Genomic DNA, 70955 nt, shown 5'->3' on the forward strand with positions numbered 1-70955 from the left:
GGTTGTTAATCCAAGGAAGATTAAGCTCAAAAACTCCTTCAGGCGGAGAAGCCTCTTACAGCGTTTAGGCACAGAAAACAGAAGCTTAACTACAACTAAAGCATACAAGTGTTTGGAAATAGAATGATCGTGATTGTTGAAAAGCTTCTGGACCAAGGCTATATTTATAGCCATGGTCGGGGCGCCTGGAAGGGTTCCGGGCGCCCTGGGGGGATAAAATTTATCCCCCAACGGTTGGATCGAGTCAAAGCTCGATCCTGTGAAAAAGTCACTTCCGAGCGCCCGGAAGGGTTCCGGGCGCCTCGGACAGCTCCGGGCGCCCCGGACAGTTCCGGGTGCCCCGGAGCCAAAAGTCAACCTAGTTGACTTTTGGTTCGTGCTCTCTTCTCCAGCTCAGCTCGCCTCTGGTCCGGGTCTTTCTGCTCCGGCTCCGCTTGCTTGGGTGATCTCTGACATCCGGAATAGGGCTCACCCGAACCCAACTTCCGGTCTTCTCGAGAGTGCTTCCCTCCGGCTTCTCGTCCCTCGGAATTGCCGCGTGTCCCTTCTCGTCCACCAGCGTACTCATCCGCATACTTCGTCCCTCGGTCGCACCCCGTGCCGACCTTCGCGCTAGCTGCGTCTCTTGCTCCCCGAGCAATCTTCCGCTCTGGCTTTCGTACCTCGGAACCACCGCGCGCACTTCCTTCTCGTCCGCCGGTGTACTCTTCCGCAGCGCCTCGTCCCTCGGACGCACAGCGTGTCGTCCTTCTCGCTAGCTGCATCTTCCGCTCGAGTACCTGTGCTCCTAAGCTCCTGCACACTTAGACACAAGGTTAAATACAACGCAGGACCTAACTTAACTTGTTGATCACACCAAAACAAGCTTGGGGTTCCAACAATCTCCCGCTTTTTGGTGTGATCAACCCAAGTTAAGCTAGGGTAAAAAATAGATATGAAATTAAACAATTTATTGCAATAATGTGCAACAAGATAGAAAAAATTAAATTTCGAAAATTTTTAATTTTCAATTTGTACCTCCCCCTAGACTTATACTTTCCTTCTCCCCCTTTGATCACAATAAAATGGGGTTTAAAATTCTAAGGGTTTAAAGACTTAGAAAATTTTGAAAAGTTATCTGTTAAAATATTTCTAAGTCAACAATAGCTTTTTGAAAAGTTTCTAAGTTAAAAAAAAAACTTTCTAAGCCCAAAAGACTTTTATGCAAGAAAATTTAAACAAAAAAAATTTCTATGCATTTATTAGTTCTTAATTCTATTTATCAGAAAGTTTTAAATTTCCATTTTAACTTATCATAATTTCTTAAATCAATCTTTTTCAGATTTAAAACCGCAAGTATTAAACATGTAAAAATTTGTATCATGTTAATTTCTATTTTTTGAATTTCTACTTCACAAAAATATTTGAATAGCATAAATTTTAACTTGATAAAAAATTTTGACAATATAAGAAGTTCTTTTGGAAATGTGCAAAATTCGTTCGAAAGATTATTTTGTAATTTGCAAGAATTTTTTAACAATAAAAGTTTGCAGGAATCTATTAATAATAGATTTCTTAATCTGAAAATTTTGTTTGATGAATCAATTTCTAATTCACAAGACTTTTTCAGTAAAGTAATTTGTAATTCGAAATTTTTAGATCCGGAAAAGGTTTTTGAAAAAATACTTTGTGATTCGCAAGAATCTTTCGTCAAAATATTTTGTAATTCGAAAAAAATTTTAGATCCGGAAAAAGTTTTCGATAATATTTCTAAGTTGCATAATTCTTTCGTAAAAATATTTTGTAATTTGCAACAATTATTCGACCGAAGATTTTCTAATCCGAAAAGTTCTTTCGATAATTCAAATTTTAGTTCGCAAAAATCTTCAGGTAATTTGATTAATTGAACCAGTTGTTCAGAGGGTAGAGGCCATACCTTACTTACCTCGTCGGCCGTTGGTTCTCCCCCTGTTGAATTAATTTCTTCCGAAGATTCTCCCCCTTCATCGATCTCGGGATGTACTTCGACTGTTGGGGTTGTCTTGGTAATTTCTTCCGTCTCGGATTCTTCTGATGACGGCTCGATGTCTATTGAGGAGACGACTTCAACCGGTTCTTCATAGAGCATTAAGAACTTTTTCCAAAGTTCTTTCGCGCTTTTGTACTCTCCGACTCTGTCGAAATCTTTAGTTGGTATTGCGCTTAGTATGTGAAACTCTGCCCGAGCATTCGCCATGGACTCTTCACGTTGCTTCTCGTTCCAGAGGCGTATGCCGATTTTCTCTCCGTTCGTGTCTTTCGGTGCTTCATAACCTGTTTTCATTATTAGAGAAATACCAATATCAGAGTTAAGAAATACCTTCATTTGTTGCTTCCATGAAGAAAGCTCCCCCTCGAATGCTGGTGGGTAGTCGCTAGCTCCGGCCATTGTTGCTTCAGACGGCGGTTAGTCCTTCTGAGGCGTCTCGGCTCTGATACCACTTGTAGGACCGTTGGGCCGGCTAGAAGGGTTGATAAATAACCTGTCAATTAAAAACAGACAACCCTTCCTCGAACGATTAAGCTAATACTTGTAAAATGAATCTAAGCAGATAAACAAAAGCATAAAAGAAAAGACGAGGCACCAGATGTTTACTTGGTTACAACCGATGTGGTTGTTAATCCAAGGAAGATTAAGCTCAAAAACTCCTTCAGGCGGAGAAGCCTCTTACAGCGTTTAGGCACAGAAAACAGAAGCTTAACTACAACTAAAGCATACAAGTGTTTGGAAATAGAATGATCGTGATTGTTGAAAAGCTTCTGGACCAAGGCTATATTTATAGCCTTGGTCGGGGCGCCTGGAAGGGTTCCGGGCGCCCTGGGGGGATAAAATTTATCCCCCAACGGTTGGATCGAGTCAAAGCTCGATCCTGTGAAAAAGTCACTTCCGGGCGCCCGGAAGGGTTCCGGGCGCCCCGGACAGCTCCGGGCGCCCCGGAGCCAAAAGTCAACCTAGTTAACTTTTGGTCCGTGCTCTCTTCTCCAGTTCAGCTCGCCTCTAGTCCGGGTCTTTCTACTCCGGCTCCGCTTGCTTGGGTGATCTCTGACATCCGGAATAGGGCTCACCCGAACCCAACTTCCGGTCTTCTCGAGCGTGCTTCCCTCCGGCTTCTCATCCCTCGGAATTGCCGCGTGTCCCTTCTCGTCCACCAGCGTACTCATCCGCAGACTTCGTCCCTCGGTCGCACCCCGTGCCGACCTTCGCGCTAGCTGCGTCTCTTACTCCCCGAGCAATCTTCCGCTGTGGCTTTCATACCTCGGAGCCACTGCGCGCACTTCCTTCTCGTCCGCCGGTGTACTCTTCCGCAGCGCCTCGTCCCTCGGACGCACAGCGTGTCGTCCTTCTCGCTAGCTGCGTCTTCCGCTCGAGTACCTGTGCTCCTAAGCTCCTGCACACTTAGACACAAGGTTAAATACAACGCATGACCAAACTTAACTTGTTGATCACACCAAAACAACCTTGGGGTTCCAACAGTAAGAAATGAAAATTTTGCCCAAAACTGTTCAGCATTCTTAAGCTTAAAACAATGTATCCATCACTTTGATTCACAGCTTCAACATTTCCAAATAACTTTAAGTAAGAAAACTCATGAACCTCAAGCATATACAATTCTCCCCCACACTTAAAACTTCTCATCCATCTAAAACAATATAACTCATCAAATATTCATCCAAAACTCTCAATGAAAGAGTGACAAGCAAAGATGATCAAGATTTAGAATGCATAGATGAGAATGTTTCAAAATAATTGTGGAGAAAGAAATGGAAAATAATGATGGAACAAAAATTATAAATATCCTTTATTTCCACGCATACATATGTTATTGTCACTTTGAAAAGAAGCAAAGCAAGTTCTAGAGCTCAATTGTTATAAGTGCATGCCACACAAAAAAGAAAATAGATTGTAGGCTTAAAGTGGTCCTCTCTAGGTAATATTCATGCAATCACGCCTAATTGATCAAATTGGAATCACCACCAAATTAACCAATATCATGCAAGAAAAGCATCCAATCATGTCACATGATCTAAAATTGATGATCAAATTTAAGAGGCTTTTACCATCTTAAAAATATTACTAGAAAATTCTCATGGAGGATTTATTCACTAACATAGATGTAAACAAAACTAAATGCAAAAGTGTGGACGCAAAATGCAAAATGCAAAGTATATAACTAAAGAAATGCATAAAAAGGATTTATTAACAAAGCATGAATTAAAATGTAAAAGAAAATGAAATTAGAACAAACTCCCCTTTCATTCCGGTGGTCGAAGAAGATTTAGCAACAAAATCCACACCGGAAATGGAGTACTTTTGGTTGCAATCAATTTCTTTTTATTGACCATTTTTCCCTTCAAAGCTTTTTCTGGAGGTCTGAGACGGTTCAGTTCAAGCATCCACTCCGGAAGCTTGTATTCTCCTACAACATCAATAAAAGAAAACCCCTCCCATGTACATGTGGGGTAAAAAGAAAATAGGAAAATATTAGTGTGGGTAGAAAATTTAGCAAGGAATGAATCACAACTAATGAAATCAACAAATGGTACCTCTATTGAATTTTCTAATGAATCAAAAAAAATACTCACCTTATCGTTTTGAACGGTACCTGGAGTGGTGATTGTTACCTCTTCTTTATCAAAATATGGCTCAAGCTCTAGTTCTGGGGAATGCACATCTTCATGTGGTGATCCTTGGGTGCTTGGCTCCATAGCACAAGTCCCTACACTTTCATCCTCATCTCTTGGTGCTTCTTGAGGTAATGCTTCCAGTAAGCACTCCCCTACACTTAAATCATCTTCTAAATCAATTCCTGCATCATTTCCAACATCTAGAGCAACATCATTAGTAGAATCAAAATTATATTCAACTACATCATCACAACAATAAAAAGTACTTAAAGAATCAAATGAAGAAGTAGATGCAGTGTCAGGCCTGACAAGATCTCCACAATCCATCTCTTCATTGGCGTTTTGTGTTTGTAACTGATGAATAGATGATGCAATCTGATCTAACTGATTCTGTATATTCTGTATCCTTGAGAATTGTTACTCTTGGTGCTCATTCATTTGTTGCATAATCTCCTTGAGTTTCCATGTTGATTCATCCATCTGGAGATTGTTTTGTTGAAAAGATTGTGGCATAAATGATGTTGAAACTTCTTGAAACCCATATGAACTCTGGTAAGCTGAATATGGCTGAATAAATGGTCCTTGTGCATTTCCATACCTGAAACATGAATTATCCACCCAATTAACATTAAAACCATTATGAAATGATTCATACCTATTTTGTTGATCCATGCTTGGGTAAAATTGATACTCAGGCTGAAAATGATAATTCTCCATTCCACCTCCAAAATCCTGAAAATATGGATCCATGCTAAAGAAATCTCCTGTTCTTCACTTCAACACTAGAAATCAATGTTAGAAGACTCAAAAGCATTAAGTTTCAATCACATGAAAATATGAACAGTAAAAACACTTAAAAATTCAAGAATAAACCAACATGAAAATACAAAAAGAAAACAAGCAATCAAATCAATCAATATGCTAACAAATAAAATCAATCAATGCTCAATCTAAAATAAACACATATTGCTAGTTATTTCCCCGGCAACGGCGCCAAAATTTGGTGTTAGCCATTTTCATGTCACGTGGTACATCAAATTAATTAAAATTGAAACTCATTAAAATTAATACAAGCGTTGTAGCAACGAGTCTCAAGTCGTATTTTTCTTTCCAAGGGTAACTAATAAATGTGTGAGTACTCTAGAATTGATTCACATAGCAAATTGAATTCTTCTTCAATTGAAACTAAAATCAAATAAGGTTTACTCTTCTCTACATATCACTCTCTTCTTTACTTGATCACCTTTCTTCCAACCAAATGAACATCACTTAAGTGAGGATTTTTATGCATCATTGAATCAAATGGTTCAATTCCTATCTTCACAATCCACAATCTCATAACAAGGTACACAATCAAATCTCAAGTTAAGTTTTTCTACAATTAAGCTCATTCACAGAAATAGATGAACTCATAAACTCCTTAAACAGAGGTAACAATCAAAACTAAAGTTGATCCATCTTCATTTAAGCAAGATCACAAGTTCAAGAACCAAAATCAGAGCTAAGAATTACTAACTACATTACAAGGGCCTACAACTATCAGCATTAGTAGCAGAATAAACCTAACAGCACTAAGGTCAATATCAATATCAGTATCAGGTCAATAATCTGGGTTTGAAAGCAAGAATTCGGAATCAAAAACATAAAATCTCAACAGAAATTGAAATTGTAAAGGTAAGTATCAGATCTGAAGATCTGAGCAAAGTTTGAACACAATTCAAAGACAAGATAAAGAAAAACAAAACCTAAACATTCCACAAACCAAATCGGAACAAATCTTCTCCACTTTGCCGAAACAAAGGTGCTCTCGGAAACCTCCCCTCAAACACCCAACAAGCAATCTCCAAGCGCTCTACTATCACCAGTTAACGTTCACAGCTATTGGAAACATCCCCACAAGCTCGCATCTGACTGGTATCACCATCAATCGAAGAAAACAGAGCTTGACTCTGTGAATGCGCAAATCAGATTGATCGGCCAAATCTATCCAATGTAGCTACGGAATGGAATGTGGAAAAGGTACAGAAACTCCAAGAAACCTCCCTCGAAGCTCTGGTGGATGCGGAAATCACTGATCGGAAACCTCCCCGATCGGCAATGTGGCGGTGGACAGAATCAAGGCGTGGCTAAGAAACCCCCCTTGGCTGCTCTCTGATCGCTGGAAGATGAACGCTGAAGCTTGATGATCGTTGTCGGAGAAGAAGGCAAGCTCTCGGATCTGAATTTGGGAATGGGAACTTCGGCGTCACGGCGGAGAAGAAGAACACTGTAGCTAAAATCGCGAGCCGAGTCCGTCTTCTGCACTGTAGCTTCTCGCTATTTAAACAACTCCCTCTCTGATCGGACGGCTGAGAAACTTCTGAGCTAAATCAACGGTGAAAGTTTGCCCAAAATATGATCTGAAGGTACTGATGTCAATCTAGGGTTTGGATCTACTCTCCTGTAGGTTGGATCGATCAGATCATCACTGGATGGTCCAGATCCGCCCAATCTTCAATGAACGGTCCAGATTAATCCGGCTGGGTCAATGGCTGGATGAACTCAGATCTGGATCAAAACTTCTGGATCTTCATAAATGGCTCAGATCTACTCCCCATTAAGTTGGATCGGCCAGATCTTCAATGGATGGTCCAGATCTGCTTGATCTTCAATGGACGGTCCAAAACACTTCAAGGCTTGATCGCTTCGTTTAGCCTTAGATTTGAGCCCAAGTGTAGTCTGATTTGATCGGGTCCATGACCCTTTTGATGCCTACAAAATAATAAACAAATATTAGCATCAAATACCATAATTATAAGTCAATTTACAATTAAGTCCAAAATCAAATGCAATATTGAGATATGATACTAATGTAAGGTTAAACTATGAATAAACCAATAAAAACATGCATTATGATTCAAAATAATATAGCCAAAATCATGGTTATCAGGCTCCACCTACAACTGTAGTCCCTATCAATTTATAGATGTTTCCTGTCACCTTTTGTCCTTTCATTACCTTCAGAGCTCCCTTGCTGACTTCATCACCCCGCTCACTGATTTGTAATTACAACCAATATCATCCAGTGTGTCTAGTGAGATCAAGTTCTTCCTTAGCTCTGGTATATATCTGACATCACATAGGATTCTGTTCACACTATCAAACATTTTGATTCTGACGTTCCCTATGCCGATAACATTACATGACACATCGTTTCTCATCAACACTGAACTAAAATTCACTGTCCTATAGGTGTCAAACCAATCCTTATTTGGAGTCATGTGATATGAACATACAGAGTCTAAAATCCATGCATCCATCAACTACTCCGAACTCGACATAACTAATAGCATATTTCCATCATCGCTCTCTGAATTTTCCTCTTCAACTATGTTTGCAGACTTTGTCGAACTACCTTTGTTCTCTCCTGTTGGTTGCTACTCGGAATACCGTCCTAGTTTCCCTATACAAAAATTTGTACAAGTATAGAACTATCCTAGCAACCCATGTGTTCTACTAAAGTTAAATTTGGATTACAAACGATGCTTAACATTATTAACCCAAATTTTCCCTTTAAAAGTTAAACTTGAATTGAGAACGAAACTTAACATTCTTACTTCAAGTTCAACTGATCTGATCTTCCTAAGTTAAATCATATTACAGAAGTTGATCAAATATCAATTTCAAGGATCAACTTCCAGGTCAAACGTGGCGAGGCACTAGGCCTTCTTGGGTATGAGATCATCCACCACTGGCTAGACAAAGCCTTTCAAAGAAATCGGATATTTAAGCTTCTCACAGTAAACAAGGTTTAACAATAGAGACCTCAATAGAAACACATTATCGAAACATGAAATCGAAATGAAAATCAATAACAAAAACGATAATTAAAATCGATAACCTCTTGTGTTTGGTTTTACAAGATTTATACAAAAAGGATGCACTAGTTATGATGCGGAAACTTATAACTAGTTATACCTTTCATAGCTTATAGACCTCTTGATCTTCTATTGTATTCCTCTTCTTATCTCGGACGTCGTGTGGGCGACGATCTACCAAGACGAGAATCTACCCAAGCCTTCTTCTTCCTTCCAAGTTTTAGCCACTAACTTTCTCCAAGAGATGATGGAGTTCGGCTACCAACTTTCCTCCAAGGGATGCTAGACAAGAGAACCTCCTTCTCTTCTTCTTCTTCTTCTCCTTTAAGCAACCAACCATCAATGTATCTCCACACCAATATGTCGCCGCCCACCAAGAGGGAAAACAAAGGTGAAGAGAGAAAGAGTAAGGGTCGACCACCACCAAGGAAGAGAGGAGAGGAATAGAAGATGTAATGTTATGAGGTGAGGCACCTCTACCCTCTCTTTTATATTCCTTGGTATTGGCAAATAAGGAAAGTTTTAAACATAATTAAAACTTCCTTGTATTCCTTGCCAATGACTAAAAATGAAAGTTAAAAAAAAAAAAATTAAAACTTCATTTTCTTCTTGTCATGGCCGACCACATGCTTGTTCTCCAAGCAAGGAAAGATTTTAAACAAAAATTAAAATATTTCTTTTAAAAATCCCTTTTGTGGATAGTTCTAAAAGGAATGTTATAGATAACTACAAACAAGGAAAGATTTCAAATCTATCTTTTACTCCTTTGTAGAAAGCTATAAAAGGAAAGATTTTAAAAATTTTAAAATTCTCTTTTAAATCCAATATAAAAGGAAAGTTTTCAAATAAAAACTTCCTTTTATGACTGATCTAAAAAAGAAAAGTTTTATATTAAAATCATCCTTTTAATAGATCTCTATAAAAGGAAAGATTTTACAAAATAAAACTTCCTTTTGAATTCAATGTGGTCGGTCACCATTGCTTGAGCTCCAAGCTAGGGCCGGCCACAACTTGAACCCATCTAACCTTGGTTTGGTCGGCCCTAGCTTGGGCTCCAAGCTTGGCTTGGCCGACCACCTTAAGGTGGGTAAAAAGTTGGGTTTGGGTGGATATAAGACTTTATAAATAAGAGACTACAATAGGGACCGAGATGAGGAATTGGTTTTGATCTCCCGATGAGCTTGAGCTTCTCGTGTTCGCCCCGAACACCCAACTCAAGTTCATCAATAATATCTCATTCCACTAAAGAGTTATTATTGCACTACGGCACCAATCCCATATTATTATATGGGATCCTTCTTATCATGTGCGTGTTAGTCTCCGTGTTTAAGATATTGAATGTCCACTAATTAAATAAGTTACTGATAACTCACTTAATTAATATCTAGCTCAATGAGTAGTACCACTCAACCTTATCGTCATGTCGGACTAAGTCCACCTGCAGGGTTTATATGACAATCCTTATGAGCTCCTCAAGGGGACATCATCAACCTAGATTATTAGGACACAGTTTTATTCTATAATCAATAACACACAATATAAATAATATCATTTCCCAACTTATCGGGCCTATTGATTTAACGAGTTAAATCGCACCCTTTGATAAATCAAAGAAATAAATACTAAGTATATGTGCTTATTATTATATCATGATTAAGAGTACACACTTCCATAATAACAGAGGTATTGTTCTTTTATATAGTCAGTATAAAAAAATACTACCTCAATTGGTCCTGCTCAATACACTCACAGTGTACCAGTGAAATTTATTAGTCAAGATAAACTAATACCTAATTGCACTACAACCACTCCAATGGTTTATCTCATTCCATCTTGGTTATGAGCAACTATTTATAATTTATAAGGATCTGATAACATGATCTTCTGTGTGTCTCCTCACACCATGTTATCTACAATATAAATTAAATGGACAACTACACTTAGCATAAATGTAGGCATTTGACCAATGTGATTTTTATATGTTTATACAAAAAACTAGTCTTTTAGTATACACTCTAACATCTGCAACATATTTTTTTTATCTCTGGACAATCTCTCTTGATATGAACTTTGCCTCAACATTTGTAGTATGTGATCACCTTCTTCCTTCTTGATTTAGGACGAGCTTGGTTATTGTTGTCAGATCCATTTCGAGATTTGCTCCTACTACACTCTTGGTTGTTATTTACCACAAGTCCTCCCTGAGAAACTTCATCATTTGTTTTCTTCCTTTGGTGAAAATATAGCAACACACCTGTGATCTCCTCCAATTTAAGAGTTTTCTTACCCCACATCAAAGTAGTAACCAAATTCTCGTATGTAGGAGATGAAGGTAGAGAATTCTACAACATCAGTACCTTGTCTTCGTCTTCGATCTTCACATCAACCCACTTCAGATCGCTCACAATCTAATTGAATATGTTGATGTGCTGGCTCATATCAGTTTCCTCTGTCATCTTCAGCCTGAATAATTTCTACTTAAGATACAATTTGCTTGTCAATGACTTTGACATGTACCGACTTTCTAGCTTTTGTCAAACTGCTACTGGTGACTCCTCGTCCATGACATGATACATCACATCATCCGTAAGACAAAGCCTGATTGTTGTCACTACCTTCGCCTAAAGTTCTTCCCAATATGATCTCTTCATGCTTTTCGGTTTCCTTTCTCCTAGCGCCTTCACCATGCCTTGTTGCACCAACAAGTTCTTGATCCTTCTCTGTTATAATCCAAAGTTTCCGGTTTCACCAAACTTCACCATATCAAATTTAGCAGAAGTCGTCCTCGACATATTAAAGAAATCCACCAAAACATATAGCTCTGATACCAATTATTGCGCAAAGAAGAGGGGGCAACACCTCTCAACCTCATGGTTCAGAAGAAGATAAAGAGAGAAAGAGATCGCGCGGAGCAACAAGACAAAGACGCACAAAAGGAGAACAAACACGAGGAAGGAGAAGAAGAAGAAGAAGAGGAAGAAGAAGAAAAGTTACTGTGGTTTGGCGACGTGCCTACTCCACAAAATGACCGAAGGTTTATTAGAATTCTCTATACACAAGAGAATCATATTACATGATTCTTGCGATTGTTGTTGTACAGTAGATTTACAATGATCCCTATAAATAATGCATAAACTCCAGACCCAATAAAATCATAATAGAATTTTGTTATGAAAAATCGTAATAGAATTATATTATGAAAAACCGTAATAAAATTCTGTTATATAAAATCATAACAGAATTTTATTAAAAAAATCTTAATAGATTTTTCTTCCATAACATCCATTGTATTGACCTTCATCCAAATATGAGTCATCCATCAACAGAGAGGTTGTTAATCTAAGACAAATAAAACTTACTAAAAATCTCTTTTTGTCATAAGCAGAAAAGCCTCTTACAAGCGTTGAAACATAGAACAATGAAGACAGAAAAGAATAATTGAAGTACAAGTGTTATTATAAAATAAAGAAGATCAAAGCTCTATTTATAGTTTACTGGTTGAAACAAGTCATTTGCTTACGTGGCATCTCCGGGAGCCTATACCCTCTCCGAGCGTCCCTAGCGAGGTAAACTTTATCTCCATGCAACAGCTTAGAGATCAAAATTTTCCATGTTCGAGCGCCTGGACCATGTCCTGCCGCCCCGATCATTGCTGACATATACCATAAGGTGATCCACAGTAAGAATACTATGACGAGGCATTGTTAGGCGCCTTGGTGGTCCGGGTGCTCGGATCAGTTAGCCATATGCTGACCATCCGATGCCTTCTCATGTCGCTGGCTTCTTCTTAGGTCGCTTGGGTGATCCTCTGGTCTTCTAGAGTTAAGCTCACCTTAACCTAACTCCGGCATTCTCCTCGAGTAGTCTTCTACTCCGGCTTATCGTCCGTCGGAAGTATCACGCCCGTCCTTCTCGCTCTACTGGTGTACTCTTCCGTAGCTTCTCGTCCCTCGGATGCACCGAGCCTACTGACCTGATTCTCATGTTATCCTTATCGTCCATTGCGTCTTCCTCTCAACTTCTTACATTTCTAAATCCCTGCACACTCAGACGCAAGACATCAAATACACAAAGCCTAACTTGACTTGGTTGATCACATCAAACTAACACGGGATACTGACAGTGTCCCCCTTTTTGATGTGATCAATCCAAGTTAAGTTAGGGCTTAAACCAGGACAGTAAAGTGAAATGACTATGTAAAATTTAAATGTAATAAATAAATATGCACCATTTAATGAATGCAAGTAATAAATTGAGAAAAAAATATTTCTCCCCCCTTTAATCACATTAAAAGTAAGGGTAAATATTCAAAAATAAATTTGAAATTAATTTTAAGGGTTAAACATACAGTTATTAACCCTTAGAAAAATTTGAGAATTGTTTTTCAAAAATCTAAATTTTTATGATTAAAATCCAATTTTTGAAGATATTTTTTTAAAAAATATTTTTATTATTAGAAAATTTTTGAAATTTTTTGTCACAATTAAACATATGTATCCAATTTCGAGATAAAGTTTTCACAAGAAAATAATATTAATATTAGTGAAAATTAATTATTTTACTCAGTAAGGCTTATTTGTAAAGAAAAAAATACTTACAAAATCAATTTTGAGCTCAAAAAACCTGGAACTATTTTTAAGTATGTAAAACAGGAAGTATGTTTGTAAAAAAAATAATTCTTCAAAGATTTACTTTTTTAAAAATTTTAATATTAAAAATTAATATTTTAACAAAAAAATAGTATAAAATTAATTAATGGCCACAAAATGTTTGAAAAAAAAATCCAACAGAGGACATAATATTTTATCAAAAATAAATAAACTTTTCAAAAATAAATCTATGAAATAATTATAATTAAAAAAATATGTTTTTTTTTTGAAAAATCATTAAAAAAATAATATAGTGGTCAGAATATTTCAATTTTTTGTAGTAGATAATATTTTTATTTTTCACATATAAAATTTTGAATAGAAAATATGACTAGAAATTTGATGAAATAATTGATTTTACCAAATAAATTAAATCTAGCATGCATATGAAATTAATTTATTGAGCTAAACATGATTTTGATATCTAAAATAAATTATTTTCTACTGAATTAATCAAATATTTTTTTAAAATTAATTTTCTATCTATTTTTATAATTTGACCTTTATGATATCTGAAATATCAATTAAGTCTATCATAATTTCTAAACTTTGAGTTTTAAATAGAACTTAATTTGGGCATGCATCATTCTTTTTCAATAATTTTATTTGATTTTTTAATTTTTTATTTAAATTTCTAATTTATCAAAATATTCTAAATAATAAAATTTTGCTAAAGTTACTTTTAATTCTAAGTTTTCCTTTATTATTTTTTCATTTTCTATTTCTAATTGATAAGAATTTCTAGCAAGCATTTTAACAAATTTGTATAATTTGTCAAGAGGTAGAGATTGTACATGATTTATCTTGTCGATCTCATTATTCGACGCTCCCCCTTCATTATTGATTCCCTCCGAGGTAGCTTCCCCTTCTTCGATACTTATTTCGAATGAACTTGCTTCGTTGTTTTCTTGGTGACTTGCCATCAGTTCAAGTCCGATGTAGGCTTCAATTTCTGACACTGACGACGATGATTCATCTCACGTCGCTTTTAGGTTTGTATGTTTTGTCCGAGTTGGTCTTTTGTTCTGATGCTTGTCCTTCAATTTTGGAAAGTTATTCTTGATGTGCTCTTTTTCTGCACCTTTCATTTACTTCATGAATGTTTCTTAGCTAGCGACTTGTTAAACTTGTTAAACATAAGGAATTTACTAAACTTTCGTACTATAAGTGCAACCTCATCTTCATCGAGTGATGTGTCTAAATTTGGTTCGTCCTTCTGGTTAGCTTCAGTGTTAGGTTATAAGTCGTCTTTTTTTCTTTATTTCTTAAGCCTGCACATCTCAATTCGTGAAGTTCAAAAGTAGAAAACAAATTTTCTAATTTACTAACCTCAAGATCCTTAGAGATGTAAAATGAGTTGACTATAAATGTCCACTCGGGTGTTCTCGGAAATTCATTTAAAGCTTATCTTAACAAATCTCGGTTTGTTATCATTTCTCTGAGATTCGTGAGTCCAGTGATCAACTCCTTGATCTTTGAGTGTAGATGTGCGACTGATTCACCTTCTTCCATTCGAAGGTTGCCGAGTTGGTTCCGGAGAAGATCCCGTCTTATGAGTTTCGCCTCCAAGGTCCCTTCATACAACTCCAGGAACTTCTCCCAGAGTTCATTGGCTGATCTGTAGGCATCGATTCTGTTGACCTCATGCGGCGGTAACATGCTTAGGAAGTAAAACTCTGCTTGTCCGTTTGCTATGAAATTAACTTGTTCTTTCTTTGTCCACAAATATTCTTCTTTTTCTTCTCTTTGTGAATCTTTGGGAGTTACAAAATCGTATTTGATTATTAACAAAATTTTAAAATCAGTTTTTAAAAAACCTCCATTAATTTTTTTCCATATGACAAACTCCTCAAACTTAGGCGGGTAGATATTTGGTCCAGCCATTTTTTTAGTGCTTGGTCGACGGTTAGTCCCTCTGAAGCGTCCTTGCTCTGATACAACTTATTGGTCCCATGCGGCAGACAAGAGAGAGTGAATTGCTTGAAAAAAAAATATACCCTTCTCGATTCTTTCGATTTTATATTAAAAAATACTTGTTAGTAAAACAAAATTAAATTGCATAGAAATGAAAGAGACTACTGGATTTTATTTGGTTACAACTGCGGAGATTGTTAATCCAAGATAAATGAAACATACTAAAAATCTCCTTTCATCGTAATCGCAAAAGCCTTTTACAAGCATCGAAAGCAGAAAACAATGAAGATATAAAAGAATAATTCGAGTACAAGTGTTGTTATGAAATGAAGAAGACCAGTGCTCTATTTATAGTCCACTGGTCGAAACTAGTCATTTATTGACGTGACATTGCCAGACGATCTCCTGGCGCCCCTAGCAAGGCAAACTTTATCTCCATGCAACAGCTTCGCAACGGTTTGGAGATTGAATTTTTCCATGTCCAGTCATTGCTGACATGGAGCCGAAGGTGATCCACAGCAACGACACTATGACAAGGCACTGTTAGCCGCCTTGGTGGTTCGGGCACCCAAACCATCTAGTCTAGGTGCCTAGATCAGTCAGCCATGTGTTGACCATCCGACACCTTATCTAGTCACTAGCTTCTTCTCCGATTGCTTGGATAATTCTTCGACCTTCCAAAGTTGAGCTCATCCGAACTCAACTCCGGTATTCTCCTTAAGCAGTCTTCCGCTTCGGCTTCTTGTCCCTCGAAAGTGTCGTGCACGTACTTCTTACTCGACCGGTGTACTCTTCCATAGCTTCTCATCCCTCAAATGTACCGAGCTTGTCGACTTAATTCCCATGCCATCATTTTCGTTCATTGCGTCTTCCGCTTGATTTCTTGCATTCCTAAGTCCATACACACTCAGACGCAAGACATCAAATACGCATAGCCTAACTTGACTTTGTTGATCACATCAAAACTAACACGGGATACTTATAAGTAGCTACGAAATTGTAGTTGTTACAACTATGTAGCAACTATGAAATTGTTGCTAGTACAACATGATCTAATTTAGATGGAAATATAGGTGGGAGCGTGTGCGTCAAAAACATGTTATGTGTTAGAGGGTATTTATGTTATTTTACAAGGGGTGGGACTCACTTTTGATTAAAAAAAAATCAAAGTAGGATGCTCTTTGACGATTCAATAAAAAAAATACACGGGAGTGCATATCTTAGAAGTATACCAGGTGTCAGAAAGTATTTATGTCATTTTATAAGGATAAAACTATTTTTTTTTTGATAAAAAATCAAAATGGGATGTTTCCTCAACGATTTGATAAAAAAAGAAAGATCCTTTGATTTTTGCCCAAAAAAAAAAAGTTATGAACAATGCCATTCTAACCCGTTAAAACAATTTTTTTAATAATTTTTAGGGTCATTATATCTAATTTTTAGGATAATATTATAATTTTATGAGTCAATTATATTCTTTTTCATCTATTTTCATATTTAATTTTTCAAAATAATTCCTAATTAATTTTTATTAATAATATTTAATTTTTTAACTAGCTTAATTAATTTTTAACTAAGTAAATTTATTTTCTAAATGGTCAGATTTTAACCACTCAGATTTACCAAAATTATATATATATCATATGTTCAAGAATATACAATAATCCGACGCTAAATGCGTTTCATATAAGATAAAATGTATATTTGATCTGATAAGTATAGATATTAATAAACTTCTAATGTCTCATAAAATATGGATACGAATAAATTTTTAGGGTGTATTTGGTTAAGTTATCATATATAATTTTGATTATATGATTATCAAATAATCACATAATCAAAGTTATGAGCAATAAAACATAATCAAATATTATTTGGTTTAATCTAACCTAAGCAATGCAATAAAAATTTGTTTGTTTAAATTTTTTAATAAATAACTAATTTAATATTTTACTATATTATCTTCACATACTAAACCAACTATATATTATTATTATTTTTTTTTTAAACTCTATGTTTTTTTTTCTTTTTCATGTTTTTTTTATGTTTATGTGTTTTTTAAATTTTTTTTTATTTCTTTTCATTTTTTTCATTTTTTAAAGTTTTTAAATTTTTGTTACCTTTTTTTTCTATTTTTTATTTTTTTATGCTTTTAATTTTTTATATACTTTTTAAATTTTTAATTTTTTTTATGGTTTTTTATTTGTTTACGTTTTTTTTCCTATTTTTGATGTTTTTTTTCTCTATTTTTTCTTATTTTATTATTTTTTAATGTTTTTTTTTCTATTTTTTAAAAATTTTTAATGTTTTTTTATATTTTTTAAATTTTATTTTTCTTTATATATATTTTTATCATATTTTTATCTTATTCGAGGGTATTTTAGGTAAAAATTTTTTATTAACCCTATAATCAAGAAAAATCTCAGTTTTCAAAATTTTTCCGATTCCGAGTTGCATGCCCCTTTTGTTGACGTGTTGGACATGAAACATTACTTAAGAATCATCGATTACTTAAGCTAAATAAAATTTTTATTGATAATCTTAGATAGATAATTAAGATTATCAAAGATAACTTCAAACTAAACACACCCCTAATATCATGTGTATTTTTTTAAAAAAATATGTATGTAAAAGAAATAATAAAAATTACATTTTTTTTAAAAACAAAAGAAAAGAAAACAGAAAACAGCAAACTGTGGACAGACTGTCCAAGGACTAAAATGAGTTCTGCACTGTCAAATATTACATATCTTTCTAACGAGAACGAGAACGAGCTCGAGCGGCGATATCCACCATCCGCAAAACGCAAAACCCTAAAACCTCACTCAACTGTTACCACCATCACCGCCTTGGCGACGAGGAGCTCTTCACTCAGAGGTCGCATCGGCAGCACTTCCTCGCCCTGCCTACCGCCGCCCATTTCCCATTTCCCATTTCCCATTTCCCACTTGAGAAGCGAATCGAAAGGGGATCCTGCTTCGACGAATTTGAGTCTTCCAGCCGCAAGTGCAGGTAAAAGATTTCCTCAAGTTGGTTCCAATATAATGCTTCGGAGTGGAGTGCTCCGATGCGCTCATGACCGCCGTCGTGGATAAGGTTATTGATCGAGAACAGGTTGATGATTTTATAGCGTCAAATCAGTTTTAACTGTACCTTTCTGATAATGCCCTTATTAGAAGCTCTGTCATTAACAAACCTATCTTGTTTAATGGATGTTTTTAAAATTTTAACTAGTGTTAGACAAATTGAAAGGATAAAGAAGGTGCCTTGTCTCATTGTTTGTGGTATTTGTTTCTTTGTTGCGTTCCTTTTGGTACCTTGGTGATTCTTCCACTTTTGTGCATAGAATATTTTGTTTAAAATGCATGCTTGCTATATACACTGAGACCCAGTTAACGTCTGGCTTAAACTCCTTGTTTCCACTATGGCTTATGTTCGTTTGCTACGGTGTCTGAAGAACAATGGTGGTGGCATCAGCAGTTGCCGGTTTACAAGTGGTAGGAGCAAACCATTGCGCCTTCACTTCTAGGAGGGTGTTCATGTCTATGACAACAATCTCCCAGTTCAACTTGAAAGTAGCCAGTCCAGGGTTCACAAGCTCGTCAAATGCCTTCTTTCTCAAATCTCTTTCAAAGAGACATCCACCTTCTGTAAAACATTCCAGAGTCATTACCAGGGCAATGTCTGGGGAAACTGAGAAAACATTGGCATACGGCTTACCCATTGATCTAAGAGGTATTCGATTCTTTATACATTTCTTTCCCACTCGGTATAATTTAAAATACTTTATTTTTTCCGTTTTATTTGTGGTAGCATATTAAATATTTTAGCATCTTAAATCAAATATTTGTTGCATCAACTTATAAAATTATTGTCTCAAGTGAATGTTAAGTGCACAGTGTTTGCATATTCACCACCCAGATCAAGAAAACCACTTTTCTAGATATTCCAGTGCTTGAATTCCCTGATGATATTGACTGGAAAATTTGGTAGTGCATAGTTCATTGCTTACAAGATGATAAATTGTCATTTACCGGTAAATGGCTTGCTGTGCTTTTCATCTTTAGTGAGTTACTGCTTCTGTTTTTTAAGGTAAGAGAGCTTTTATTGCGGGTGTGGCTGATGACAATGGCTATGGTTGGGCAATTGCAAAGGCTCTTGCTGCTGCTGGGGCAGAAATTCTTGTGGGCACATGGGTTCCTGTATGTGAATTTGCATTCTCATAGCATTTTGCTTTTAATACTGAATAACTACTAACAAAATTTCATTATTGAGGCTTAGGCTCTAAACATTTTTGAGACTAGCTTAAGGCGTGGCAAGTTTGATGAGTCTCGCAGGTATGTGGTTTACAAGAATTATGAGCATTCACGTATTGTTTTTCCTGTACCTTATTGTTGTAGCTTATACATATATCCTTACACAATTCATAACTTTATTTGGGTGATTATGATAATGATTCTATTTTGAAGATTGCCAAATGGTTCTCTTATGGAAATTGCCAAAGTATATCCTCTTGATGCAGTTTATGATACTCTTGAGGATGTGCCAGAAGATGTATGGAAAAAAATGCCTGGGATACTGTTTCAGTGAACTTATCTTTGCCTTTTCCGCTATATAATGACTTGATGTTATATTGCATTTTAGGTCAAAGCAAATAAACGTTATGCTGGGGCCTCAAACTGGACTGTCAAGGTAGATTGTTGAACAATTGTATTTGTTTATTCTCACTCATACCAAAGTCATGCTGTGGAATTAAATTGGCTCCTTATTGTTCAATGATTTTCTCGTTTGCACAGGAAGTAGCTGAATCTGTGAAGAATGATTATGAAAGCATTGATATCCTTGTGCATTCACTTGCTAATGGACCGGAGGTCTTCCTTTATCTTCTTATTTGAGCACATACATGCATGTATGATTTTTTTCCCCTTCAAAATTTCAGTGTCCGTAAATAGGTAACAAAACCACTTTTGGAGACATCTAGAAGAGGATACCTTTCTGCAATCTCGGCTTCGAGTTACTCTTTTGTTTCATTGCTCCAACACTTCCTTCCAATAATGAACCAAGGTATATTCAGAGTAGACTAACTATAATAAAATCAGATTTTCTTTACTGTTTCCACTTTCCACAGATAAATGTAACATCCCTTCAATGTGATGCATGTGATCTTTCAAAGGGAACTGATTATAGGCATTACGTGAGATATTTTGACTCTGTCTGCCCATGGCAGGCTATGATTTTAAGATTTTATAGGAATACCAATCTACTCTAGTATCTCTAGCATAATCAAACACCATTACAGATAGTTTGTACGATTGCCAAAAAATAAACTAACAAAGTTAACATACACTAGATAAATATTTTTCTTGATTTTATGGATATCATTATCATTCATTTTTTCTTGCTAGGCAGTTTTTGATATTCTGTTTTTTTTATGTTAATATAGCAATTGCCTGTATCCATTAAACTTTTAAACTCCAATGTGGCAGGGGGTGCTACATTGTCATTAACATATATTGCCTCCGAAAGAACCATTCCAGGGTATATTCTGTTCTCTAGCTTCTCTAGTTAAACCAGTTGAAGTTGTTTAAATTGTGTATGCCCGTTTTTTATATCTATATGCAGATATGGAGGTGGAATGAGTTCAGCAAAAGCAGCCTTGGAGAGTGATACTAGGGTGCATTTGCTTTCCTTGATCTTTAATGTTATACTATACTGATGATGATTTGTGGTTTAAACTACCTGTTTTCTGTTCACTACATTTACTTCTGGCTACAGGTATTGGCTTTTGAAGCAGGACGAAAAGGCAAAATTCGAGTAAATACAATATCAGCAGGTATAGACTTCTCAGAAATATCATTGATCCCATTAGTGTGTTTGTTTTGTAGTTTTTTTTTTGGGGGGTATGAGGAAAACGAGTTGACTCAAGATGGGTGGTAGTTATTTTTCTCCACTTAAGTTGCATATTTATCACTAAAGCATGTAGTCAGCTCAGCAAGCCTATGCTCGAATTATTTCTTCAAAGTTTAGTATCTAGGGAACTAACATTACGTCTAAACCGACAAATATATATTATATTATGAATATATAATAAGTCAAACCAAAATGTTCCATGGAAATTGTTCGTGTATATTTCACAATTTTACGACCTACAAATATATATTATATTATGAATACATAATAAGTCAAACAAAATGTTCCATGGAAATTGTTCGTGAATATTTCACAATTTTACAAGTAGTGAAACATAACAGTTTGTGCTTTATTGTATTCAAGTGAAGGGATATGCCTGATGCTGGATGTGCTAAAACACGTTTTGTAAACATACACAGTGGAAGACTAAACGTAAATAAATCTAATTTATTACAACACACACCGAACCTCGCCTCTATTCGTATCCACGCCGAGCTCCTCAAGACAACTCCTTGAGTACAAGCCTCTCCTTTGAAAGTTACTAGCCACGAGCGAAGAAGAGAGATCAAGAGGAAGAAGAGGAAGCAAAACAAGGAAGATGTCTCTTCCTTGCTTGGTGGTCACGACAACGAGAATTTTTCTCCTTGTTGTTGTGTGGCCGGCGACAAAGAGAGAGGAGAGAGAGAGGAGGATTAGGTTTCTAAAACCCAATCAACCAAATAATGAAAATTATATATAATTATCTCCCAATTACATCTATATATAATTCTCTTTAATGTGTTGGATTAGAAAGTACAAACCCAACTCATTATCCCTTAACTAAAAATTAGTCCATTAACCCCCTGGTTTGGTTCACAACTAAATCAAGTTGGTTCATGACTAATTCATGATTAAACCAAATATGGTCCAACTCTTCCATAAGAGATGTGATCCATCCATGCTTCCATTGCGATAAATATTTCCATATTTATTTTATGTATGGTTCAATCAAACATTTATCTTTTGATATAAGAATCTTATTCTTTAACTTGTTTTATGTCTTTTAAAGACTCGTTAGTGCGTGTGACCCAATAGGTTCCCGGTTTATTTTTACTGTCCACAATTAACTACTTAAGTATAGAGCGATTATGAGTGATACCTAGTAGTACATCATGATCACCAATTATCCGGAAAATCATAGTTGATCTTAGAATTAATTCTAAACCCTTAAACAGCTATGAGTTGTGCCTCGTTTCTTTCGCTTGTCTTATACCCACTTGGTTCAGGACATGGTCTATGTGTCAGTCTCTACTAGGCTGATTACGTCACACCTAGTCCAAGTAATATTTTCTTATTCTGCGAATTCAAATTACTCGTACATGTGTCTAAGAGTCTCGCACTCTTAACATGTGATGCTTTGGCCAAAGACTTTGAGTAATAATTATAATGAGTGGTCATAGGGCATACGTCTCCTCGCAAGGAGCGGTGAATTCTCTGTGGGCTATCCAAACACCTTCGGGCACTTCGACTTATACTTAATCATCCCGGGTCCACACCTCGATGAGATGCTTGCTTAAGATGTTAAAGTATAAGTCTCCATGACTAAGATGACTTGTATACCTCAAGTCGAAGGAAACTTGCACTCATGATGCAGTAAGAACTTTCAGCGACATATCTATATATGTAGAGAATCATATGAAGTCTTTTAGCGAATCACTCTAATGAACTAGCTACCATAACTAGCATCCACGTTTAACTCTCGATATCCCAATATTTCCAACCTGTGAGAAAATAGTTGCTTAGCCTAACCAAGGAGTATAACCCGTGCTAGTCTCACAAAATTGATGATGTCTGAATGCATCAATTCGATGACTAGGAAATTTCAATACGCTCATAATTACACACGTAGAGATAATCACAAGTTATGATCCAATCACAAATTCTCACATGCTATGAATTGTATTGCGGATGATCCGGCGGTAAGAATGCGGGGCCCACCTTCTGAAGGGTCCCAACCTAAGGACGGATGGAGGGCTGGCCAAGCGGGTAATGGTCCGAGCGGAGCTAGAGATAACCCATCCATGGGCTTGGGTTTCCGACGCCAAGGCAGGAAGACCGAAGGGCCGAGCGGAAGTCCGCTCGGCTGGGACCGAAGGGCCGATCGGGTGGTCCATTCGGCCAGGATAGGGGCGAGGGTACAAAGGTGGCCGAGCGGCCTATGCGCCACCGGATACGGGATATCAATAAGGATGATTAGGCATACAAGATCGCATCACGGAGGATCTCCGCCACATCACGGAAAGGTCGATACAGAAGAAGATGGTCTCATGGACGTCACCGACAGATCCATATTCGGGCACGGCCCTTCGACAGACTCCATACCGGCATGGTCAAAGGCGTGGTTGCTTCGACCGGTGCGCCCAGTTTCTTCGAGAGGTCTATATAAGGCCTCCATTTTTCACCGGAGGTACGGGAGAAAATCTTCATCTCGAGGCCACCTATTCGCTATTCCTCACCGACTGAGCCGGAGGGCCGTCACGGACACCCTCCCGGCCACGCAGTTCACGGAGCGCCGAGGATCCAGCAGGAGCGCCACGTGCTCAAAGGTCCGCTGACTCGGTTCTGACAGATCAAATCGGCGCCGTCTGGAACGCACTGCATCCGAACAAGAACGACGGACGAGGTCGACGACAACACACGGGCGCTTTCGACTAAGAACTCAAGCTCTAGTCGAGATAAGGGCCGCAAACTCAGGAACAAAAAAAGAAGCCGAACGGCCGAGCAACAAGCCACATCCGGCTGGGCGGCCGAGCTGAAGCACCTCCAACACCGTCAGATTCCACCGGCCTTATTTCGGACCAGCTCGGAGAGATAGAGGCTCTTCTTCGATTTAAATGCCAAGGCGGACGATGTAAAAGGAAAGCTCCCCATGACTCATCTTCCGAAGCGGATCAATCGCCAATTTTCGGAGGCTATTCTACGAGACCTCTACCCAAGCACTACGTGCCTCCGACGATCGGTGAGTACAACGGACCCGGATGATCATCTGGTAAGTTTGATATACTACACTCCATCAATATACGATGGAGTAAAGTGCCGCTTTTCCTTACAACTCTCTGGATCGGCCAACGGTGGTTTGAGGTCGCCGGACGATCCATCGCTAGCTTTAGGACTTCCAACGGCCTTCCTCCACCACTTCGCTAATAATGCCGCTATCACAAAAGTGTCACTTGTTCGCCATCAAACAAGAGCCGAGAGAATCGCCGAGCATATTCAACGGTTCAACCAAGTGGCGATGGATATCCCAATGGCCACATCGAGACGATGATGAACGCCTTCACGCAAGGCCTCATGACGGTCTTCCGGCCGCTCATCCGAAGCCGCCCGAGATTACGATCACATGCCGCATCGGCCAACGAATACATAAACGTGGAAGAAGCGCAAGCCGCCCGGAAAAAGGAAACTCCAACCGAGCGGGCACTGCTCAGGCGGAAACAGATGCCGCTCAGCAGCCACCACGAGGACCGAGGGGCGCAATCCGATCCCTCCACGCCAGATCGCACGCCCGACCCAAACCAAAGAAGAGGTGGACCCCTATGTTCGTCCTTCCACCGCACGGACACGCACAACACGAGGGATTGTCAAGTCTTCCCTTCGTGGCTAATCCCGCTCCCGTGAAAGCCGAACCACGGCCTCCTCCCATCGACAGGAGACAAAGGATCCATGAGTCGACCTGACCCGCACCGAGAGGCAACATCACTGACGCCCGACGCACCGATCCCCAAGATGAGAATCGCCGAGCCCAGAGAGCGGTCCCCGTCCGCTGGAAGAGGAAAATACAATACTTCCCAAGGTGAGATCAACGTTATTGGTGGGCCGACCGAGGAGACTCCAACCGAGCCGAAAGGCGGGCCCAGAAGTCCACGCAGCCTATGAGCCGAGAACGGGCAAGTGGACCAAATCACTTTCGGCCCGAGACTTAGAGGAGTCAAGTTCACCACGACGCTCGCTTCATTAAAGCTAATAGCAAATTACACTATTCATCGCGACATTTGTTGACACAGTGAGCCTCAACATCATATTCAAGAATGCCTCGATCACCGCAAATCGATCGAGCCGAGTCACGCCCACGACCACCCCGCCTACGGGTTTACGGCAACGAGGTCCAAATTGGCCGATGATCCGCCAGCTACTCACTGGGAGAGGAGCCGCTGTAGGACCAGACAATAAACTTCGCGTGGTCGACTCTCCTTCGCCCCACAACGCCATTTTGGGACGACCGCCAGCGAATTCCCGAGCCATCGCCTCAACCTTCCACCAAGACGAAGTTACCCGTCAAGACAAAGTGGGAGAAGTACGGGAAGATAGCTCGGCGATGCTATATCGAGATGGTCCGAGCAGAATCCACCTCTGCTCGGAAGGCGCCTCGAATCGAGGTAAATGCCATTACCGAGAAACCTCCTGCTTTAATACGAATAAAAGGAGGAGGTTCAGATCCATCCGACCCGACGGAGGCCACGACTTTTATCGCCCGATCCGGAGGAGGAGCGAAGGAGGAATCGATCCAATGCCCAACGAAATCACGATGTCTTCGTCTCGTCGACATACGAGTCGCCTGAATTTCGCGAGCCCGGCGCAAGATGAATCGCATGTCCGACCGGACGCTGCCAGCCAAGGCAGGAAAAGGGATTTCAGCGAGCGTAACGTCATCATCCGGCGAAGTAAAACTTCGAGGCCGCCACATACGCCGGGCGCTCCCGAGCCGGTCATAACGTAGTATTAGTCTCCAAGCCGGCAAGTGGAGAGTCTCGTGACGACTTTCGGACTTAAACAAAGCACCCCAAAGATTTTATCCCCGCCTGTGATAGATCAATGGACTCTACTACTACCGTGAATTAATTGCATGCTCGACGCCTATCAAGGATATCATCAAGTGCCGCCGCCCGGAAGATCAAAAGTAAGCTTCGTAACGGCCGACGCACATATTGCTATAATGTGACGCCGCTCGATTGAAGAACGCCGGGCCACCTATCAACGCCTGATGAACAAAGTGTTCAAGGAGCGGATCACGAATCGAAGTCTATGTGGACGACATTCTTATCAAACCGTCCGAGCGACCGATCTTTTCAAGGACACGGAAGAAACCTTCCGAACGCGCAAATACGGAGTTAAGCTAAATCCCCTGTAAGTGCCTTTTCGGAGCAAAAGGAGGGCTTGGGGTACATAGTGACCGAGCGGGAATCAAGCAAATCCCAACAAGGTGAAAGCTCTGCAAGACACGCCACTCAAGAAATACAAGGGACGTATCGGATAACTGCCTTGTCCAGATTCATCTCCAAAACCACCGGAGCCTTCCATTCTTCAAGATCTCGCAAGGCTACTAAGTTCCAGGGGACGAAGAATGTGACCGAGCTTTCGGAGAATCAAGACATCTTACTTGCCAAGCCGATCGGGGTGAGTCACTTTATATTTATTTGTCATCGACGAGTATCTGTAGGCTCAAGTAAGGCGAAGGCGAAGAGCACGTGTACTTTTTAAGCCACATTTTGAAGATGCTGAATCTCGCTACACCGGGCTCGAGAAGTTGGCCTTTGCGCTCGGCGCCTTCGACCGCATTTCTTGGCTCACACCATCATCGTCCGGACGAACAGTCCACTCGGAAGAGTATTGTTGAATCCAGCGGCTCATCAAGTGGACGACTGAATTAAGTGAATTTGACATCCAATATCAGCCCCGCCTGCGATCAAAGCCCAATCCGGGATTTTTGTGATCAAGTGCAAAGGCCGAGCAGGAAGCCATGTGGAGAATATATGGACGGATCCTCCACCTACGGAAGTGGATCGAATCTTACTACTCTCACCTCGTGAAGAAAAGATGCACTCATCCGTCCTACCGATTACCAGTGCTACCAACAACGGGCAGTAGTACGAGGCTCTCATAATGGATTGCACGTGGTGCGGCCGGTGACTCTCTATTCGGATTCGCAGCACCAACAACTTTCTCGCACCTTGAAATCAATAGTGTTCGCTTAAACTCTACGCTGAGGCCTTCAAAAGCTCAAAGCTACTTTCCGAGAGGTTCTTATACGTAAGATCCCCAACGGAGAACTGCAAGCAGATTAGTTAGCCAAACTCGCGAGTTCAATAACACCCGCCGCCATTCAAAGAACCAATCAAAAGCATCACGGTGGCGACGCCGATCGGATGCAAGGCCTCACGCTTCCAAGCGACCTGAGGACACCTATTATAGAATTTCTCCGTCGGCACCACACCTCCGATGATACGCACCAAGAAGAGCCGGTTTACACTCATCGAGATCAGCTTTACAAGAAAGCATTCTCGCGCCCGTTGCTGAAATGTAAGACTCGGCTCACATCCTCCAAGAAGTACATCAAGGATCATGCGGGTCATCCGGGCGGCCATCGAGAAGATCCTCTTGGCCGGATACTTTCGCCAACTTTACAAACAGACGCCGACAAGATTCACCGCTTTCACGCCAAGTATCACAACTTCCCACCGACCTATCAAGAAACGGCACAGCGCTTTCACGCCTGCTCACCAACGGGAATGGATATCACTCCATTTCACGGCAGTGAGGAAATTTTACTAGTGGCGGTAGACTATTTTTCCAAGTGGGTGGAGGCCGAGCCGCAAGAAAGATCATCAACAAATGGTTAAAAATCATCCGCAACACATCATTCGTTTGGTTCGATCCTCGCCGACTAGTGTCCGGCAACCGCAGCTCACGTGGAAGATGTTAGAGGATCGCAAGAGCTACGATTGAGCAACACTTCACATCCGTGGCCTATCCTCACGGTCAACCGGCTCAGGCCTTCGATTCTCGCGCTCGGCTCGACCATTTGGGAGGAAGTTGGCGGATGAAGTGCCGGGCGTCTTGTGGGCCATCCGAACAACGCCAAAAGAAGGGACAGAGTCACACTGCTCCATTTGTATACGGTGGCGAGGCCGCATTCCGGCCAAGTTTGCCGAGTCCGCCGATCCGTAGCTACGATGAGGACAACGCCGAACGGAGAAACACGGAGGATTTTGTAGAAGAGGAGAGGGCAAAGGCGTCTGCTCGATGGCGATCGACAACGAATGGCAAAACTATAACCATATTCCCGATCATTCCGGATCGCGACCGTCGAAGAAAGTCGCCGGTTGGCCACGACGCCGGCAAGCTTCAAGCTCCATGGGCAGTCCTTCGTAATCATCGAAAGCTCCGCCGCCAGACATCCGGAGGACGAGGAAGGTCGACAGATGATCTGAGCGAACCACCTCCACCTTACGGCAGTGAAAGGCGTGTCACGAATCATCTTACGACTTTTTTCGATCAATACTAAATGCGTAAACGAAAATCAAGAGAACAAATAAGACATCGCCAACAAAAGAACGAAGTCCCCGAGCCGCGCGGCCGGAGGTAAATGAGTCGAGCCTAGCGCTCAAGGATCGAAGACCCAGTAACTTCCGGACGGAAGCAGACCCGAGCCGCTCGGCGAGTACGCTCTCCGAGCTGGGTGGAAGGGGCATATAGATTATCCGAGCCAGCGCCCGCGAAGGCCCCCAATCGATTATATTCGCAAGCAACGACTCCGTGCTCGTTTCCGCACAAAGACCGCCCAAACGCGAGATAAGTCACAAGGCCAAGGTCGCCGACCGTAAGGAGTTAGCCGAAGCCCGCTCAGCTCAGACAAGAAACCGTAGAGCCGCCGACCGCTATAATATCCGTGCTGGCCGAGCTCCGACGTTAAATATCGAGAGACGAGCCGCTCTATAAATAATCCGAGAGGACGAATCGACGAGCCCCGCCGTTAAAGATCGAGAGCCGCTACCGACCGCTATAAATATTCGCGCCGCCAAGCTCCGGCGTTAAATATCGAGAGACGATCGGCTATAAATAATCCGCGCCGACGAGCCCCGCTGTTAAAGATCGAGAGCCGCGCCGACCGCTATAATATCCGCGCCGACGACGTTAAATATCGAGAGACGAGCCGCCTCTAAATAATCCGAGCGGACGAATCGACGAGCCCCGTCGTTAAAGATCGCGCCGACCGGCTATAATATCCGCGCCGAGCTCCGACGTTAAATATCGATAGCCGGCGTCTATAAATAATCCGAACGGACGAATCGACGAGCCTCGTCGTTAAGATCGAGAGCCGCGACGGCTATAATATCCGCGCCGCCGAGCTCCGACGCAATATCGGAGACGAGCCGCTGCCTATAAACAATCCGAGCGACGAATCGACGAGCCCCGCCGTTAAAGATCGAGAGCCGCTACCGACCGCTATAATATCCGCGCCGCCGAGCGACTAAATATCGAGAGACGAGCCGGCGTCTATAAATAATCCGAGCGGAAAACCGACGAGCACCGCCGTTAAAATCGAGAGCCGCGCCGATCGGCTATAAACATCCGCGCCGACGAGCACCGCCGCAAAGATCGAGAGCCGCTACCGACCGGCTATAAAAACCGAAGGAAACCGACGAGCACCGCCGGCAAAATCGAGCCGCTACCGATCGGGCTATAAACATCCGCTACCGACGAGCACCGCTGCTAAAGATCGAGAGCCGCACCGACCGCTATAAAACCGAGCCGACCGGCAAGCACCGTTAAAATCGAGAGCCGCACCGACGGCTTATAAACATCCGCGCCGCCGATCGGCTATAAACATCCGCGCCGAAGAACGAATATCAGAGTAAGAAACCGTGGAAACTACAAATATTAAAACATTCAGGCCCGATTGGGGGTTGGTCCTTCGATGCTCGGCATTTGTTGACTTCACGCAGGCAGGATACGTGCAGAGCGAGTAGGCCTCCTCGCCGGACTTTATGCAACGAGCCAAGCCGATCGGACGCGTGAGGGAGAATGCTTAAGAACACGACCGACGCTAAGCATCAACGTTAAGCAAATGTAAGAATATCATGGACAATGAGTAGGAAGACAAGCAAAGGAACATCGCTTCATTATAAGAAAAATTACGCCGAACGGCACATACAAAAATTTTACATCCGCCGAGCGGATGAAACACAGAAGCACTCAAAAAACTCGCCTCACTGGGGTCTTCAAAGTTAAAGAAGGTGTCCGGATGTCACAATCACGGCCGCCGAGGGGAATGCTCAGTCACAGGAAGACGCCCTTCTTAAAGCACTGCAGTGACCTCGACCACCGAGGAAGGTCGAGGAGACGCTGCCACCAAACTTTCGCCAAAGCGCCCGAGCGGAGGTATTTCACATAGCCGACTTGGCTCGCCTCCTTATATTTTTCGAGTGCCGGAAGCGTTAAGGTATCTCGACAGCCTTCAAGTCCATCTCAGCTTTTGTGCGTTCGGCCGAACGGATCTCCCGCTCGTCATCCAGCTCGGATCTAGGGCCCGGACTTCGACTTTCATTTTATCTAGATCAGCAATTGCCCGCCTCTTCCGACCATTGGCGTGCTTCACGTCCCCGTCCCGCTTCTTCACCAAGTCATCGAGTCGGACCACCTCTACAGCCAGATCGGCAGCCTTCTTCTGTTTGGCCTCAAGAGCTTGTTTTTCCCGCTCGGCCGTGGGACCTCCCGATACTTGGAGTTTTTCTAGGAGATCCTCCAACTCGGCTAGCCGATGGCTCGTGGCAATTTGCTCAGCCCAGCGCTGTAAGGGAAATAATAATATCAGGAATCAAACAACAGCATGACACGAGAATGAAGATGGGTTTACCTGAGTGGCCCATATTGTTATCGCCGAGCTGCTTGGGGGCATCCTCGAAGAGCTTAGCGAGCGGACCATCAGGTTATTTCGTGAACGGGCTCGATAGTCGATCGGTAGACAAGAAATATTCCTCCGACGGAATCGGAGGGTAGTCTTGATGGTAGGTGGCCGACGGCGCTTCTTCAACCGCGTCACGCAAAGGCTCCCCACGGTGGAAGTTTCACCAACCGACGTAAGCGGGCAGTTCGGGAGGAGAGCCGAGGGTCAGGCGACAGCGGTTGTGGGTCCCGACCGCGGGCGCAGGTCAGCGGTTACGCCGATCGGCTACCGTGGTTCCCTCTTGGTCGGAAGGTCGGGTCTTCGACGCTCACCAACCTCCAATGGTGGATCTCCAACCTGGGAACGCCCAGGGCCGAGGAAATAGATCCGCCTCAACCTCCGCTGATGGGGCGCTTGCTTGTGGCGATCGCGCCTCCCTCATCCGCCGGGCACTGGGACGAGTCCTCGCGAGCTCTTTTTCGTAGCCGCTCAATCTCCACGACTTCAATTTCAGGTTACGGTAGCCTCGAGCGCCACATGACTTCACCGCAATAAAAGAAATTAAAATCAATTAGACAAAAAGACCAGGGAGTAAAGGGTCCTTACTCATGCGGAAGGGGAGATTCGCCCGAACCGGAGACAATCCGAAAATATACAACACCCTTCGAGCAGAATCGGTCGATCTTGTATCGCCGACCGGACAACCAGTCACCGCATTAAGATAGGCTGGGTCTTCTAAACTTGCCAAGCTCCTACCGAGTCGGCACAGCGGTCTGCCATCCGGTTCGGAATGCTGGCCGCTCGGGAAGTCGGATGTAAAAGAAAAACTCCTTCCAGTGTTTGTTGGAGGTCGGCATATTATCGAAAAATTTAAAGCCTATTCTACTTTGGAAAATAAAAGTGCCCGGCTTGGATTGTTTGGGGTAGAAGAAGAAGTGGAATATTTTGGGGTCCAGAGGGATACTGCAGCTGAAGAGGACGACCGCTCCGCTCAGCAGCTTAAAGGAATTTGGCACTAGTTGGCCGAGCGGGATACGAAAATAGTAAATCGATGGGTGGAAACCTAAGGCCGCCTGAATTCGTCCAGAAGAAACAAATGGTGCCGGTCGGCGGGTCATGGGGCCGATCGGCTGGGCCGGCTATAATTATTTCATGGTCATCTGGGATCCCGTACGTCCGAACCAGACGCCGAGCGCCCTCTTCGTCAAACCGACTCTCCATACTCATATACCATGGACCGTGAACATGGGTAGAGGGGTCAGAAGAGCTCGCCATCTCGAAGAGACAAAAGGATAGCAACGAAAGAGAGGTAAAACGGTTAGGAAAGACCTGGTAAGCGAGGAAAGAAGGCTCACTAAGAAGGGGATGGGCGGAGAAGATCGCCGGTGAGATGGTAGCTGCCGAAGAACAGGAGCTGGATCGCCGGAGGCCGCAGCAACAGAAGAGGCAGGGGGCAAAGCACGGGCAAAGATGCGTAGGCGGAGGAGGGCTAAGGCTTTATACGGCCGAAGTCGATGGGCCTCCACCGTCCGATCCAGGTCACGGGAAACAAAGACGCCATCGGGTCGTCCATTTTAAACGGAGGCGTCCCATCGTAAGTGACGCCGCCGTCACACAATGGTCGACACGTGGCGCTCTGTCACCAAGCGCAATTAATGCGCCCATACTGCGCATGCTTCGACTTAATGGAGAGGATTTGTGTGATTTTCAAGAAGATTTAGACAAGCAAACATTCCTGTTGAGCGACAAGACCACCATAACGAAGAGCCGAGCGGCTGAATTTGGAGGAAGGGCCGAACGGCCCCACGAATACTATAAGCAACGGAAAGGCGACGACCGCCCGCTCGGACACATATGGTCCAGTCAGTCGGACTCACTTCCTCCTTCGACTAGACTTGAAGGGAAGGCAAGTGATCCGGCGGTAAGAATGCGGGGCCCACCTTCTGAAGGGTCCCAACCTAAGGACGGATGGAGGGCTGGCCAAGCGGGTAATGGTCCGAGCGGAGCTAGAGATAACCCATCCATGGGCTTGGGTTTCCGACGCCAAGGCAGGAAGACCGAAGGGCCGAGCGGAAGACCGAAGGGCCGAGCGGAAGTCCGCTCGGCTGGGACCGAAGGGCCGATCGGGTGGTCCATTCGGACAGGATAGGGGCGAGGGTACAAAGGTGGCCGAGCGGCCTATGCGCTCAGCTCGGGATATGGGATATCAACAGAAGGATGTCTGATGATTTGGAGGATCTTGCCGTCACATCATGGAAAGGTTGATACAGTAGCAGTATGGTCTCATGGACGTCTGCTTGACAGATCCATATTTGGGCATGGCCCTTCTGACAGACCCATACCTGGGCATGGTCAAAGGCAGGTGGTTGCTTCGACTGGCGCGCCCAGGCTTCTTCGAGAGGTCTATATAAGGCCTCCATTTCTTCACCGGAGGTATGGGAGAAAAATCTTCATCTTGAGGCCACCTATTCGTTATTCCTCGCCTGACTTGAGCGTCGGAGGGCCGTCGCCGGGACACCTCTCCCGGCTCGGTTTTGCTGCAGGTTCGCCGGAGCGCTCGAGGATCCAGCAGGGAGCGCCACGTGCCCAGTGTCCGTTGACTCCTGGTTCGGACAGGATCAGCGGACATTTAGTAAATGAGTTTAAGACAATCAAATATATAATATGCACTCAAATAGTGAATTTATATTTATCAAATAAATAGTAAAAAAATCATAAGGCGATTGTCTTAAAACATTCCTCAAAATCTAACATCAAGTTCAGATGTTTCATTTACTCTTATTAAATATTTGTTCACTTAGATTTCCAAATGACCAAGAAAAAAAAAGAGAGTTTCTACCAATTTGAATTTCGTTGCGTTTAGTATGTGCATGCAAACATTATGTTCCCTCCTTTTTTGTTTATGTTAATATGTTCTCAGGGCCATTGGGAAGTCGAGCAGCAAAAGCTATTGGATTCATAGAAAAGATGATAGATTATTCCTACGCTAACGCCCCATTGCAGAAAGAACTGCGTGCAGGTTGAAACCATAAGCTTTACTGCATAATTTCTATTGTATTGCATCCCAGTTCCATTCCACATTTTTCTTCCTGTTCAAATAACGACATGTTTGTGCAGAGGAAGTTGGCAACACGGCAGCGTTCTTGGTGTCACCTCTGGCTTCAGCAGTGACTGGTTCTGTAGTTTATGTGGACAACGGTTTGAATACCATGGGGCTTGCCCTTGACAGCCCAAGATTCACAACATAAGATATCGAACCAGGTTCTGATTTTCTTGTCCATGGATTCAATTCATTATATATCACTAGGGAAGAATTGTTTCTAAACATTTCGTATGAGTTATTTGTGCACAATTAACAACGTCACTATTGGTGCTGGTGATACTTAGCATTTTGCATATTTTTTCTTCCATCTTATGTTGACCTAATTGTATAGTCTTGCATAAAATTCGGTATTCATTTTTTGAGCAAAGATGAGGCAATAATACCTGCAGAGATGACATTATTCACCTCTACAATTGGTCTTGCAACCCAAGCATCTTATCTCCATTTGAACCTTAGCTATGAACAGGAACATAACAAGAACAATATTTAACTTCCTCATGTGCTTCTTTCCAGCATCTCTTGGTACCTCCTATAAGACTCCTCCTTCTCCAGCCTAAACTTCTCATGGCAGCTAGCGATAAACTTCTCTGCAAGCTGGTCGATCTCATTCTCTCCATCCTCCTCCCCTAGAGCCTCCAAATCGTCCTCAACCCATTCGAGGTGTCCTGCAAGCGACATCTCTGCTTTGTCATCACCATCCTCAGTCAAAATTAATGCTGAATTCCAGGGAGAGTCATAGCACAAACTAAGTATCTAACTCACCAAAGACAGGAAGCTCGGGGATGGGACTGATGACATGTGGGGGTGACCAGTTCAGTTGCAGATTTAGCAACTCGAACTGTTGCCCCTTCCTTTGCCGCCTCCACTTCTTCTTAGAAAGGGCATGTATCAGATGACTGGCATACCGAAAGACGCAACCCTTGAAGAGGCTCTTGATCTTGAGAGAGCCTGAGTTAGGGGAAGACTCTCTCTCTGTGAAATCAAAGAATGATTGTAGAAATCTTTTAGGATTTTGGTTGGCCATTAGGCTTAACAACTAATTCTTTGAGGACCCTTATAACATCTACACTTGGTAGCCTCATCCACTGTAATTTAATAGCACATGTATTATATAATTATATAGTTCTACATTTTTTCACCGAAGTAAAGTTGAACATAGCTATCTTTGCACAGCGACAATAGACATTTTCCACTTGAGGTTGGAAGGTAGGTTAGAATGGAGGTTTCAAACCCAACTGAGCCAGAGGTTGAGACTTGAGATCGACCTGACTAGTTTTAGGTAAAGTAGGATGTCTTGTTCGAGAGAAAAGATGAAGCAAGTTTTGTTGAAAACAGCCAAGCAAAAACTATTGTATATTCATTCTAATATATTGTTCTAGTATATAGTTTGATTCGATCAGAATGTCTCTACTGGTTAAACCAGACTAGGTTTACCTCTGATTTCTAATAATTGGTTGAATTGATTGGTCTGATCCGACTAGCAAAACATTTGGCATTGATAAAGTGATAAGAAACTCCAGGACAAGGGAACAAAGCAATGAAAGTAGAAATCGTAGGTACTAAACAAATATATTATCCACGGAGCAGTACTAAACACTGAAGTTATTAGGTTTGAGATAATTGTTCTACAAAGTTGGTAAGATCTTTAATGACCAAGAAGTTTTTTTTTTTTAAATTTCACATGGAAATATTTTAGTAGTTTCTAGTCTTGCACACTTCCATGCTAATCCCTATGTAATTTGATAAAGTTATTATAGGTGAAACTGAATTGTTTATGGTATACATGAATGCTTGTCTAGATAAAATTTTCACAGTATTTTTAGTTAATACAGATTTATAATTCTTGCATTTGAGAAGGGAAAATGGAAGAGGAAATAAGTTATTAATGTATTTATTAATTCATATTCGATAACTTGGGGATGGCTAATGGCTTAACCAGATAAAATTTAGATGGACGAGGAAACGACACACTTTACACTTTCACTTTGACCAGAAAATGGTGGTAAAGGTGAATACGTTTGCCCCTAGTACCTCTATCAACTTATTCCAGGATCAACACGGAGGACGTAAATCACGGGCGGCTATTAATTTTTGGAATAATGACTAGCACATAAGGGAGACATTTACATCACCTCATGTACTAGCTACTATGTGAAAGGGATTTGAGGAGAACCATAAGAAAAATAACTAGTCAAAGGGTGTTCGCCCAATAAGGAGTTAGCGACATTGCAAAACCTAGATATGGCCATATTCGTATAGGTTTAGACATGAGAACGGCTTAGAAATACTTGTATCATTGGTCAGCTAAAGGCTCTAGAATCCAAACTTTTCCATGCTATTTAAATTCCTGTGACATGTTTATGAGGCCACAAGTCAATAATAGAATTCCACAGGGATCTGCTTGAGTGAAAAAATAACTGCATTTACTCAACAAAGCACTCAATCTAAGAAGATGCGCAGCATGCCGATTTAGAACCAGCAGGCTCTTGACCGGAGACTGCTATTTGAGTTCCTGTCAGTAGGTTCGTGTCCCCGGTAGGCTCAGCGTCGTCGTTGGCCACAAGGGACTTCTTGCTCACGATCCGGTAAATCTCGGTGAGAATGGTCACGAAAGCACTCTCGACGTTGGTGGCATCGAGGGCGGAAGTCTCCATGAAGAAGAGATTCTCATTCTCAGCGAACTCCTTGGCGTCCTCGGTCGGCACCGCGCGAAGGCTTCCGAGGTCGGACTTGTTTCCGATGAGCATGATAACGATGTTCTTGTCGGCGTGTCCTCGCAGCTCCTCCAGCCATTTAGTCACATGGTCGAACGATTGGCGTTTGGTTATGTCGTAGACTAGCATCGCTCCCACTGCGCCTCTGTAGTAAGCGCTCGTCACCGCCCGATACCTGCTGGCCAGCATCATAACTACTTTGTCGCAGCAAATTGAAAGAGAAGGCAGCTCAAGGAAGAAGATGACTGAAGATCTTCGTAGATCATTTAAACCATAATTAACAGAGAAGAAGTCCATAAAAAAAAAACTGATTTTTGGAGTCAATGAAAAATTTGGACAGAGAACGAGGCAAAAAGAGATCTTCATAACTAAGTTTTTGTTCATGGTTTTGTTTATGTAGGATAGATCGAAAGAACAAAGCCACAAACAATCTGAGTTTTGAAATGGTAACTTAGGACGAGCAAATTAGGGCGATAAATCACGGAAAAAGCAGGGCGGGGAAAAGGGAAAAGATCGAGGAGGAAGATGAGGAGATGACCTTTCTTGGCCGGCGGTGTCCCAGATCTGGGCCTTGATGATCTTCTGGTCGATGGTTAGGGTGCGGGTCTGGAACTCGACGCCGATGGTGGCCTTGGAGTCGAGATTGAACTCGTTGCGGGCGAACCGGGCGAGCAGCTGCGACTTCCCCACCGCCGAGTCACCGATCAGCACCACTTTGAAGACGTAATCGATCTTCTGGTTGAAATCGGGGTAGTAATTACGACTGCTCGAGGACATCCTGCCTGCGTCCGATCGTTCGATCCCGGCACCGATCAGCTGATCGTTCAATCGATGGCCAGGGCGAAGAAATCGCCGCCGCAGCGAGGAACAGGAAGACAATAGTCAACGTCGAAGAGGAGGAAAAAGAAGAAGAAACAAGGCGCCAAATAGATCGGTAAACGAAAGGGGTTCGGTTTGGTTGAGTCGAGCCGTAAACGCGTCGAGCGTGCTCGACCAAAATAATTAAAAGAAGATTTTTTCAATTGTACCCTTAAAGTTTATACTTCGTACCCCACGAGTTAGCCAAATACTCAATACGGGAAAATCTTTTTTGTTTTTTTAAATACCCATAATTTTGTATTTCAAAATGCTTCTAATTTTCAAAGTTTTATCATTTAACCTCTAACTACGAGTACTAACTATAATGTAATCAAGTCCTCAGAATCATGGTGTTACGATAGAACATCTATATTATCATTTAGGTACTCACAGTTCGAACTCCAACTACAATATATTTATAAGAACTTTTCTTCCAAATAAAGAACGTAATCAAATGATACTGAATTTTTAAGATGATCGTCGTGTGCGCTTCTCGATTTATTTTGATGGTTGGTGGAAAATTTTTATAGGATCAAATCGATCATCCAATCAATAAAATTAATTGTAATTATCAATTTTTTTTACTATAATGTAATCAAATAATATAAACATATTTAATTTAATCTTAAATTTATATGTGTTTTAAATACTAGATATAAAAGTGTGATGGCAACTCCAATAATATTTATTATCTCTTTAATTTTTCAATTTAATATTCTTCTCTATATGTTTTATATGGTAAGTGGAAAAAAACTACTTATAATAAAAAAAAATGAAGATGCTGGTTATAAATGTCACAGTATGATAATCAAAGGATATAGTACTTTTTGGCTAATTGTTACGTGTCTTCTTAGTTTATTCTAATAATTGATGAAAAAATTTTATAGGATGAATTTGATCTTCATGAATAATCAAATAAGATTAATTAAAATTATCAAAATGCCCACGAACATTTCAAAATAACTAAAGCATAAGGTTGAAAAAATATGAAACTACGTGGGTCAAAATGAAGTTATCCTAAAAAATTCATCGACCACTCCCATATTTCTAATTTAGTCCTCATGCACCGGCGATCCCAGTTTATTCTCCGCCGCCACCTGTCCCACCTCCACTTCCATTCCGGCGAGCCCGCTTCCCATACCTTTCCCCGATCGATCCCTCCTCCATGCTCCACCGCGATCTCCTTTCGCGTCTGCGATTCCATCCCTCCAATGGCCACTTTCGGCCTCGCCGACTACGACGATCTTCTGCGAGGGTGCACCCGCAGGCGCGCGATAAAGGAGGGCCGGGTCATCCACGCCCACATGATCAAGTCTCATTTTGTCACTTCCGTTCGCCTAGCGAACCGGCTCCTTGTCATGTACGTCAAAGGCGGTTCCTTGGAGGACGCCCGACAAGTGCTCGACGGAATGTCCCAGAGGGACGTGATCTCCTGGACTGCTATGATGTCGGGGTACTCTCAGCACGGTCGAAGCTTTGAGGCCTTGGAGCAACTCCCCAGGATGCTAAGAACAGGTAACGTTGAATGCTTTTTGGCATTTTGATAATGTTTAAGTCTTCTTTGTCTGAATTGTGCAGCTTATTGTTAAAACAACACGTTCCGTTTTGTTGTATTGAGATGTAGTGTTATAAATTAGGTTTTGGAGGCCCAAATACTACTGTGTGCATCACAACAGAGCTCTGAGGCTTTGGAGATGTAGTTTAAGATGCACGAAAGTGTAGCATTTGGTTTCCTTCATTGTTTGATGATAATTTTCAATTTTTTTCTGGCATCAGTTCAGACATTGAAAGATTTAGAGTCCATTGGTTCTGTAATGAAAATGCTCAAAAATAGATGTGGGGAATGTGCTCGACGAGGTCACATTTTGACAATCAAGTCAAAAAAATGAACATTAGGGACTTAGTGCATACGTAAACTTCATTGGCCGTGGTGCCTTTCATTGGCTAGATTGTCCAATTTTCAACTGCTGAAAGTGTTGGACTTCATCGGACAGTCTTAACAAATATCTGTTTCATGTTGGTTGGAGCACAACTAAAAATGATGGTTCTGCTGTGCCATCTAGGTTATCAATGGTTTGTTTTGTTCATTGCTTATGTGTGATTTTGGTCAAGAGTTCTGATATTTGTGTTCGAGAGAGGATTTTGAACATTATTTCTGACCAAAATATTCTAGTCATCAAGCTGTACACAGCGAGTTCTTCTTATATCCACATAGATTTACATGGTCCAAATATATCTATTGACGTGCAAACATAGTCTATTTCTTGAAGCTTGATCTCTTCAAATATGTGCCTCTTGCATGGAATAATGTTTTTAGATATTCATATGTAAATTTTCATGTCATTGCATATCATAGCAACCAATGCTGATGCACAAGAAGTCAAAAACAATTTCATTTTATCAAATTGAACTTGTAAAAGAAATAGGGATCTATGGCTGCACCAATTTTCTTCCTTTTAGTTAGCTTGCTAGATTTGAAGTCCTCAATTATTTTTTCCCAGAATCTACCAATAATTTGAGGAGCAAATCTAGTGGAACAAATCAAACTGCCCTCTTTGTTTAGCAATTGTTTCCTCGATCTTACTTAGCAGATCTAGTGGAATGAATTATGCTGCCCTCTTGGTCTAACAATTGTTTCCTTGATCTGACTATTCTTGGATCGGTTGGACCGACTAGAGGGGGTGAATAGCCCTGTAAAGTAGAATTACGAATCTTCTCTTGCTACATACTTAGCAAGGACACATGCATTAAATGTAAACAAATAACATAAAAATAAAGTAAGAGACTCAGAACTTTTACTTGGTTTGCAACTAGGAGATTGTTAATCCAAGATGTTGAAATGTGCATTAAGACTAAGAGGCTCCTTTGACAACGGTTGGAGACGGAGTAGTCCCTTACAACAGTTGAGTACAAAAGCTTCTAAACTCGAATTAGGAAATGAAATATTGTGTTGTTAAAACCAGTGTTTTAAATCGCGTAGCATTGGTTCATAGCGTTTTTGTCTTGTCATCGCGTAGTGTAAATAGCGAAGCACATAGCGCAAGCTTTTCGTGCACGCCAATGTTTAAATTTAAAAAAACAAAATATACTTATATAAGTAAAATAAAAATAACATAACCTAAAATTAATCATAATAATTCATTATATGTCAAAATATCCCATAACAATTTAAAAAGTCTTATAATTAAAACAACATAACCTAAAAATAATCAGTATCATCCAAATCTATATCACTATCATCATTAATAGTGTCTATGTTTGGAAAATTTCCACTATCAAAAGTTGTTGGAATTACTCCACCATAATTTTTAGCATCAAGATGATTATCTTCCACATCAAAGAATCAATTATAGGTGAAGTAGATATAAGTAAATAATTTGCATATGCTTGGTGCTTACTTGAATTTTCAACAACTTTTTTTTTTTGAATTTGTAGGAGGAACTTCAACTATATTCTTAACATCTTCGACTCGCTTATCTGAGTCGAAAAGACTTTCAAAGGTAGCTGTCGACACACTCACAATAGGATCACTTTCAAATAATTCATCATCTTCAAGCCATTTAGTAGTTACAAGGAGGACTGGACCTTCTTTCTCAGTTATCCATTCATCATCCGAATTAATTTCATCAACTACAATGGGATCAATCTTGTCTCTCCTCCTAATGCTTCTCTCCCTAAGCTTGAAGTTATATTTCACAAACACCAACGCATTCAACTTTGCATGTTCAAGAATATTTCTCTTTTTTGTATGAATCTAATATTACAAAGAAGAAAACATATATAAAAAAATTAAACAATGATATGAAAATTATAAAACAATTAAAATTCAAATAGAGTTAGAAACTTAGAATACTCACTGATTCAAAAGTGCTCCAATTTCTTTCACATCCCGAATCACTATAAGTGAGGCCATGCACTCGAATTGCAAATGTAGTAAGCTCGGGTGTCCTACTTCCAAAACATTCCCACCACGAGACTAATAAGTAATAACATAAAAAAAAATTACAAGAATGTATATAATTTTAAAATACGAATACTAGTATAATTTTACAAGAAGAAAATTTTACCCGGAGTTCGCAACATTCTTGTTCGTTTTGCTATTGGAGTTCCAAATTCTCCTTCAGCTTTGTTATACAGGTCCCAATTAGATGTCCTCTTTAAGACGATCATCAGAAGACAACATCCTATCCATGCAAGTATACAATCCATCTCTAACTTCATCACAATCAGAAAATCTTTCTTCATAACGCAATTGCGGGTTCAAATAGTACCCGACCGCATGTAGAGGATAATGAAGTTGTGGAGTCCATCGTGAATCATTTTTTTTTCCAAATGAGCTTGTATTTTCTGTCAGCCCCCCCCCCCCCCTTTTGCCTTATCCATAAGTTCATAAATATATCCCATGGCCGATCTTTCCTCCGAATCAACTTCCCTTAATACACTTACAAGAGCAACAACACTCTTAACACAAAATGCAACATGTGACCAAAAGTTGGGATCATTAACAACAATTTTCTTCACGATCTTCCCCTGAGTTGTTTGAGATAGTGGTGAACTAACCCAATCTTCGGAAGCAAACATTTGTTCAAGTGACCTTTTAACCTTATACATACTCTGAAGAGTGAGAAATAAAGTAGCAAAGCGAGTAACAGCGAGACGGACAATTTCTTTACCGTTTGTATACTTTCTCATCAAAGAAAGTATAGTCCCATGACCATAAAGGAACTTCACAACCATCTTAGCATGCTCAATTGTGTCAGAAAAAATCTTCAACTTTGCAATATCCTCCAACATTAGATCAATGCAATGTGCCGCACAAGGTGTCCACCAAATTCTATGTCTAGTCTCTATAATTTTTTCCCCCACCTTAATGCAATTCGAAGCATTATCCGTGACAATTTGAATCACATTTTCCTCTCCCACCTCATCAACAACGACATCAAGATATTTAAAGATCAATTCCCCATTTTTAGTAGAAGTTGATGCATCAATAGATTTCAAAAAGAAAGTGTTGGCGGGACTATTTACCAAAAAATTGATCGAACTTCTATTCTTTCCATCTGTCCAACCATCGGACATAATAGTGCATCCATATTTTTTCCATGCCTTTTTATGCTCCTCATATATTAGGTTGATGCCATCAACCTCAGCTTTAAGTATCCAAGTTCTTAACTCATGCATTGAAGGAGGCTTGAACCCTCTTCCATATTCCGCAATACCCTCAACCATAGGCAACCCAATAAGGATCATTCACAACATTAAACGGAAGTGCGACAGAGTAAATAAAACGACCAACTTTATGCTTACATCAACCAGCAAATCTTTTTTGTATATCGAATTTAGGATTGTTTGTCTAAGTTCAGAACTAACAAACCCATGAAAAGTACCTTTACCTTTTGATTCACCACTACCAGAACATCCAATTGCATTTCCCCCTACACTTCCAACTTTTGATAATTGTGTACTCATACTCTGGGGACCCTCACCAATCTCTCGTAACAATTCGGTTTGTTTGCTTTTAGATGCTCTAATTTTGTCAAGTGATTCCCTAATTTCTTTCTTAATATCATCCGGAGCACTAACACAAGGCGCAACCCCTTTATGAGTTTGAGCTAAATGTTCCTTCAAACGAGTAATCCCTCCATTCGATATATGATGACAAAATTTGCACCGAACAGATTTCTCTCCCTCATTTTGATAACAATACTTCCAACCAATATCTTTTTTATCTTTTTTTGACAAATTCGTAGGCATTGCAAATTCTAACTAGACGATCAAAATCCTAGAAAAACAAAAGGAAAAAATCAGAACAAATAATTAATTACTTAGAAACAAATCAGTAAAAAAATGGGAATCAATCCAGGGCATCTAGATCGATCATTGGATCGATCCTGTGATTGATCGAGATCCCTTCTGTTCGAATTGATCTTGATCGATCCAGATGCCTGACTTCTGGAAATCGCGAAATCGCTTTTGCTCCTTCGAGAAACAAAAAACAAAAAGGAAAAACCAAACGAAGAAAACGAAAGGAAGGAGAAAAGCTAACCTCCAATCGTTGTCCCTCGCCGCCGCTCACAAGCCACTGCTCGCCGATCGCCTCTCACAAGTTGTCGCTCGCTCGTCGCTAGTCGCCCGTCGCTTGTTGCCTCTGCCCTACCTTCTCGACGGTTACGATTCCACTCGCCTTTGCCTCCTTGCCTTCGCCCTAGTTATTTTGTAAGCAATTTGCAATTATAGCGCCCGCTATGGGCTGCTAGGTCACGATAGTGCACACTATGTGCGTTATTGACGCTTTTGTCCTGAATAGCGTAGGCTATTTGGGACAATCGCTAATCAGCGAACGCTCTGTAGCATTCGCTGATCGTAGCGCGCGATAGTGTGCTATGTAGCGCGTTATTCGCCTCTATTGAAAACCTTGGTTAAAACTAAGAGGACAGGACCTCTATTTATAGCATTCTGGTCGAAATGACCATTTTGCTGACGTAGCACATCGAAGGAGCCTTAGTTCCATTAGAGGCGCCTCAGTTCCATCAGAGGCGCCTCAGTTGTGTTGAGGTTGATCCACGCGCAATGGTTTTTTGTTGATCTGTCAACATTGGAGGTGCCACAGTTCATCGGAGGCGCCTCGGGTCGGCTGACGTGGATTCTGTTGCTTATCTCCGCGGCAATGGTTGCTTCCTGCAGGTGAGGCTCTTGAGATCCATCTGAGACGTTTTGACTTTTGTTCATCCGAGACATCTCAGGACAACTGAGGCACCTTGAGTCTTCAGGATGCCTTGGGTCACCTGAGGCGCCTCAAATGGTTAACATCAGAAGTTGACGATTCTTTGATCCGTTCACTTGGGTGATGCTTTGGTAGTCTGGAGTTGAGCTCACCCGAACCAAACTCCGACCTTCTCCTCGAGTAAACTTCTTCCCGGCCTCTCATCCCTCGGATGCACCACGCGTTGTCCTCGCTCCACCGGTGTACTCTTCTGCAGCTCCTCGTCCCTTGGATGCACCGAGTCCGTTGGCTCCCTTCGCATGCCATCCTTCTCACTCGTTGCACCTTCTGCTTGATTTCTTGTGTTCATAAGTTTCTGCACACTCAAACACAAGGCATCAAATACAGGGCTTTACTTAATTCGGTTGATTAACATCAAAATTAATCTGGGATACTTATAACTTTTGCTTTAGTGGAAATATATGTTGAAACTTTTGTTTAGCTTATTGTTAACCATATTCATCTGTTTCCCTCTCAAAAAATGTTGGAAAATAAAGTTATTCAATCTTAAAACTTGCATAATTTGGCAGGTATATTGCCCAACGAATACACATTGGCTACAGTTCTTCCTTCTTGTACTGGCCACTCTGGTCAAGATCATGGCAGGCAAATACATTCTCTAGCAGTGAAAAGTAACTTCGATTCTCATATGTTCGTCGGGAGTTCACTGCTTGACATGTACTCCAAGGTTGGTGAAGTCAAAGACGCTCGAAGAGTTTTCAACATGCTGCCTCATAGGGATGTTGTTTCTTGTACTGCTATTATCTCTGGATATGCCCAGTCAGGCCTCGATGAGGAAGCTCTGAAAGTGTTCCAACAGCTGCAGAGAGAGGGAATGGAATGTAACTATGTTACTTTTGTCAGTCTGTTGACTGCAATCGCCGGACTTGCTGCTTTGGATTTCGGTCGGCAAGTGCATGGCTTGGTTATCAGAAGTGAGCTTCTGTTTTATGTAGTCCTCGACAACTCTTTGATTGACATGTACTCTAAATGCGGAAGCTTGAAGCATTCAAGAAGAGTCTTTGATAACATGCCTGAGAGATCAGTGATTAGTTGGAATACAATGCTTATGGGTTATGGTAAACATGGTTTAGGAAGAGAGGTTGTTCAGCTCTTTAAGTCCATGTTTCGAGAAGTGAAGCCCAATGGTGTTACTTTCTTAGCTGTGCTATCTGGCTGCAGTCACGGTGGATTGATCGACGAGGGTCTAGACATTTTTGGTTATATGGTCAGTGATCAAAGGTTGAAACCAGAAATAGGGCATTATGGATGTCTCGTAGATCTACTCGGGCGTGCTGGCAGAATAGAAGAAGCGCTAGATGTGATCAAGAACATGCCATACGAACCGACATCTGCCCTATGGAATTCACTTCTAGGTGCGTGCAGATTGCATGCTAAGATTTCGATTGGCGAAGTTGTTGCTCGAAAGCTTCTCGACATGGAACCTGACAATGCTAGTAACTATGTGATACTTTCGAATATTTATGCTGCTTCAGGAAGATGGCAAGATGTTGCCAGAGTGAGGGAGTCAATGAAACTGAAAAAACTGACGAAAGAACCAGGGAGAAGCTCCATCCAACTCGACAAGGTTATGCACATTTTCTTTTCCAGTGACCGTTCTCATCCCCGAAGGAAAGAAATTTTTGATAAGATTACAGAGGTGTGCGAAAGGATCAAAGCGGCAGGTTATGTTCCAGATCTTAGCTGTGTGCTACATGATGTAGACGATGAGCAAAAGGAAAGCATACTACTTGGGCATAGCGAGAAGTTGGCCATAGCATTCGGGCTAATGGGCAATGCTTGTCGCGAGTCGATTCGCATCACAAAGAACCTCCGAATCTGCATTGATTGTCATAATTTCGCAAAGTATGTATCGAATGTATATCAAATGGAGATATCTTTGAGGGATAGCAGCCGGTTCCATCTAGTTGCCGGAGGGGCGTGCAGCTGTGGGGATTACTGGTGATCGACAGCGATCTGAGGGATCAGTTGGAGATGGAATTTGAACTGAGCCAATTGGGCTGGTCGGAACCAGCCATTTGAAAGCAGACGGTGTTGTCGACATGACAAACTGATCGAATCTGCCCCAGTAAACTATCCAACATGTCGAACGAAGTGGACTATTTGGGGAGCTCAACCAGGCTGAGTGAACCATAATCCATCTCATAGAGTGATTTTATTATCACCAAAGTTCGTTCATTTCCTATGATTATAACTTTCCTTTTCCTTGAGATTTGGAAAGATTTTAGGGCAAGAATCACAAGAGCAGTCCTATATTTTTGAATATCACATCACACATGGGCATCTTTTTTTCGTTGTGTTATAGGTTATGTATCCATTGTAGCGATTATGAAATTATAATTATGTTGTTGAACAAGTAGGATTTAAATTTAAAATCAGTAGTCAAAAAAATCAAAATCGATCAATAAAAATCATAATTGATCAAACAACAGTAGTTAGGGAAGAATTAATGGGGTGAGATTTGATTAAAAAAAATTAAAAAAAACATCTTTTATGATTCCAATAAAAAGGAGTTTTTTTTATTGCTCGAGATTTTATATACAAAATGTTTTCTCCAACCAGTGTTGTTTAGTAATTTCAGAAGGTCGACTTTACATAGAACCCCTGGAAGAATGACTGAACTGATTAGTCTTCTAATCTCAATCTTTCCAATTAATGAGATTATCAATAACACTTTGATATGAAGAAAAAACAGGCTTACACCATCCATTTAGTTAATGATCACATTTTGCAACATTAATATTAATAAAATTAACACAAAAACAAATACATGGAATATAATTTTCAGAATTAAATTGACAATTCTTTTTTCAAGGAAAAACAAAAACCCTAACGTAGTCCGATATTGATCGACTCGATGAACCGATTAAGATCGCGAGCTATGGTCAAGTTGGACTTGATCTCCTTGTCCTCGGCCATGACCATCACCAACTCCTTCGCCACCACGCACCGCCCTTCCGCAGCCAATTTTTCTTGGACACGTGGCGATGATACCAGAGCTTGGGCCTTTCTCTCTGTCTCCGGTGGAGCAGCCCAATTCTGCAATATAATAAGAAAAATAAAATTAGTTCATTATTTCCGTATTAAAAGAAGAGTTAAAATTATGCATTTCTAATTGGACCTTAATTGGGCCGGTGAATAATAGCCCAAGAAGGCCGACTTGGGCCTGCATGAACTTGACGTAGCCGCCGGCGGCCTGCAGCATCTCCGCCGTCGTCATCCTGTTCCCGCCGGGGATCAGCCGGCCCAACTCCTGCGTCTTCTCCGCGATTCTCTTCCTCCTCGCCCGTGCCGCCCGGCTCTGCGCCGACAGCTCCGTCCGCTCCTCCCTCGCCGGCGTCGGGAGTTGGTGGTGGCGCAGGTCGTCGCAACTTCGGTGGCGCTTCGGCCAATGCTGGAGGAGGCCGCTGCCGCTGGGTTCGTGAAGTGGTAGCGGGGCGAAGAGGGAGGAGGGGGCAGAGAAGGACGGGTGGATGCCAGCGGCGGAGGACTCCGAAGCGTGGAGGAAGTCGTCGAGGAGGAAGTGGGAGGACTCGGAGAGGAAGCCAGTGAGGGCGTCGGCGACTTCGGAGTGGGCGTCGAAGGCGGCCGCCACCGCCGCTTCCATCGTTTGCTCTGTTTCCTTACGTAGCAGCCCAAAGTCGATGGTCACTTGTGCTGCCACCGCATGGTTATATTTCTGCGCACGTTCCTATAATTTCGGCACGTCATTTTGATGACAACCGACTTTGATGGAAAGAGCAACCACATGGATCCGACGGTCAACAATCGACATAGATTTCAAAGCAAATTCATGGATAAATAACTGTTTGCAACGTGTATTCATCCAATTATTCCAGAAAAAAATACCTAAATATCTCTCAAAATTTAAAATAATTAAATATCTTAAGTTATTAACAGTTAGCATTTAATTTAATTACAAATTTTAAAAGTATAAAGTAAATGCTCATTTTGGTACCCTCTCTACCCTTCTTCCATAGCAAACATCGATTATGAGAAAAAAATACCAACTAAAACTCTGTTAACTTGATATTTATTGATATAATTAACTCTTTTTGTTTGGATCTCATTTCTCAAGATTTTCAAAATGTGGAAGTATCTCAAAATTGAAGAAAAACATTTAATTAAATTGATGAAAATGATAACTAATACAACATGGCAGTAGAGCAACTAGGGATGACTGCAAGTAAACAGCTAAGTTTTTGAAGCATAAGAAAAGAAATAGTGTAGCCTAACTCAACAGATAAGAGCTTATGGTGTATACTACACTGAGATGATCGAGATGCAACATCAAAGAAGCTTAGGACGTACCGAGAAACATTGCTCGTCCGAAGCTACTTCTTCAGGAGTGGAAGGCGCGATCTGTATTCAACTCACAAAGATAACAACCACATGAATAAGAAATTTGTCTGAAATTTCACAGCTGAAATTTAGCTGAAGTGATAGTGTGGTATGCTACAAGCAGAGATCATTGAGCACAACCTACCGCAAAAGGTTGTCAATAAAAGGTTAGAGTGGAGGGGTTGCAATCTGTATTCATCTATCTCCGAGGTATTCCATATACATTGCTAGAAGATAGCACGGCCAATGCGATTTCGATAACCATAACGGGAAACCAAACATTGTAGGTCAACTATAGTGTTAGGAACATTGGTAAATATGTTACATAACAACCTAATTAGAAACTACTTTCTAAAATTATAACATACAACCAGTAACAAGTCTTAGTAGAGTTCTTTTTCCACCCTTGTAAGTGTTAGGATCAAGCTGATGAAACCGAAAAGTGTCTGCAAAAGTAAGAAGGTATTAGCAATATACATTGGCCATCCATGAATCTAAGAACCAACTATATCATCGATCATCAGCATTAGTCTACCAGATCATCAATAAAGCAAACTATGGAAAGATAATGATCAAATGGTAAACAACCATAATTAATATGCATGACAAATCGTGAAAGGAAAGATAAATAAAGCAGCAGCAGATGTTTCAATGCATCAACATATATTTCCAGGATAAGAATGCAATTATGAAGTAACTTAAATTTGTATATAATCTGACTTTCCACCTAAGCCAAAGTTAGAAGTTGACATTTCATATTATAGAAGATGGAGAGAATGGCTCAAGCTTAAATAAAGATCAATATATGGAGAATGATAAATATGCATGGCAAGTCATGAAGAATTCATTCATCTTTAATAGAAACTGAAAATAAATACAGCAGCAGCAGATATGTTCAATGCATTAAATATATGTTTCAAGGGTAGGAAGGCACTATAAAGTAAAAAATTGCAAATAAACTAGCAGTCTTGTTAAACTAAATTTAGAAACAAACATTTTATATTATAGGTAGCAAAACGTGAAACCATCACCTCGATGACCCCTTTAGGGTGGCCTCCACTGTTTGGGAGATAAATCACGGGGGGCTTTACCCAACAACAACAACACAAGCAAGGAGAGGGTGAGGCAACCAACGGAGCATTTCGCACTCGCTGAGAATCAACCCCAAGCCTATTGGCATTAACACTCTGACATGAGCCAACTGCATCAGCCCATCAGGGCAACATTTTATATTATAGAAAACAGAGAGAATGACTTCGATAATAGATAAATAAGATGTACAACTTGACAAAAGGAGACTACACTCGCCCCCAGTGCCCCCACCAACCCATCCTAGAGCCAACAAGGAAGTAAATCATGGGTGACTACTAGCCCTTGGAATACTGACTAGCGCATGAGGAAGATATTTACCTCGATTATACGAAGATTCAAACCCCAGACCTCAAATTGGCAACACCTCATGTGCTAGTCATAGGAGCAACATTTTATATTATAGAAAATAGAGAGAATGGTTTCAATAATAGATAAATAAGATGTACAAAAGATGATATAAGGTGAATAATCTTCATGAAGAATAAAGTTGGAACACTAACAGGATTTTCTGCCAGGATTTTCTGCATGAGCATATACCATATTATCTGTGACAACATAGAACAAGTGCCAAAAAATTGGATCACAAGTTCAAGATAATAGTCCATCTTTGTGCGTGAAGAAGAGAGGCATGTGGATGATTCCCTTCTCAAGAATGAAAGGAAAGAAGAATGAGAAACATACGCTTGCAACTTGTGCAATTGCTATAACTAGGAGGAATGGAAAATTGAAATGGGTCTGATCGCAAGGCATTTTCAAGTCTAGATTTTCTTTTTTTTTTTTATTGACCAGAATGTTATTGTATGTTATTTCATATGATTAGGGACAGAATGAACCATTGCTTAAGCAGGGGTCCAAAGCCTAAAAGACATCGTGGAGTGCATTTAGAAGTTGTGGCCTGTGGGTAGGTTAAACTATAATTCAACAAAAAACAAAGTTTAGAATAGCGAAAATAAAGACCAGCCAGCTCAACCTGAGATTTTGGCAATCTCAATATGGGAAGGGACACAATAAGGACTGACGGTCTAATTCTTAGAGTTTTCTTGTTGATGTAGCTAGTTTTCTCACTATTAATCTGTAAAAGAAATTTCAGATTGAAGTGTGATTTTCTTTCTTGATCTGTTGTTAAGACATATGTATACATGTTTTTAGTAGCCAGAGTTTGTACATTGTTTTAAATTTACTATTACTATTCTCTTTTCTCGCTTCAACTAGCATCTTCTTCTTCCCTGCTATCTTTTTCTTTACTGTTTTTTGTTCCTCGTTTTCTTCTTCCCGCAACAAAAGCAAATGCCTTGATGGAGGACAGGTGATTAGGGAAGAAGTTGCAAGAAGAAGAAAAACAAGAAGAAAGCATATCATGAGAAAAAAGAGGATATTTTCCCACTTTTCTCTTGGATTTTCTCTTAGCCAACTTTTCTTTGCAAACCTCAAAAGCAATCACTTTGATGCACAAGAACTCAAACAAACTGGTTTTGGGTCAAAATCAATCTCACTTGTAGAGAATTTTGTGTCAATCATAACCAAGCAAATTGATTCTGAAATATGTTTGCACAGTCAATTTCTTATATTTATGCTCCATTAGGATGTGAGAACACCCAAAACGATCAATTTAGGCAGAAGTTAACTAAATAAGCCAATTTTGAGCTAAAATCAGTTCGTGGATCATCATGGGCTAATTAGGATGTGTGACACTCCAAAATAAATATTGTAGGTGCAAAGGAATTCAAACAAATCTATTTTGAGTGATAATCATGCCTCAAACTGATTTGTCAAACAGGATGCATACCATTTTCTAGCAATTAGACCTATGCAAGCCTTGCATGGAAATTTATCTATATTTATGCACAAAATATTTTAATATGGACATTTTAAGTGCAAATGTACTCAAACAGGCTGATTTTGAGTGAAAATCATGCCAAAGTTGATTTGCAAATCAACTTGCAAATATGGTTCCATACTTTTGAAGGGTTTTTTGAAATTGAGGAGTAAAACAGGAAGAACAATAGTAAGGGATGAGTTTTGGTAAAGGTTAATTAAAAGGGGCATGATCTGGTAAATTGACCTATATATGGCACCTGTGAAAATGTACACCTCACTTTTTCTAAACATGGGCATGCCTTTGTGTGTTTTAGGTAAAGTAAATCACAACAAGTTAAGGATTACATTAAATTTAACTACATGCATATTAAGGAGATATCTTATCAAAATACAGAATATGACATTTTAACATCAACAACCAACATGAAAAATGGAAAACATAATTAAAAAATAATACATTGTTCTTTTATGATGCCAAACTCAAATTGCAAGGTCAAAAAAACTTAATATCGAAAGATGGAACATAAGAGTGGAACACATGTCAACAGAAGATTTACAAAGCATTACAAATTCTACAAATTCTACACAGAAGACTGCAGCAAAATTTTCCTCATGAATAATGATTACAGTATTCTAGCATAACACATTAATAGACAGTAAACATCAACTCATCATCAGCATGTAAAGAGTACTTATGACCAATAACAAGGCTTCATCTCAAGGAATGTCAGCTATCCTCAAATCAGCAAAGAGGAAAAAGGCATCTAGAGAAAAACAGCATACTAAAAAAAACAGTGTAAAGAGGAGATGATAGTTATAGATCATCTAACCAGCTATTTAATAGGATCATGTTTTTTTGAGTAAATGGTTCTTCAGCATGTCGGTTACGCCTGTGACAGGGAAACTTTTACAACCAAGCAATTCTTCAAGCTTGGTATCGCATGTAATCACCATATTTGTATCATCCTACAAAACTTAAGGAATCAAAAATCTGATTACAAATAATAAACTGCTGGCAAACAAGGGATATATCAAATAGATGCAGGTGATCCCAAGTTCACTTGAAATAATAAATGATGTTGGTACAAAACCAATTATGTAAACACAATCATTATATAAATCTTATTTGTAAAAACAAAGTGAAATTTTCCTTAAGACTATGATCAAACAAACATAACCTAAACATGAATCAAGGGCATACAAGTACTAACATAGAAAATGAGGGTGAAATAAACATGGATACATAAGATCGTAAAAAGGAACATAGCATCTTGCAAGGGGAAAAGAAAACTGATTCGCTAAGCATGGAGGAAGAAATTGACTTTATACTGCCATCATCATGTGTCCATTAGATTAAATGGCAAGCAATTCAACAACTCTTGATAGTGACAACTAGTTCACCCAAACCCCGAATATCAAGTAGATAAAGCATTTTGATTGGTGTAACAAAGCATTCACTGAACCTCCTAATAAATTACAATGTTTCATAAGAGAATCAAAAAGCAGTGTTTCAATCAGAATAAAAAGACTGTTGGCGACTGATACAGTGGAGAAATGCTACACTAATCTTTCATGAATGTGGTATTGAGAGGCATATTGAACTAGCATCCTCCTAACCCAATCTTTGTAGGCATATAGTTCATGCCATGAGAAGGGTATATTAAGTAAATAAATGCTTCTAGTGATAGCATCCAAGTGCAATGTGAAAGTAAAAAAATCTTTGACATAGAGAAAAAAACACTATGATTATTGATTGATATAAAAATCAGATATCATTAAGATTAAAAGGGCAACATTAGCTATCATCACTGACTCATTAGTTCTAACTGTATGGAGTCAACTACCTGTGTCTCATCTCTCCATTAAACTCTGTAAAAAGTTACATGGCTAATCATTTTGATTATTAATTAACACAAAACTCGGATATCTTGAAGAGTGAAAGGCAACAATACAGATATCATCGAATTGAGTTAGCCCAAACTATATGGAATTGATTACATGTATCTCAATCCTCCATTAAACACTGTACAAAGCTATACTAAAGATCTTAAATCACCTCTAATTGCATTAACTATAATCTCTCTCTACCCTTCCATCTTCAATTTCATCAGATCAATTTTCCTAACTAATAGAATTCATTATTACCTCGAACATATTCATTCCACCTCAACCTTTTTTCTTGGAACTACATCTAATTGCTCTTGAATGCTAAATCTTTTCCAAAATCTTCACATCTCTATCTTAGCAATCCTTAAAAAATCAAAAGTAATTATGCAAGCAGAAACTATTGGCTTCTAAGAAAAATATAAACGCGTCAATAAGTAATGAACTATGCATACGTGATATAAACCGACAATGTCATTTCATGCAAATAGCTAGAACTTACCTCCAGCTGATTGGATTTTATGTAGTCCCATACACGGCTCAAAGCATCAGATTGGAGCATCTCTCTTTCTTCACATCCAAAAAATTTGGCCAGAGCAACAGAAATAGAAAGAGGATATCCATCAGAATCAAGTTGAGAAACTTCAGGTGTAGTAACCTCTTCAGCCTTTAGCCTTTTGAATTCAGAAGCAGTCTCTTCTGAAAAAGAGAAACAAAAAAGTATTGTTCGGCTTTGCCTGACAAAGATGCACAATTAAATATGCAAGATAAACCATCATACTCGCACAATCAAGTGGAAGAATATGTTTAGCTAACAGCTTGTTCATTTTAAACATGTCAGTACTGTCAGTCTCAAACACCACCCTAAGTTCATCATTACATATGATCTTCCTCTTATTATTAGGATCTTGGAGATTGTTTTTTCGGATGTAAGCCCAGAGTTGCTTCACAATCTGTATTGAGATGAGTGATGACTAATTAATATACAGAACAATAGCAACTGTTGGAGCAAGGTTTTGCAACAGTGAATATGCTGATTGTAAGATGAACCTGAGTTCTTGACATTACTGCCTCACCAACAATAGGCTGGAGTTCAGGTGAAACACCACAAACTTTGTTTAGACCCCCAGAACCACCTTTTCTTTTAGCCTTAGGTGGTGCACTGCACAGTAGATGAAACAACAGTAACCAATACAACAACTACAGAACAATACGTAAATGGCACAACATATATGCATTTCTTTATACAATCAACTGTAGAATATATTGATCAGCTATAAATAAACTGTGAAATTTTAAAATGAAAAAAAATGATTGGACACAAAGCACATGAGACTGCACAACACTACCAATCAGAACTTCATACTAATTGATTACCTCCCCAATAAAAATAGAAAGAAAAAAAAACCCACGAGATGAGCCTTAACTCACGCACGCGCGCGCACACACACATACAACAAAGGGGTAAGTAGATCTTTTTTTTTCTGGATAGTAAGACCACACACACAATGAAGGGGTAAGTAGATCTTTTTTCTGGATAGTAAGACCACACACACACACACACAACGAAGGGGTAAGTAGATCTTTTTTTGGGGATCGGAAGACTAATATAGTAGATTACTAGTGATGTAGCTTTTATATGGTTCACCAAAGGAATAAGATCCGTGTAAGTAACCTCAAATAGTTGGAGTAAAAAGGATTGGTCCTTATAAATTATAATGATTATGAAGATGACAATCTGAGTAGATTAAGTTATCAGTGTATATACAAAAAAAGGAACAAATCTGCCCTCGAGAAATCTTAAGAATACGTTCAATCTTCTCTGTTACATACAAATCAGTCTAATCATCAAAGAGCATAGCATTAAGGCTTAAGTACATTGCATTTCAAGTTTACTCATTCCAAGCCGGTGCAAGAATTGTGGATTGGTAAAAGCCACACAAGGAGTAAGGAAGCTTGGAGATAAATAAGTAACCAAGGTTTTTTTTTCAAGTTTTTAACATAGATAAACAGCCAGGATCATGAACGACTTGACAAATAAAATAACAAACAGTTAAATGCTAGCATAACACTTCAGTTCATCCAAAAAATCTGCAGTTCTAAAGAATGCACTTGTGACTATAATCTTGCAGTACATTCTTTCTCCATGTTCTTTTTGATCTCTTTTTGTCTAAAAGCTTGGATGTTCCAAATCTTAAGATGATCCCAGAAAATAACAACAAGACAGGATACTCGTTTAACTCTATCCAGTCACACGTGTTTAAGATAAATTAATATGTCAGACCAAATCTCCAACTTCTTACTACGGACGCCTAAACCATTAATCACCGTACTCATTAGCAAAGGGAAACTCAAAAATAATAAAAAATGGAAAAATATAATCACATAAGAAGTGGAGCAAAGCAAGGGATAGTTCGATATAAGCCCCAGAGTAACGTGGTTGGTGTATATGATGTATTATAAGCAAAAGGTAGAACCTTTCCTTTGGCGCAGACACAGCGACAGCTGCAGGTGGGGGGAGGTTGGCAGCATGGACGCCCTGCGGTGTCTGGTGGAGCTGCTGCTGTAGGTGGTATGCTGCCATGACGGCGGCAGCTGGCAGAGGCGGGGGCGGGGGATACTGGAAAGTGATTCCGGGGTGCTGCTGAGGGGGGAAAGGATCTGAGGGCGCGGAGGAAGTTGGCTGGTGAGTGGAGAACTGCTGTTGCAACGGCAGGTAGGGCAGGAGGATGTAGGGGCTATGCGGGGAAGCCGCAGGAGGAGGCTGCTGGGAAGCGAGAAAAGTGGCCGCCGGCAGGCGAGAGGGGCCCAGTAGGATCTCGATCTGGTCGCGAATGAAGGCGGACTTGTGGGAGAGGTCGACGCCTAGCTTGGCTTCGACCTGGCGGACGACGCCGGAGAGGGTGGCGGCGGGGTCGGAAGTCTGCCGGAGGATGGACTCGATGCAGCTGGCGATATCCTCGTCGGAAACCATGGCGATGGCTGGTACAGCGCCGTCCAACGGCGGCTCCAGCGAGACGGAGCAGCGACCTAAACTCAAATCGCCCGCTCTCCGTACCTCTCACTCAAATCCCTCTTTTCTCTGTGACAGGTAAGCCAAGGAGGCCTTTAGAATATAAAGGACGGTGTGGAATGACCATAATGCCCTCAGGAGTTTTTAAACATAAAATCTAAAAATAAAATAAAATAAAATGACTCTTTTTAATAAAACAGCCTCAATGTTTTATGAATGCCGAAGTACTCCTTTCCTATTAATGGTATGAGTGAAGAGAATATTCTTCGCATTTAATAATCTCTTTGTTACTTTTTAAATAGTGGGTGTTTTTAGAAAAAAATATACAAGGCCAATACTTACTGATAATAAATATTTAAGAAATAACTTTTTTAAAAGTAAAATATGTTAAATATTTTTTATACAAAATATATTCATTGCTTTTGTCTTTATTACATTTTCATTTTCATATATCAATTCCTTATAAAAATTATACTAACTGCACCTGGAAACTAAAAAAAAAATGCAGTAAATATATTTATCATGAATCTTTTGAAATTTGCTCTAACAAATTTAAGATATTTATTTAATTTATTTTCTTTAAAAAAATAATAGTAAATTATGGTTGAGAAAAAAAGAAAAGAAATTGAATTAGTTGAGAAAAACGACCGTGATTTCTTAATTTGACATTGACATTTTCCCAATAAAAAGTCAAATTAGTAGATGGTGAACTGGTGGTGCCGTGGTGGTGTAAAGATCGGATTTGTATTTGGAAAAGTTTAATAAAGTTAGAGTAATTTTGAAAATAATTTTAATAGATATTGAAATATTTTTAACCATAATTATTATATTAAAGCAATTTTAATGATATTTTTAATGTTTTATCCAGGTTAGAGCAAATTTAATGATTATATTTGAAGCAATTAGGGCTAATTACGGCATCTAATTACATTTGCTTTGTTGACTTTTGAGATAACTTCCAAAAAGTAGCTGAGATTTTCTCAACTTTCTGGATGTTGACGATCTCGATCTAAGATTTTGCTATTTTTAGGATGGAGACCTAAAAGGTTACTTTTGGATATCATGCTATTTTTGTTAAAAATGACATTTAGATCTTACACATTCTCACATCGGGTCTACTGGGTCCCTATTGAAAACCAATAATAAGTCCGTATCAAAGTCGAGTGAGATTTCACTACACCGATAGAAGTGAGAACTAGCCGTTGCCCTCGTCCCCAACCGAACGGCTACTTTTTCCTCCTCTTCTTCTCAAATTTAACCCTTCTTCCCTAGCGTCATGCAGATCGAGGGCGATCACGATGTCCGGTCCTCCATGCCTGAGGCCGATCTCTTACCGGCCAAGTCCGCCAGAAGGCAAGATGCTGCCGAGGACGCTTCATGCAGGGCGTACGTCGACCAACTCCATCTGCCTCCGATCTCTGAGCTCGGCGTTGCCTGGCCGTCAACAGCAGCACCCTCTGAATCTGAACAGATCCGTCGGTATCCGCTCTTTTCTCAGAAGCCGCACAACCCCGGTGTGCTAAACCCATTTCAGGGTTGAAAAAAGCCCCAAATCATCTTCTCGGCAAGACGATATCCACATGCTTAAGCTACTTGAGAATAGTTACACTCAGTGAAGATTTATCAATGCAAAAGCTCAGGCAGCTGAAGAAGCTAAGAGAGTCTCTGCGAGGTTAGAACCCTAGTAATTCAAAACATTTAATCTCTGATTTCGTCAAACCAATATTGAATTTTGGGATGGTTTCCGGAGATCATTATATGGAACATCAACGAGGATTGCTGTGATTCCATCACTCATCAAGTAGGATATGTTGGAGTACAAACAATCTGTTATTGTCGGAAATTTTACGGGGTATTAGTTGAATTTAAATTCACTTATCTATTGAAAAGACCTGAGCAGATAATCTCATACTGTCAGCAGGGGCTGGTTTCTGACCTCGGATCGGACGAGCGGTTGGATCGGTCGAGTGAAGGTCGGGTCGGCCGAGCGGAATGACCGAGGTCCTTGAAACAGATTCGCCCCCACCTCTGGCGGTACTTCGAGACTTACTCGAGTCGTCTGTTTCCCAGGATACAACGGTCTGACCGTGAACTCCACCAAGCACTGCAGCACAGATCTCCTGGACCACTTTTTTGTGGTCCAGGGGATGTGCCACTCTCATTTGAGGCTAGATCACGATCCATTCGCAAATGGTTGCTATCCCTTCTAGGGTTCACCGTTCCCATCAGGTTATAATTTTTGTTTGGAGCGGGTGGCCGGAGGCTGTCCGAAGGCCTCCGGTGGTGGATAAGTGGTCAAATTACTGAGCGCCGAGCGAGGGTGTCCTTCGGGCGGCCTTCGGCTCCGAACAAAAACTATAACCTAGTGGAGACGGCGATCGCGATCCGACCGCAAATGGGAGTGACACATCCCCTGGATCACAAAAAGTAGTCCAAGAGATCCTGCCTCCAAACACTGGTGGTCGTGCGAACTGAGTTGACAGAGGATGTTGTGTTTTTTTTTTTGCCTATGATCGGAGCCTCCTTATATAGGAGCTCGAATCAATGGTCAGAGTTAATGTCCATTAAGACCATTATTAGCCCTACAGTGAAACGACCACCATTCCATTTGGGTAAATTTTTGCCCCAGACTCTGGATTTGCACCCACATATAAAAAGTAGTTTCTCCCTATGCATTTGTTCATATCCTAATGTGGGACTAAATATAAACCATCAAAAAACTCCCAATGTGGGACTAAAGTCCCATGCACAATAGAGCTTCTTCTCTTCCACCTCTTCTCCATTCACACTTATTCAACAAGATACTGCTATGATTCCATCACTCGCAGCTTTCTTTTAGTTTCATATATATTTTTGGTTTGAGAATTGGATAATTAACCATGTCCTATCATTTTGAATTTTAGATGCTGCATTTGGACAAGTGGGACAGTGTTGAAGATGATTATTCAGTCAGGGATAACTAAAGCTCTGCAGGATGCTTCACTTCGACTCCCAATTACTGATGATGTTAAGGTATGATACCTGTGTAACTGTGTTAATAATCCTACGACGTATGTTTTGTTTCTTGGGTTGATTAAAGATGGTTAGTTTACTGAATTTGTAGGTTGATATAAGAGAACTTGAAGAAGTTATGAATGTGACATTACTAGAGCTGGTATCATTGTCACCGTGCACGGGAAGATTTCAACCAAAGGTAACAATTTGGAAGAGAAATAATGAGGTGTTACTTGAAGAAGTTTGTATATACTCATTTTGTTTAGTGAAAAATCACTCCTCCAACTGCTATAGATTTTGCATCAGTAACAGTATACTTCAACATGAATAAGTATTCCATGTATTTAAGTATCTCTAGCATAGCTTGTTCTCACCTTTGTGTTGAATCTTTCTACCTTGAGGCTATAGTGTGTCTGTGCTGTTGTTTCGATCCTTCACTTTCTAATCTTTGTAAGTTCGATCATACCGTGCTTAGATTGTTTAGTGGGAAATCACTCCTGTAATATACAGATTTTGCATCAATGATTCAGTATACTTCAACAAGCACACGAATAGGTATTTCATGTAGTTAAGTATCTCTAGCACTTCTTGTTATCGCCTTTGTGTAGTTTCGGTCCATCGCTTTCTAATTTTTGTAAGCTCTATCATACTATGCTTAGACTGGTAATGTCTTATATTAGTGGACTACTTTTGCAACAGGCTGAAGATATTTACGTCGGAGCTTCAAATCTAGCAAGTTGTACCAGTAACGAGAGGGTTTTGATCGAAGATTGAGGAAATCTATCATTGACTTCAGGGATATATTGACTAGGAATCTAGAACAAAAGTTTCACAAATTGTTTTTCATATATATAGGTCAAGGAATTGAGCTTGAGATCCCAACTTACTCAAACAAAGGAAAGCAGTCAGTCTGTGATCAATTGATCAATCGATTAATCCTCCTGTTCGATAGCCCTTATTCTTTTTTCAAAATGAACAACACGAAGTGCTGACACTATAGTTTGATAGCGTCATTTAGTTCATAACCCTTCGATATAGAACATTGAATATAGATTAGCCAAGTTTTCAAATAAAATCTCTTCTTTTTTCTTTTTTCCTTTTTATTTTGTATCAAACAACTTGTATTCATGCGTTTTGTGAATTTTTCACTGTGAATACTTATAATCAAATACAATTTTGGAGTAGCTTGATGATAGTTGCCACTTTATTCAGATTTCTCTCTTCATAAGCCGATCGTGGTTCTCAGTGGAATTTCCTATCCATTCAAATGTATCGTGAGCAAATATATAAGCATATATAGATGGTTAATAATGTGAAAATGGACAATAGACTTCGCCACGATTTACTTCGTCAATTAGTAATTACGAAGTAATATATGATAATTAACTTCGGTAATAAATTTGATAAAGTAAATATGATTTTAGACTTCATATGTTTAAAAATGCGGATCTCACTTCTAATTTTATCTGATATTTTACTTTGTAATATATATTCGATGAAGTAATAAGTTACAAAATAAAATTCATATATCTAAGTGCTGAAGTAATAAGTTTGATTGGGTTAAAAGTTTTGTTATAACTTAAATCAGTTTATTAATTTTACCATCAATTATATGTGCTAAAACCTAAGTTCCGCAAGAAGCAATTCCCAATCGCCTTTTTCTCCTTCGCATTTTTCCCCGACGCAAGCCGTCGGGCATTCGTGTTTTCCCCGACGACAACCTTCTCCTTTTTCCCCGACGCAAACCCTTCGTGTTGAGACACCTTCACTTCCTCTCCTCTTTGCACGCTAAGTTTTTCCCCTCTCTACCCCCTTCTTCCTTTCCTCTCTACCGCACCATTAGTGTTCTTCCCCTTTGCAGTGCCGCTAGGGAATTGAAGTGAAGTGAGGGAGAAAAGTCACTACGCCATCAAGGATATCATCAGGTGACTTCTTCATATAATTTTTAATCCTCAGTGACTTGGCTTGGCTTGGGCTCGCTTTCTTCAAGGAGGAAAGTGAAGTGAGGGAGGGAGTGTGAGATCTTAGAGTGGAGTGGGATTGAGAATGGTAGTTTGGAGCTCTCCAAATTTTCGATCCCCACTTCATTTCTTCCTCCTAATGCTTTTTCTCCTTCCCGTGGCACAATGTGGCGTGACCTATGAAAAGAAGGCCATCGTCATCCATGGCCACAGAAAGATCCTCATCTTAGGCTCCATTCACTACCCTAGGAGCACCCTAGAAGTACTTTCTCATAAAAAACCCTTCTTTTATCTCCTTATCTTTTATTAATCTTCTTTTGGTTCCGTAGGTGACTCTTTTTGAGGGTTTTTGCCCTAATTTTATATGCACATCATTGATTGTTGTTTTTTTTGTGTGTTAGATGTGGGATGGACTTTTAAAAAAAGCTAAGGATGGAGGCTTGGATGTTATACAGACCCACGTCTTTTGGAATGGTCATCAGCCTTCACTTGGCAATGTATTTTCTTGTCTTTTCTTGATAATTTCTTGTTTTTTTTCTTCTTGTGCTTTGATTTGATGGAGAAGTATATTTCTTAGATGGATCACCTTGAGTTAGTGCAATTTATTTTTCTTACTTTTTAGGCAGTATAATTTCAAAGGAAGGTATGATTGGGTGAGGTTTATCAAGACAGTTCAGAAGGTAGGACTGTACATCTCTGTGCTGAATGGAATTTTGGGTACTTCTATCACAGATTCTTCGTGTGGATAACTCATCCTAACTATTATGTTTCTCATTTTTGTTTTCTTCGTTTGTTTAGAGGATTTCCAGTTTGGTTGAAATATGTCCCTAGAATCAGCTTCAGAACAGACAATGAACCTTTCAAGGTAAATTCCTTAAACCACTCTTTTATATTATATTCTTCTTGTGTTGGATTGTTGATGTAAGAACAATGTAGTCTTCCCTATTTATTTTAAGTTTTAAAAGGGGGTTATTTGTTGGATTTGTTGCATGCCTTGCAAGTATATGCTTAAATTCTCTATACAGATGGCTATGCAAGGTTTCACTAAGAAAATTGTTGATATGATGAAAACTGAATCACTTTTTGCTTCTCAAGGCAGCCTGATCATCCTTTCTCAGACATGTTTTTTCTCATGTGTTCTCAATGTGGTAACTTAATGTCAAATTATGTTCCTAAGTTTTATTTCATGGGTCTTGAATGTAGATTGAAAACGAATATGGACCTGAAAGTAAGGCATTTGGCATTGTTGGTCATGCATATTTAAATTGGGCAGCACAAATGGCTCTTGGATTGGGAACTGGTAGGAATCAAATATTATTATTCTATGCTCAGTTTTTTCTTTGTGTTTAGTGACTTCTTCATATAAACATTAAGATGGAATTATATCGAACGGATTACTAAGGATGAACTCATTGCTTTTATTCATTGTTGACTTGGAGTTGAAGCTAATTCAAGTGATTTACTTGTCCCTTAACTGGTCACTGATGTGGCATAGAAGGGCATAACAAGAATCCTCTATTTGAGAAGTGTGCTTGTTTCAGTGTGAATCCATCAGGAGCTTGACTTCCATACTGGAGGACAATTAGTTAAACATGTTTGAGTATGAATACGTGCAAATTCATCTTTTTGATATTTATCTTTTGACTTGATTGTTTTTTACCTATATGAACTTGAAGTCTATTTTTTTTGGCAAGTAATGAGCTCCTATTTAATGAATATCTCATTTGTATATTATTTCCTTCTAAATCCTTATAACTGATTTATAGATTTGAAGACAATTTGGATAATGCATAGTTCATGGATGATGAGCTTCTATTTGATGAATATGGAGGAAAAGTCATAACTATGGAAGAGTGATAAGCATAGGTGTTTTTCTGGACTCCACCATAGAAGCTGAGTATATGGCAAGCCTCTGAGGTAGACATAAAAGCTGAATGACTTAATTACCTCAAGATAGACTTAGATATGATTTCTAGTTTGTCCAAAGATTATTACAATTTATTGTAATAATAATGGTGCAATAACAAACTCGAAGAAACCATGAGTCTATAAGGCAAGTAAACACAATAGAGCGCAAGTACTACCCAATACGAGAAATTGTATAACGAGGAGAAGTTGTTGCCGCCTAGATTTCATCAGATGATAACCTAAGGTCCTTAAGGCAAGAGCTTTTTGAAAGGCATGAGAATCAGATGTATGGAAGCATATATGGCAGCTTAGTCTTTTAGTATAAGTGGGAGATTGTTAGAGTGTATACTAAAAGCCTAGCTTTTGCTATAAATATTTATTATGAATAAAGAATCACATTTGGTCAAATTGTCTACATTTGTTTGTAGTTGTTCATTTAATTTATATTGTAGATAACATAGTATGTGGTGTCACATGCAGAAGATGATATTATCAGTACCTTATAAATTATAAACAGTAGCTCACGACCAAAATGGAAAGAAACAAACCATTAGAAGGTCGTAGTGTAATTAGGTATTAGTTTATCTTGACTATATAATTACACTAGTACACTCAGAGTGTATTGAGTAGGACCATTTGAGGTCGTTTCTTTTATACTGACTTTATAAAGGAACAAAGACCTCGGTTATTATGGAAGTGTGTGCTCTTAATCCTAATATAATAACAAGCACATATATTTGATATTTATTTCTTTAATTTATCAATGGGTGAGATTTAGTTCGATGAATCAACAAGCCCGATAAGTTGGGAAATGATATCACTTATAGTGTGTGTTGTTGATTATAGAAGGAAATTGTGTCCTAGAGATACTAGGTTGATAATGTCCTCAAGAGGAGCTCATAAGGATTGTCATGTTAAACCCTGCAGGTGGACTTAGTCCGACATGATAATAAGGTTGAGTGGTACTACTCTTGGATTTAGATATTAATTAAATGAGTTGTCAAGAACTCACTTAATTAGTGGACATTCGATATCTTAAACACGGAGACTAACACACCATAATAAGAAGGAGCCCAAAATGTAATTTAGGATTGGCGATGTCAATAATTCTCTAGTGGAATGAATTATTATTGATAAAATTAAGTTGTGTGTTCAGGCGAACACGGGATGAATTTTATCGAGACCAAAACCAATTCCTCCTCTCGGTCCCTATCGTAGCCTCCTATACCCACCTTCTTACCCATCCTATAGGGGTTGGCAGCTAGCTTGGAGACCAAGCTAGGGCCGCCATGGGTATGTTCATGGGTGAATTCATGTGGTCGTCCTATTAAAAAAAAGGAATTTTAATTTTAAAATTTTTCTTATGTGGATAATATAATTTAAAGAGAGTTTAAAATTTAAATCCTTCCTTTTATAAGATTCTACAAAGATTAAGAGAAGAGTTAAAATCTCTTTCCTTATTTGTAGATTAAAAGGTTGATTTTAATTTTGGTAAAAACTTTCCTTTAATTATATTCATGATTTAAAGAAAGTTTAAAAATTAAAAATTCTCTTTTATTATTTTCTACAAAAGATTAAGATAGATTGAAAGGAGATTTTAATTTTTAGAGATAACTTTTCTTTTTGAAATTATCCACATGTTTAAAAGAAAGATTTTAATTTATAAAATTTCTTTTATTAACCAATCATGAAGGATTAAAATTATTGGAGAAATTTTATAAATTTCTAGAAACAAATTAGGAAGTTTTAATTTTTGTTTTAATTAAAACTTTCCTTGTTTTAAGGAGAGTGGTCGGCCATTATAATTTGAAAAGAAAAATTATTTTAATTAAATAAATTTTCCTTTTCAATGGCAAAAGAATTAAGTAAGTTTTATTAAATTTTCCTTATTTGCCAAGACCAAGGATTATAAAAGAGGGGTAGAGGAGGCTTCAAGGCTAACGACTCTATTCTATTTTCTCTTTTCTCCTTGGGTGTGGCCTGCCCTTTCTTTCCTCTCCTCTCCTTTGTGTGGCCGAACCTTCTCATGGTGGAGATAGCTTTGGTGGCCGGATCTAAGAAGGAGAAGAAGGAGAGAAAAGAAGCCTCTTTTCTAGCATCCCTTGGAGCATGGTGGTGGTGGTCCTAGGAGAAGTTTTGATGGCCGAAACTTGTAAGGAAGAAGAAGGTGCTTGGTGGTTCTCATCTCGGAAGATCGTTGCCCACACAACGTCCGAGGTTAGAAGAGGAATACGGTAGAAGATCAAGAGGTCTTTCTAAAAGGTATAACTAGTAATTTTTATTTCCGCATCATACTAGTTATTTTTGGAAATAATACTAAATACAAGAGGCATACGATTCTAGAGTTTCGAATTTGTTTTCGATATAGTGTTCTTTTGTTTTTCTTTCCCTTGTGATTTGATTGTTCTTTTCGGTTAACCTAAAGTTATTTTAGAAAATTAAATATTAGCTTTCCATAAAAGGTTTTGTCTAGTCGATGGTGGTTGCTCCCATATCCAAGAAGGCCATGTGCCTCGCCACGTCAGTACTGGGAACCAATTATGGAAATTAATTTGGGTCGAACGTGTTAAGTTCCGCAGGAGACCCAAGTCAAAACCTAAAAGAACGAATAGATTAAGTTTTGGATCAAACGTGTTAAGTTCCGCAGGCGATCCAAAATTTAATTTAAAAGAACACATGGTAGCTAGGAAAAGGTTCAGACCTTTGTACAAAATTTTTGTACAGTGGAACCTCTAGGTTTTCCGAGTAGCAACCAACACTATTTAATGAATATCTCATTTGTATATTATTTCCTTCTAAATCCTTATAACTGATTTATAGATTTGAAGACAATTTGGATAATGCATAGTTCATGGATGATGAGCTTCTATTTGATGAATATCTCATTATTGTATTATTGCTTTTTAAATTTGCATAACTAATTTATACATTGGAAGTTGGATAATGCTTGATGTTAAATACTTTTACTAATAGATGTTGTTACAAACTGTTCAAGTTTTATGATGATGATTATGGTTATCTTGTATGTTTAGGTCATTAATGTTGATGTCTTAGTCCTTTGGTTATGTTCTAGTTTTACCTTGTATGTGTATCAGTGTAGCATTTTTTTAGTTACTTTTGCATTTTTTTTTTGTGAATGGAATCAATCTAGTGCATCTTTACCTAGTGGGGTAGGCACAATCCAACTGTTAATTAACCCTTTAGGAATATGTCTTTGTTTGATAATAAAACCATCTATATTTAGCTATTATTACTTATTGGCCTTTCTCGGCTTTGTATTCCTATTAATTTGTGAATGGAAGAAATAAGCTAGTATTCACATTGTTTTGTTTGCATTAATCACATCTTAGATTTATGATTGATGTTGAGTGGGGATCTTGAACAACGGTGACCATTGGATCTTGACTATAATTAATGAAGATAAGAATATGATATATTTATTAGACTTTTTGAGTAACAGGAAGCGAGACTATGCTTGGCAAACTATTGTGACAAAATAAGTAGTAGATTATACTAATTTTGAATGCATTCAATTCATTATAGGTTGTAAAAATAATGTTCTATTGTTTACAATGTAGTGGGGTCAAGATATACAATGCATTAAGGGGTATTTCAAAAGGACCAGGTTTTAAACAATTGATAGTATATATTGTGACCATATATTTAGACAACAATTAATAATTTTTATTATTTAGATTATGACTTCTTGCATGACATTTTCAATTTCATTAGAGTAATCTTAAACAAAATGGTGGTGTTGAATGTGGATATTGTGTGATGCGGTACATGAAAGAGATAGTTTTGGATGAAGATCCCCAATTGGCGAGAAAGGTGAATTTCTTCTTTATGAAATATTTTCTTTATAAAATATTGAGTCATTTTTTATTGATCCTCAAACTTCTATTAATGTTTCAGTTTGCAGCATCAAAAAATAAACAGTATTACAATCAATCTCAGTATGATGAAGTCAGAAGTGAATGGAGCGAATTCGTCTACTTCTATGTGGGTGTCTAAGTGTAGACTATGATATAAATTTTAGACATGTATTTAGAGATTTATGGATACAAAAGTTTTTGGGTTATGATTAAACATGTCTTTTATTAATACACTTTTGGATTGTATTTAATACATATTTGTGATATATTTGTTTAATTTTGGTGGTAAAAAATATTGTGTTGTAGTAAAATATTATAATATAAATTTTTGTCAATTAAAATTGTATTGCAGTAAAATATGGTCAATTACTTTGATACTATAAATAAATGATGAAGTAATACAATAGAAAAGACTTCGCTAAATTTAAATAGCGGTGTAGTTAAAAAAACTATTTACTTCACTACTGATCAAATTTATGAAGTAGTTCATATAAATTACTTCGCTACATTAAATTTTCTGTTGTAGTAAAATATACTCTATTACTTCTATACTACGATGAAGTAATATAATAATAAATACTTCAACCAAGACAAATTATGCAGAAGTAAAATTAAACATTTACTGTACCAGAATTCAAAAATTGTGAAGTTGTATACCTATTTTACTTCGTCAAAAATGAAACCTATGAAGTAATATATCATCAACTACTTCGGTCATTTTACTGGTCTCGATGAAGTAATAGAGTTTTTTTACTTCGAAAACGGTCTGATTTTGAACCGGTTTTGGACCGGTGATAGACTTCAGCAAACATATGGTGAAGTAAAAAATTGACCCTTTTACTTCACGTGCGTCTACTTCGGTAATTATCTACCTATTACTTCGGATAATATCCGAAGTCTATTGTCGATTTTCACATAGTGTCTCTTTAATAAATTATTTCTTCCACATAATAAAAATTAAAATTAAAAGAGGCTACGATAGGGACCGAGAGGAGGAATTGGTTTTGGTCGGCCAAGCCCACCCAAAGGGGGCCGGCCAAGTTAGCTTGGGAACCAAGCTAGGGCCGGACTAGGTATAAATTGGGGTGGCCGGCCCTAGCTTGAACCCAAGCTAGTGGGGGTCGGCCAAATTAAATTAAAAAGGAATTTTAATTTTAATTTTTATTATGTGGAAGAAATAATTTATTAAAGAGAATTAAAATTAAAATATCTCTCTTATAAAAGATCTATAAAAGATTAAAGAAATAGATTAGATCTCTTTCCTTATTTGTAGATTGGTGAGATATTTTATTTTCTCTTTAAAAATTATTCACATGTTGTAAAATTAAAATTATAGAAATTTCCTTTTATCAACCATGAAGAGATTTTTGAAGAGAAATTTTATTTTTTAAAATTTCCGGAAACAAATTAGGAAGTTTTAATTTGTTGATTAAAACTTGTCTAAATTGTTTCCCCTTGATGTGGCCGGCCAATATAGATTAAATTGGAAAATTTTATTTTATTTTTCTCAATTAAATCAGGTCAAGAAAATTAAGGAAATTTTATTGTAATTAAATTTCCTAATTTGCATAGGCCAAGGAATATAAAAGAAGGGGTGAGGGTGCCTTCATGAGATACAACCTCTATTATTTTCTCTCCCTCTTTTATTCCTTGGAGTGGCCGGCCATCCTCTTCCTCTCTCCCTATTTGTGGTGGCCGAAACTCTCAAAGGCTTGGAGCTCTTGTGGCGGCCGGATACTACTTGGAGAAGAAGAAGAAGGAGGAGGAGAGAAAGCTAGCATCTCTTGGAGCTTGGTTGGTGTTTTGTTCTTCATCCTTGGTTAAGCTATTTGTGGCCGAACCTGCTAGGAGGAGAAGAAGGTGGTTGGTGGTTTCTCATCTCGGAAGATCGTTGCCCACACAACGTCCGAGGTTATAAGAGGAATACGGTAGAAGATCAAGAGGTTTTTCTACAAGGTATAACTAGTAATTTTTCTTTCCGCATCATACTAGTTATTTATGGAAATAATACCAAATACAAGAGGCTTACGATTCTAGAATTTCGAATATGTTTTTCGATGTTGTGTTCTTTTGTTTTTTCTTTTCCTTGTGATTTGATTGTTCTTTTCGGTTAACCTAAAATTATTTTAGGAAATTAAATATCAGCTTTCTATAAAAGGTTTTGTCTAGTCGGTGGCGGTTGCTCCCATATCCAAGAAGGCCATGTGTCTCACCACGTCAGTACTGGGAACCAATTATGGAAATTAATATTTAATGGAATTAATAACTTAAGGTGACTTGGGTCGAACGTGTTAAGTTCCGCAGGAGATCCAAGTCAAAACCTAAAAGAATAAATAGATTAAGTTTTGGATCAAACATGTTAAGTTCCGCAGGTGATCTAAAATTTAATTTAAAAGAACACATGGTAGCTAGGAAAAGGTTCAGACCTTTGTACAAAATTTTTGTACAGTGGAACCTCTAGGTTTTCCGAGTAGCAACCATCAAAGGCTTCCAGGCTCTAGTAGAGTCTCCATTTGTGGGACTCCTGGAGATCATGTCAATCTCCCGGATGACGATATTTTCCCTATTCTCCTCCTCAGGGGATTCCACCGGCTCCTTGCCCCGGCGTGGCTATTGAGTTTCCTGACCTGCGATTTCGGGCAGGGATTTACCTGATTGCCCTACCGCAATAGGCAAGTTGGCTAGCAGCTTCTGAAGCTTGGGCGTAACCTCGGGTGGAGGCAGACCCAGTTCGACTGCTCGCCAAGAAGCTTGGGCGAACTGGACGCAATCTCCTATAAAATTGGTGTGGGACCTATGGTAGTTGCAATAACAGGACCCCCACTAACCAAGTCTGGGGGCTTGAACAACTTTGACTCATTGCGCCACCTTGGATTCCTGACCAGGCAGAAATCCTGGTCGGGCATCCTTGGAACGGGGAAAGGGTCGAGCTAAAGGTTGGGGCGGCCTTCTTTTTGACTTGTTGGCAGGAGTAGGCGCCTTGTCTGCTTTCCTCCGGGCTGCCTGGGCTTCTTCTACATTGATGTAGCTTGCTGCCTTCCCCGACATCTCATCAAAATTCTTCACAAACTCTTGAATGAGGGCTCGGAAGAACTCTCCTTCCACCAGACCATGGGAGAAAGCGCTTATCAAGATCTCTGAGGTAGCAGATGGGACATCCTGGGTTACCTGGTTGAAGTATTTTATGTAGGCCCTCAGGGGCACTGCAGGCCCCTGCTTGAGGGCAAATAGGCAATGGCTAGTCTTCTGATATTTTCTGTTACTGGCAAAATGGTGCAGGAAAGCATTCTTGAAATCCTGAAAGCAAGTGATGGATCCGACCAATAATCCGTCAAACACTTTTGTGCCGAGCCAGACAGAGTGTTTAAAAACACTCAGCACTTAATAGCGTCGTTGTACTAGTGCAACAACGCAGCGTTTCGAAATTTATAAAGGTGATCTTCTGGATCCTTACTACTGTCATATTCTCGGATGGTCGGGGGCTTATACCCCTTCGGCAATTTCTCCTCAAGCACCCTCAAAGAGAAGGATACATGCAATTCCTCGGGCAACTCCCTCGGCTCCCTAACGACTATGACCTTCCTCTTATTCGAATCTCTGGGTGGGGAACTTTCGGCCTTGGAGGTTTGGTGTTGCTCTTTCTTGTTGTAATACTTCGGGCAGGGGTCCTTTTAGACTCCCTATCTGAAGCGTGGGTCTGGTCCTTTGAAACTGCAGTCATCTTGTGTGGTTGTGAAGCGGTGGTGTGCCTTTCGGAAGCCGCTCACCTCTTGGCTTCCTTGAACAGTTCATACTCTCCGACTGTCATGGTGACGTTGATCTTGCCAGTGTCCTCCATCATCACATTCCAGAACATGTGAAGGAGATTTCCACAGACGACACCAAATTGATCATGTCTGGAATCTGAGTCAGACGGAGGCCGGCGGAGATGGC

General features: G+C 39.7%; 6 protein-coding genes across 8 annotated transcripts; 2 read left to right on the forward strand and 4 right to left on the reverse strand.

Moving 5' to 3' along the window:
* Positions 1–17814: 17814 nt before the first annotated feature.
* On the forward strand, positions 17815–34092 carry LOC122047709 (enoyl-[acyl-carrier-protein] reductase [NADH] 1, chloroplastic-like). Of its 2 annotated transcripts, none has more exons than XM_042609148.1 (13): positions 17815–18160; positions 18522–18799; positions 19157–19266; positions 19346–19401; positions 19534–19618; positions 19709–19756; positions 19861–19935; positions 20017–20128; positions 20551–20602; positions 20687–20738; positions 20840–20897; positions 33598–33696; positions 33795–34092. In XM_042609148.1, exons 2-13 carry the CDS (start codon positions 18526–18528, stop codon positions 33923–33925), a joined length of 1152 nt encoding a protein of 383 aa, XP_042465082.1. In that variant the 5' UTR covers positions 17815–18160; positions 18522–18525; the 3' UTR covers positions 33926–34092. The 2 variants fall into 2 exon arrangements, with proteins under 2 accessions (XP_042465082.1, XP_042465080.1); XM_042609146.1 differs by having other exon boundaries at positions 17815–18076.
* LOC122047711 lies at positions 34091–35163 on the reverse strand. 2 transcript variants are annotated; one of them, XM_042609150.1, is made up of 2 exons: positions 34543–35163; positions 34091–34460 (listed from the first exon to the last, which is right to left on the reverse strand). In XM_042609150.1, the coding sequence occupies exons 1-2, from the start codon at positions 34802–34804 to the stop codon at positions 34276–34278; spliced, it is 447 nt and encodes a 148-aa protein (XP_042465084.1). In that variant the 5' UTR covers positions 34805–35163; the 3' UTR covers positions 34091–34275. The 2 variants fall into 2 exon arrangements, with proteins under 2 accessions (XP_042465084.1, XP_042465085.1); XM_042609151.1 differs by having other exon boundaries at positions 34104–34445; positions 34543–35125.
* Positions 35164–36094: 931 nt separating this feature from the next.
* Positions 36095–37407, reverse strand: LOC122047710 (ras-related protein RABA4c-like). Its single transcript, XM_042609149.1, has 2 exons — positions 37033–37407; positions 36095–36669 (listed from the first exon to the last, which is right to left on the reverse strand). Exons 1-2 carry the CDS (start codon positions 37269–37271, stop codon positions 36225–36227), a joined length of 684 nt encoding a protein of 227 aa, XP_042465083.1. The 5' UTR covers positions 37272–37407; the 3' UTR covers positions 36095–36224.
* Positions 37408–38365: 958 nt separating this feature from the next.
* On the forward strand, positions 38366–46511 carry LOC122047712 (putative pentatricopeptide repeat-containing protein At3g13770, mitochondrial). The gene is made up of 2 exons (XM_042609152.1): positions 38366–38867; positions 44646–46511. Exons 1-2 carry the CDS (start codon positions 38414–38416, stop codon positions 46079–46081), a joined length of 1890 nt encoding a protein of 629 aa, XP_042465086.1. The 5' UTR covers positions 38366–38413; the 3' UTR covers positions 46082–46511.
* Positions 46512–46868: 357 nt separating this feature from the next.
* On the reverse strand, positions 46869–48400 carry LOC122047714 (transcription factor bHLH52-like). The gene is made up of 2 exons (XM_042609154.1): positions 47258–48400; positions 46869–47175 (listed from the first exon to the last, which is right to left on the reverse strand). The coding sequence occupies exons 1-2, from the start codon at positions 47741–47743 to the stop codon at positions 46966–46968; spliced, it is 696 nt and encodes a 231-aa protein (XP_042465088.1). The 5' UTR covers positions 47744–48400; the 3' UTR covers positions 46869–46965.
* Positions 48401–48741: 341 nt separating this feature from the next.
* On the reverse strand, positions 48742–56356 carry LOC122047713. The gene is made up of 6 exons (XM_042609153.1): positions 55749–56356; positions 54322–54433; positions 54053–54224; positions 53774–53970; positions 52218–52353; positions 48742–48923 (listed from the first exon to the last, which is right to left on the reverse strand). The coding sequence occupies exons 1-5, from the start codon at positions 56243–56245 to the stop codon at positions 52234–52236; spliced, it is 1098 nt and encodes a 365-aa protein (XP_042465087.1). The 5' UTR covers positions 56246–56356; the 3' UTR covers positions 48742–48923; positions 52218–52233.
* Between the last annotated feature and the right edge of the window lie 14599 nt (positions 56357–70955).

The sequence above is a fragment of the Zingiber officinale genome, chromosome 2B (assembly GCF_018446385.1).
Source record: "Zingiber officinale cultivar Zhangliang chromosome 2B, Zo_v1.1, whole genome shotgun sequence".
NCBI classification, from domain to species: domain Eukaryota; kingdom Viridiplantae; phylum Streptophyta; class Magnoliopsida; order Zingiberales; family Zingiberaceae; genus Zingiber; species Zingiber officinale.

What these genes read in the sequence shown, in the direction of transcription:
- LOC122047713 (XM_042609153.1), bottom strand. Translation starts at nt 56,245, where the DNA reads ATGGTTTCCGACGAGGATATCGCCAGCTGCATCGAGTCCATCCTCCGG. An exon ending in TCTTCCACTTGATTGTGCGA is followed by an intron (nt 53,971 to 54,052) that starts GTATGATGGTTT and finishes TCTCTTTTTCAG; the next exon opens with AAGAGACTGCTTCTGAATTC. An exon ending in TAAAATCCAATCAGCTGGAG is followed by an intron (nt 52,354 to 53,773) that starts GTAAGTTCTAGC and finishes TAAGTTTTGTAG; the next exon opens with GATGATACAAATATGGTGAT.
- LOC122047714 (XM_042609154.1), bottom strand. Translation starts at nt 47,743, where the DNA reads ATGGAAGCGGCGGTGGCGGCCGCCTTCGACGCCCACTCCGAAGTCGCC. An exon ending in TATTCACCGGCCCAATTAAG is followed by an intron (nt 47,176 to 47,257) that starts GTCCAATTAGAA and finishes ATTATATTGCAG; the next exon opens with AATTGGGCTGCTCCACCGGA.
- LOC122047712 (XM_042609152.1), top strand. Translation starts at nt 38,414, where the DNA reads ATGCACCGGCGATCCCAGTTTATTCTCCGCCGCCACCTGTCCCACCTC. An exon ending in CCCCAGGATGCTAAGAACAG is followed by an intron (nt 38,868 to 44,645) that starts GTAACGTTGAAT and finishes ATAATTTGGCAG; the next exon opens with GTATATTGCCCAACGAATAC.
- LOC122047711 (XM_042609150.1), bottom strand. Translation starts at nt 34,804, where the DNA reads ATGGCCAACCAAAATCCTAAAAGATTTCTACAATCATTCTTTGATTTC. An exon ending in CCCCGAGCTTCCTGTCTTTG is followed by an intron (nt 34,461 to 34,542) that starts GTGAGTTAGATA and finishes ATGACAAAGCAG; the next exon opens with AGATGTCGCTTGCAGGACAC.
- LOC122047710 (XM_042609149.1), bottom strand. Translation starts at nt 37,271, where the DNA reads ATGTCCTCGAGCAGTCGTAATTACTACCCCGATTTCAACCAGAAGATC. An exon ending in GACACCGCCGGCCAAGAAAG is followed by an intron (nt 36,670 to 37,032) that starts GTCATCTCCTCA and finishes GCTGGCCAGCAG; the next exon opens with GTATCGGGCGGTGACGAGCG.
- LOC122047709 (XM_042609148.1), top strand. Translation starts at nt 18,526, where the DNA reads ATGGTGGTGGCATCAGCAGTTGCCGGTTTACAAGTGGTAGGAGCAAAC. An exon ending in TTGTGGGCACATGGGTTCCT is followed by an intron (nt 19,267 to 19,345) that starts GTATGTGAATTT and finishes ATTGAGGCTTAG; the next exon opens with GCTCTAAACATTTTTGAGAC. An exon ending in TCCGAAAGAACCATTCCAGG is followed by an intron (nt 20,603 to 20,686) that starts GTATATTCTGTT and finishes ATCTATATGCAG; the next exon opens with ATATGGAGGTGGAATGAGTT.